This window comes from Sminthopsis crassicaudata, chromosome 5 (genome assembly GCF_048593235.1).
Source record: "Sminthopsis crassicaudata isolate SCR6 chromosome 5, ASM4859323v1, whole genome shotgun sequence".
Classification (NCBI taxonomy): domain Eukaryota; kingdom Metazoa; phylum Chordata; class Mammalia; order Dasyuromorphia; family Dasyuridae; genus Sminthopsis; species Sminthopsis crassicaudata.
In genome coordinates, this window is record NC_133621.1 from 111792650 (window position 1) to 111864738 (window position 72089).

The window sequence follows — 72089 nt, forward strand, 5'->3', positions numbered from 1 at the left end:
GATGTTTCCCAACCTCACCTCCCAAAGGCACAGCACACAAATTTTAAGTTGTATATATTTATATCTATTTTTATATTTTATATTTATATTTTACATAATCTTATTTTATTTAATATTTAATAATAATGATATTTAACATTTATATAATACCTACTATGTGCTAGACATCATGCTTTGCATTTTACAAAGATTATTTCATTTGATTTTTATAACAACTTTAGAATCATTCTATTTTACAGATAAAAAAACTGAGGCAGGCAAGGATCTGGGGTCACTTGGTTTGTCAGCATTTTAGGCCATTTTTGATCTCAGGCCCTCATGACTCCAGGCCCAGTTGTCTGTCCAGTATGTCACCCATTTATGCTATAAGGATATACATATATATATACATATACATACATACATATATACATTCTATGAGAGACTGCTCCATTATCACCACCTCCTCCTCCATTTGAATACTCGTTCCTAGTAAGTAGGAATTGTTTCATTCTTTGTAAGTGCATCCCCAGTGTCTGGCACAGACTCCTGGAACAGACAAGCAACTTAAAAGTGATGATTGATTGGGCTGAGAGGCCACAACAAATAAAAGCGGTGATCCCCAAAAGCTGACATGATGTTGAAACAAGTTGGACTTTTCTACGTATTTCTCTTTCTGTGTTTCTGGCTTTCTCTTCATTTTCTCTTTTACCCCTGCACTGTTGGGCACAAACTATTTGGCTGATAGTGATAAAGTTAAATTAAGGCTGTGAGCATGTCAATTGTCAAGTTGTATGCTACCTTAAAAGAGGAAGTAGAATGGAAATTTGTGGTGTAAAAAGAGCAGCTGTTGCAGTGTGGGTCAGAATTCAGAACTATTGGGTTTGGCTTCTTCCAACTGTAATTCTGACATTGATATGACAGTGGGGAAAATAATTTATTTCTGCCTCATTTTACCCTTCTGTAAATTATGGCTCACCAATTCTTCATTGTTGAAGTATTTGTTGAGCATCTACTATGTGCCATTCACTGGACTAAATGTTTTTGTTTTTTGTTTTTGTTTTTTTTTTCCCCTGAGGCTGGGGTTAAGTGACTTGCCCAGGGTCACACAGCTAGGAAGTGTTAAGTGTCTGAGACCAGATTTGAACTCAGATCCTCCTGAATTCAGGGCTGGTGCTCTATCCACAGCGCCACCTAGCTGCTCCCTACTGGACTAAATGTTAAGTGTGATAGGTAAGTCCCTAAATCATGGCTTGGATTTTTTAGAAATTACAAGGGCGACTGATGGGATGGAAGTGGGAAGAATCAGAAAGAAGACATATTCAGCTAACTGTAATATTGTGAATATCAAAAGAGTTTATGGAATACTAGCTACAATCATGCTTTAATTTTCTACCAGATCACTGAATTACTGCTTATTAAGCACCCACCAAGTGACAGGACACATTGCTGAGTGCTACGGTTACAAAAAGAGCAAAAGATCACACCTGGCCTCAGGGAGCTTACACTTTGAATCAGGCTCTAACCAGGATAAAAAGGAGTAGAGAGGGAGAAAGCACTGGAATGAACATTTCCTGAAAAAGGCAGTGTTTTACACTCCAAGGCAAGGAGGTGCTGAGTCAGAGCCGAGAGGGTAGAGCATTCCAGGATAAGGTTTCCTGGGGCAGAGTTTAGAGTAGCTCAAAGTCCAGTTCACTTTCGAGTTGCTCTTTGTGGCTCCCAAGGACAGAACTAGGGGCTGCGGTGGGAGAAGTGGCAAAGACAGATTTCAGCTCCTCCTAAACAAAGACAAATTTCCTCACTATAAATGAAGGCTGTCTCAGGGGGGAATGGAATAAAGTTGGAATTAGGGAGATTTCCATCACTGGAGGCGTTGAATAATGTCTCACTGACCAATTTGTTGGGTTGTTATAGAAGATTCTCGTTTTAGGAACCCCTGAGATAAGAGGGCTTTGAGATCCCTTCCAAGTGATAGACTCTGATTCTGTTCATTTTGTAAAGTGACCTTGGTCACTAAATACATCTACCATCCCTGACCCCTGTTTTGCAAATGCTTTACCATGAGTATTGGGAGGGGGTACAGATCAGGGAGAATGGCGATCTCTATTCCTGGAGACAAAAACTATTTTTTTTCACAATTTTTATTATGTGGCTTATTAACACATAATTATTAGCACTTATTAGCACTGTCTTCTTAGCAGTGAACAGGCAGCAACATCTTTACAGATGAAGGACAAAACATTTGTTAGTTCCTACCTCTCCCTTTTATTTTTAAGTTCACACAGTTTGGCAATTAATAGCACCCGTATCCCAATCCCACTCTTTCATGATGTCATCCTTATGACTCTTTATTGCACATAACTGTCATTTTTAGTGGGATGGGTTTGAGCGGCTGTGTCCTTGTGCTCAAATGCACACACGTAGGCTTTGTTAAGCCTGGATACAGAGCTGCTGGGTTTGAGTCTGACATTACGTTGGGGGAGCACAGAGTGGGGCTGGTCTGAGAAGTAAATCTGCTGACATGAAGAGGCAGGATTTTTTTTAACCATTAAAGTCACACATGTACAGAGAGAATTGCAGAGAACATCCTCCATCCTTCCTATATGGTACCTGGCAAATGAGGCCAGAATGAGCCACGCAGAGACTTCCTGTTCAAAACAAGCCAGTCAGCTAGTTCCCATGCTCCAGCTTGGAAAACAAGCCCCTGCTGCAGGTCTCGCAGCTTTTGCACAGATGAGAATCCCTGGGCCAACCCCTGAGCGCAGGGGATTTTCGAGGCGCCGGGACCCCGGATGAAGCATCCGAAGACATCACTTATCCTTGTCTGGCAGACTGGTACCTCAACTCTCCAGTCTTCTCTGCCTCGCTCGGGGAGAAAAGTGAAAGCACTGTTCTTATTAATCGATGAAGTTTCCAGGCCCTTGCCAGTTTTCATGCCTAATGGAAGTACAGCTTCCTCCTTGTTCTTCACCCCGCTGGAGCCCTCCCTGCCCACTGGGATCGCTCAGAGCACTGTGACTGGCCCCTCTGCGGCCTGGCCTAACTGGTGTTAGCGTTTATTCCATGCACTATTATCCGTGATAGATACATTCCTACGGACTGCCCCCTCGGTCTCTCCCATCCCAGAGGCCGGGACTCCGCGCCTGGGTCTCGGACCCCGGCCCACAGCCCGGCGACTACTACGTGATAGTTGCTCTGCAAACGCTGGGTGACTGATTTTATTTCTCCCGAGTTGGCTCGCTTCTCTGTCAGCCGTGTGTGATAGATCTTTATTGTATTGAATGGGGAATCATAGGCACGTCCTATATTCTTTCCCAGTTTGAAAGGCATTAGGAAGCTCGCTTTACCACGTTTCTCTCGCTGACTTTTGGGGAACTTTACAGCCTTCCTTTGGGGAGGGCTTGTGGTACACTCAGAAGTTGGAATCATTTTTAAACAAAGCCCTGCTGGTTACTCGGTCTGGGGTAAGATGTGCCCGGCGGTCCCGGGACGCTCACGGGGGTGTTTGGGGGCCGCCCGAAAAGTGTTTCTTGTGCACGGTGTGAAGCGGCGAGCGCTACGGAGAACGCAACGCGCCCCGGTGGCGGTTTGATTACCCCCAGCGCGGAGTCTCCCAAAGGCCGGTCCCCGCGGAGCACGTGCGCGGGGGCAGACCCCCCCCCCCCCGCCCCGGAGCTGGAGCGCCGGGCCCGCCCACCTGCGCCCTCGCGGCGGGCTCTCCTCCCCACCCCTCCGGCGTTGGCGGGCGCAGCCCCTCTCCCCGGGGAGGGCCCCCTCCCCCCGAGCGCTCCCCAGCCCCCTCTCCTCTCTTTCGCCCAGGGCGGAGTTTCCTCCTTCTGCTCATTGTTCCAAACCGGAGTGCCCGCCCAGCCCGCGCCGCCGCCTCGGGCGGCTCCTGGGGGGAGGGGAGGGGAGGGGGCGTGGGAGGGGGCGGGACGGGGCGACGTGAAGAGGCGCTCCGCGGCCGCCGCCCCCAGCCCGGCACTGCCCGCCCCGCCTCGGACGCGGTCGGTTCTCAGGCTCCCTCGGCTGCAGCTCCGCGCCCGTTGCGCTCCGCGCCCGGCCCGGCTCTGCGGCAGGAGGAGGAGCGGCAGGAGGCGCGGAGAGCGGGGCCCGCCGAGCAGCGGCGGAGAGCGGACGCGCCCCGACCAGCCCCGGACCGCGCTCCGCGGCTCCGAGCCCGCCGCACGGCTCCCGCAGCACCTGCTCCCGAGGCCCCGGCGCGAGGACAGGATGCGCTCGGCGCTGCTGCTGCTGCTGTTGCTCGCGCCCCGGGCGCTGGGTGAGTGCGTGCCCCGGCCCGGCCGGTCCTCTTCCGCCCCTCCGGGGGCTTGCGGAGACCCTCCTCGCCGCCTCCCTCGCGCTTCCATCTCTCAGCTTTCCTCCCCCCGCCGGCCCCGGGCTGCTCGGGCGGGCGGACCAGGCGCTCGCGCTCCCGATGGGAGCCCGTGGCGCCCCCCTCCCAGGGGACCGGCGTGGCGAAGGCCACGCGACGGGTCCTGACCTTGGATCCACCTGACTCCCGCCGCTTCCACCCGCCCCGCCCCCGCCAGCAGGTGCAAATCTCCTCGGGGCTGGTGCAGTCCAGGCATCCCCGGCAGGAGGGAGCTGGGGCCTTCCGGAGCCGCGGAGGGGCTCGGGCCGCCTCTCGGGGTTCCTCTGGTCCGCGGTTCCCACCCGCCACCTCCGACTGTGTCTCTGTGAGCCGGAGGCACTGCTCCCCTCCCCCATTAACCTGGGCGGGGAGGGGGGTCTGAGAGCGCCGGCTGCGGGAGGAAGTTTCCGAGGTAACTCACCTGCGGGAGCATGGCCTGTCCGGGGCGCCTCCCCTCAGTCCCGGAGCGTGCGGGGGAGGGGGGCGGGTTAGAGAGAACGTGGTCAGATAATTCTGACTGACCGCTGGCCAGCGCGCGAGAGCTTCCTCAGGGTGGGGAACAAGCTCCGCCAGCAGGTAGCGGCCCCTGCGTCCTGCCCGGGATCCCCGGCTCTCTCCGCGCACAAAGGAACGTGGTTCCGCACTGGGGCCCCCGGCGCGGTACTTGAGCCTCCCCCCAGCGGTACTTCTGTCCCGGGGCATCCCAGGAGAAGGCGGGGACCACGCAGGGAGGGGGAGAGCCCCGTCAGGCCCGGGGAGGACACTCGAAGTCTGCCGTTGGCGTCGCCCCCTCCCCCGGAGGGATGCGACAGCGGGCGGAGAGGAACGAGAGCAGAGAAGGGAAGTGGGGTCGGTAAAAGGGGCTTGTGCTCCTGAAGTGGCTGGCAGGTTCTGGGGGAGGCGCCCCTCCAACCCGTGTCCACTTATGGGAGAGGGTCACTCAGCCCCGGACTTGTGCGCCCCCAGGCAAGGACTCCGCAGGGGAGGGGGAGCTCTTTGTCCTCTCCGTGACCTTCGTGCCTCAGTTTAGTGTATTAGAGTGGGGCGCTTCGCTCGCCCTTCCGGGGGAGGCGCGTGAGACTTGCCCCCGCGCTCCGAGGAGAGGGAGACGTGCTGCAGGCGGGTAAGTCCAGTTTACAGCACTTCCAAGAGATGCCGCCGGACTTTGCAGTGAGCAGACGCAGCTACCTCGGGGTCTTGTGCGGGCCATGGCTGCGATTATTAATTTTTAAACAGCGATCACCCCAGCAGTTTGAGACGGCTATTGTGTGGGGGAGATGATAAAATGCACAGATGTCAGCTGGTGTTACTTACTGTGAGCAGTCACACAGTGAGGGTTTCTCGGCCCGAAATATCCAGCCCGTTAAGGCATGTGCATGAGGTGCCATTTCTGCCCACCTCTCCCCTGGGGAACACGGAGTTAGACGTTGGATGGATGCGGGGTGCGCACGGGGGAAATGGGGGGTAGGAGGGAGAGGGAAAGAACTTCCTGAGAGAAGGGGGCGCCTCTGAATGCAGCATTTCTGGGGCGTGAGCACCTCGCTAAGGAGGTAGGGCAGCAGAACCTTTGGGAAGCCGTCTAAGGTCCGGGCCCCTTTGTCTGCAGTGGGGCCGGTGTGGGAGGGGGAGCCTGGAAGCGGCACCTCCGCCACCCCATCGCCAACAGTTTTGCGGGAGGAGGGCGTGGCTGCAGTAAACTGCCTGTCTCGGGTCAGGCGTCTGCAGGAATCCCTGGTGTGCATCCTGGGAGAAAACCAGAAGATGGAACACAAGTTTAATGTGGCGAAGATTAATACCACTTCTCTGATAAGAACAAAACCCGGCCTTTATTTGCACAGCTAGTGTTTAAAGGAAGAGACCTCATTGATGAACTCATCTTGTAGACATTTCCTAATTCACACAAGTATTTAGGATTTTCCGGGGGAGGATGAAGGGGTAAGGGCGGTTATCTCTCTCTATAGCAGAAAGTTTTATGCTGAAAATCAGCCAGGCAGATTGTTCCACCATTTAAACCCACACTGGGCGGCCAGGTGCCAAAGCGGACAGAGTCCCTGCTTGGAGTCGGGGAGATTCCTTTACTCCAAGTTCAAATCTGGCTCCAGAAACCTGATTGTGACTGTGGCAAGTCACTTAACCACATTTGTGTCCATTTCTTCATCCATAAAATGAACTGGAAAAGGAAGCGGCAAGCCGCTCCACTGCCTTTGCCGAGAAAACTCCGGCTCCGAGACATGATAAGGTGTACGCTTGCCCCGTCTGCCAAATTGGAAAAGAGGCAGAATAGAAGCATGGAACCATTTAGGTAAAGGTCTCTTTCCTCAGTCAGTGATCCCCCTTCTTACTATGGGGGAGGAAAATGGAAACATCCATCCATAGGGGTTAGTGACTTTTCCCCAAGATCCTCTAGGAAGGGAAGTTTCTGACGTGGGATTTGAATCCAGGTCCAAATACAGTGAGTGAGTTTTTTCCCCAATACATGTGAATTATTCCCCAGTGATGTGAAACCCACTCTGTTGGGGCCATTTGGGATGGGCTGCTTCACCGCAACTGCTTTGTCTGGCGAAAAGCTTTCCAAGCTCGGTAATAGCCCAGGCAGCCGTGTCCAGTGAAAAGAACACCTTAGTGAAAGACTCCGTGTATCTCCCCTCACCTAGCTTCTTCTTTTTTTTTTTTTCCCTTCAGTACTGTTCCCTTATTTTCAACATTTCATGGAGTCACACTGGAAGGGATGCTAGTAATCCAACCTTCTTCTTTTACAGATGAGGAAACCGAGTCACACTGTAGTTTAGGCAACTTGGCTGAAGATCACACGGTTAATAAATAAATGAACCCTGGTCTAGCTGACGCCCAAATCCAAGGTTTTGTTCACAATTATACGCTGCCCTTCTATATGTTAGATTCCTTCAGTATTTCAAAAATGGTTATCATTCAGCAGCTTGGCGATTTCCCTAACCCTCACTTAATGAGAGAGTTCATGAGCTTCCATACAGCTGTACAACGCGTGGTAGTGTTGTCTGTTCTGTGTTTGCCTGGTTTTTGAGAATACAGTGGAAGTATTGGAGTAAGACCTAAGCTGGATCACCGTACTTAAAATGACTTGATAGCATGATTGATCTGATAGGCTCAACAAGTATTTCTCTTAAAAATTAATATTACTTTTTACAACATCATATCCATTTCCCAGTATGCCTTCCCTTCCCAGAGAGCCTGTCACTTATGAGGGAATAAAATGGTGGGGGGACAAGTTGAGAAAAAACCAGGTAAAACAAAACTGATAGTATATGTAATGCTCCAAACTCATAGGCTTCTATCTATGTTATGAAGAAGAGACGCCCTTCTATCTCTTCACCAGGGCCAAGCCATTTTTAACATCACAGCATAGAGTTTCATAAGGATTTTGTTTTTGTTTTTTAAAACACCTGCCATTGTTTAGTTGCTGCGCTAGGCTGTCCCTGCTGACCACTGATGAGAAGTGGGTGGGCAAGAATCAGGAACGTCTGCTTTCCTCCCCAACCTCACTTCAGCTGAATATATCTGTCCCTGGCCGAGTCACCTTGGTTGCCAATTAAAATACCACCTTTTGGCTTGTATTTGACATTTAACAAGATTCCTGATACTAAGTAACTGCCTAATAAAAGTTTATTGATCAATTGTGATTAAATAAAATAACCTTAAAGCACCATCTAAATATGAGCTATTACTATTATCTTTTTTCAGTTATTCAAATTGTGCTAAAAGCAATGTGAATGAGAAACTAAGGATGTATTTGGAAATAATCGGGGAAGGTTTCCTAAAAGGCTTATTTTTTTCTGGGTTTGATAGATGGAAAGTTTCTAATAGTGCAGTAGGCAGGACATTGAGCTTTTGAAGAAAGGCACATAAGCAAAATGCTTTACAGATATTACATTTTAAAAACATTTTATCTTGTGAGGTGGCTTTTATGCTCATTTTAAGGTTGAGGAAACTGAGGCAGACTGATTAAGTGAGTAGCCCACCAGACTATACAATTCTGAGGCTTAATTTCAAGGCTCTTCTTCTAGATAACAAGCCTGCCCCTATCCACGGCATCCACTGATGCTTTTGAGTCTGAAAATAAGAATTCCTGCCCAGCCTTTTGGACAAGTCTGTTAGTCCATATGAGTTTCTCCAGAAAAATAGTTACACCTTCTAACCTCCAAGTTACTGTGAGAGTCAAAAGAGAAAATGGATGTCAGTCAATAAATGTTTACTAATCAGCTATTCTTTTTGAGGAATTCTAAGGTTTGGCAAAAGACATCCCTTCCCTCAAGAAGTTTGCAGTTTAATTGAGGAGGGGGAAAGGCTGGAAAGGGAATGACCCCACAAAAGAAAGCTAAAAAGCTTTCTGTTAGGGACATAGTCTGGTGGGGAATCCTGGAAAAGTGGGAAATGAATGCATTTCCATTCAAAGAGTGCTCCTTTTGTAACCTATGTAAATGTAAACCACTATATAATGGTGACTGCATTCCAGAGGAAAGAATGGGGTTTGTAAGGGGATGGAACTGGTAGGGGGCTCGGGGAAAGGATGCAGTCCTAAGAATGCAGTCTAGGAAGATGGGGACCACAAAGCCTAGAAGGGGATGAATGGGAGTGATGGGCTATTGAGGGAGGGAATTCCCTTGGTGGAAGCTCCACTTCAGGAGTAGACTGGGATGTTTTGTTTGTGAGATGAGCACAGACCCTTAGAGTCACTAACTCCGATCCATCAAGTGACAGATGAAGAAGGTTCTCAGATCAAAATGACTTGTCCAACAATTCCCAAACTGAGGACTCAGATGAACTCTTGGAGAGTGTGTGGGGTGTAATTGTAAATAGTGGGTTAGCGGAGGTGGTGGAGATTTTAAATAGTAATCTACTTTATCTTTTGGAACTTTTCCTAACTATTCACTGAGTATTGTTGGACTTGTTTGTTGTTCAGCCATTTACAATCTGTGTCTGACTCTTTGTGACCCCTTTTGAAGTTTTCTTGGCAGAGATACCAGATTGGTTTGCCATTTCCTTTTTCAGCTCATTTTGCAGATGAGGAAACTGAGGCAATGCTAAGTGACTCGCCCAGGGTCTTGCAATTAGTAAGTTTCTGAGGCCAGGTTTGAACTCTGGGAAATGAGAATTTCTGACTCCAAACCTGGTGCTCTATCCAGTGCACCACCTAGACAGCCCAGTATTAGAGCAAGCATGGTGAAGCTTTGTTTATTCTGGAGTGTGAGGACATGGAGAACCCCGGGCTCAGATGTGACGGTTTGGGCAGGAGCAGTACGGGAACCCAGCTGGCTGATAACGGGAAAGAACCGCCCCCCAATGCTGGAGTCCCACTGTAGGTGGTGGGAAAGTTATATATTAACATCACTCTCAGTACCGTGTACTGTTCCTCTTGGCTTTTCAGCTAAGGAAACTAGAGTGAAACTGGTATTTGATCTGAGACTTGAGTTGCCTGCTGGGTGGGGCTCTCCCTCTGATTCATTCCTCTTTGGGAATTGGGAAGCTTGGGGTGAGGGTTGGGTAGAGCAAAAACACTGGAGGAACGTTGAGGCAGAACTAATTAAGGATTAGGAAAGAAAGGTTTCCTGGCTGATTGAGGCCCCTACCAAAGGATTTCTTTCCATACCATATGAGTTGTGCACCCTGGACTTCAAGCTCTGCTCACAAGCCTCAGGCTGTGTCTCCCTAGAGATCAATTCTCCCAGTATCATCTTGGTACTTGGAAAGAGTACTGGCTTTGCCAGCTGGGCCTTGTTATGTTATTGTTGTATATATGTAATATATATTTATATTTAAAGTATGCAATATATGTATAACAGTTAAATTATACTATATATCATATATATATATTCCTGTAATATTCTACTCCTGTGGTCTTAAATAATCCACTTAATTTCTTTGGGACTCAAATTTCCTCATCTGTAAAATGAAAGCAGATTACATGACCTCTAAGATCCCTTCTTCCCTCCCTCCTCTTTTCCTCCCCCTCCCTCTTCCTTCCTTCTTTCCTTCCTTCCTTCCTTCCTTCCTTCTTTCCTTCCTTCCTTCCTTCCTTCCTTCCTTCCTTCCTTCCTTCCTTCCTTCCTTCCTTCCTTCCGCCCGTCCTTCCTTCCTTCCTTCCGCCCGTCCTTCCTTCCTTCCTTCCTTCCTTCCTTCCTTCCTTCCTTCCTTCCTTCCTTCCTTCCTTCCTTCCTTCCTTCCTTCCTTCCTTCCTTCCTTCCTTCCGTCCTTCCGTCCTTCTTTCCGTCCTTCCTTCCGTCCTTCTCTCCCTTCCTGGTAAGTGACTTTCCCAGGATCACACAGCTATATGTGGCCAAACTTGAACTCTGGAATTCCAGGACTGAGGCTCTATCCACTCCACCACCTAAGTGCCCCCTCTAAAGTTTCTCTGTGCTCTAAATCTGCAATCCCACATGCATCTGGGGCTGCTTTGGGGTCTGATTGAATTACTTCTGTTTTTAGCTGAGCATATCTATTTATGGGCCACATGACTCCATTAGTCCAGACTGGGGGGGGGGGAAGCAGAAGTGGTCATCTAATTAGCTGGCACACATGAACCTGTGGGGCTGACCACTTGCTCTGGTACCCTTGAGTAATTGACTTGTCACCAGGATGTCATGCTGGTCTGCTTAGATTAGTTAGTAATTAGAATTGAAGCCAAATATAATTATGTAATTAAATTTATGTTGTACCTCTTACCTCCCTTCTGCCACCTCCCCCCCCCCACTATTTTTTATCATGTTATTCACTGCTGGAAAACCTCTTTTTCCCTCCATTTTGGTGCATTTTAGCTACCCCCACAAGGAGTAAGCTGGAGCCAGCTGAATTGAACTAATTGACAAAGTCGAAAAATCAGGGCTTGATTTGTCATTTTGTTGATTGTCTAGACTTAATAAAGTGATAGAAGAGGATAATGTTTGTAATTTTAATAATGCAGATTAAATGTAAAAGGACATTCTGTGCACATTTTCTTTCCCAGAGAGTTAGTTTACCAGCACACCCCCTCTCTCCCCCTAGAGAAATAGAAGGGTATTATTGTTTGACATATCCAGGATTCCGTCATCTTCATGAGGGATTGTCATTCCATCAACACCCAGAAAGCGGTAAGGAAGTTAGAATCTGGAGGGAGATCTCAGATAGCACTTTAAAAAACCCCAGAGAGATTTGGGATTTGTGCCCAAAGAAGGACTGGCCTTTGAACGCAACTCTCCTGACTCTTTTATTCACTTATTTTTAATTGCACTCAACTCTGTGACCCCACATGGGTTTTCTTGATACAAAAGTGGTTTGTTGCTTCCTTCTTCAGCTCATTTTACAGATGAGTAAACTGAGGCTGACAGAAGTAAGTGACTTGCTCAGAGTCATATAGCTGGTGTCTTGAGGCTTCTTGACTCCAGAGTCACCTAGCTGCTCTCTTAATCCTGCCTTTTCTCATTTGTAAAATGGAAATGATACTGATCATTTCCTCCTTCATTGTATTGTGAAAGTTTTTGTTTGTTTTTAAGTAAAGCTTTTTTTTGGTAATTTCAAGATTACTTTATAAATTATAATATTAGGTGATGTGAACACCTCTCTCCAAGTATTATACAGTTTTTTTCATAATTGTGTTATTTTTTTTTTTGAGAAGTGTGTATTCAATCAACACTGTCTTGGATAAAACTTCTATATTGTTGTAACTTTTTTTTCTTTCTTATATAATTTTTTTATTTCTAAAACACATGCATAGATTGTTTTCAATATTCACTCTTGCAAAACTTTTATGTTCCATATTTTTTTCTCCCTCACTTCCCTCCACCCCCTCTCCTAGACGGCAGTTAATCCCATATATGTTAATCAGGTGCAGTTGTTCTATACTATTTCCACAATATTATGCTATATAAGAAAGATCAAAAAGGAAAAAATAAGAAAGAAAACAAAGTGCGAGGAAACAATAAGAAAAATGCAAATGCTATGCTGTGATCCACATTCAGTCCCTGAAGTTCTGTCTCTGGGTATAGATGGCTCTCCATCACAAGTCTATTGGAACTGACCCTAATCATCTCATTGTTGAAAGGAGCCATGTCCATCAGAATTGATGATCACATAATCTGGTTGCTCCTTGTGGAGGTTAAAGGAGAAGATGTACAGCAAGTGTCTTGTAGCTTTAAAAGCCATAAAATCCTTAGTAAGGGGGGCAGAGGTGATAGAGTACTGGTCTACCAAATCTGGATGATCCAGATTCCAATTCTACCAGTGTGGTTCCTTAGCTCGTCCTGGAAAAGGGATTTAGCTATAATAGGCTATAGATCAGAAGTGCACACTCTTTATGCGGCTTTTTTATTCAAACTGTGGCCACAGGAATTCCCAGCACGCACAGTGGTCCATGTTTCTGTTTTGCAGATCATTACCATCCTACCAGTTAGCTACCACTTGGCTTTTGGTATTATCACAGGGTTCCCAGTATGGCAATAATGAGTCTGAATGTGAGGGTCACCCTAAAGGAGGACAGGAGTCTGGTCCTCCTTCCCCCCTCACCAATTCCACCATTCTTATTGAATTGGAATTCTTGCTTTGTCCCAATGCAGTCCAAACACTAGAAATTTTTAACGTATTTTTTTTCCTAGTTCAAAACCCCAGTCTTGTTTTTCTGTCAGACCAGAATGTCCCACTGTAGTTACAGATTCAAGTTCTGATTCATATCTGAGCATGGAACTTTTTCCTTTTGTGGGGTAGAAAATGGCTCCTAGTTTTTCTTTTTCTTTCTTTTTTCAAATACACATAAAGTAGTTTTCAATATTCATTTTTATAAGATCTTGCATTCCAAATTTTTCTCCCTTGTCCTTTACTTCCCTCCTCCCCAAAATATCAAACAATCTGTTATAGGTTAAATACCTGAAATCCTTTTAAGCACATTTCCATATTTGTCATTTGTGCAAGAAAAATTGGACCAAAATGGGAAAAAAGCATGAGAAAGAAAACAAACAAGAAAGGTGAAAATATGCTTCCATCCACATTCAATCTCCGTAGTTCTCTCTCCATTTCCATAGGGGACTCTCCCTCCCTCCTTCTATCCCTCCTCTTCTTTCCTCTCTCCCTCCCTTTCCCCCCATCTCTCCCAAAAGATCCAAACCTTAGAGCAAAACTAACCCATCATGTCAGCGAAATCTGGCAGTAGATGTAAAGTTCCACATCTGTTTCCCCATATAAAAGAAGCGGTTGGTTGCCTTCTCATGTGAGCTCCTTCCTTACAAGAGAGTACAAAGGATCTCGTATACACAGAAGTGCGGGTTTTCTGTGTTCCAGGCTGAGCTGGAAGCTAACCCAGCATCTTCAGGATTCACTAAGGTTATCTGTAAAACCGCCAGAGCAATCTCTTTCTCTGAGTACTTCCTGGAGATCTCAGCTTTCCTTGGTGACCTGTCCTGCAGGACTGATGTGGCTGTGATGGATAGATTTCTTCTCTTGAAGCAAGTCCAATAGGTGGATATTTAGTCTTTTTGCTGCAGAAAGATCTTATTATAAAAGGTTGCACTATTTACTTTTTTTTTTTTTTTTTTTTGCCTTTCACTCTGCATCAGTTCATGGAAGTTCTTCCAGATTTTTCTGAAACTATTCCTTTTATCATTTCTTATGGCAGAATCATATTCTATTAGATTCATAAACCATATTTTTTCATTATTTTTAATTAATTCTCATTTATCACTCCCTCATTTTAACAATTTTTAAAATAAGTATATAGAGTTAAAGAAAATAAATCTCTAGCCATTAAGAGTAAAATGTGTTTTTTTTAAAAATTTTAAATCATCACTACTCCACTAGGAAGTAGTTAGCATGGTACATTCATTATCAGTTTTGGGGAATCCTGACTGGTCTTCATTGATCAGAATTCTGTGTTTTTTTTTTTCAGAGTTGTTAATTTTTTCATTTTTTCACTTAAAACTTATTTTGGGATAGAAGAATTGGAGAAACCTTTCAATAATACTACATATTCAAGTAAAACAGATTCTAATGTTGATTGTGCCCCCAAAAATAAATCTTCTCAATCTGTACTCTGAATCTATCACTTCTCCATCAAGGGGGTGGGCAGCATGCATTATGCCATCATTGGTTCTTTGTAATAAAGTCAACTTTCTGCATTGGTTGGAGTTCTTATTAAGACTTTCAGGGTTGTCTTTACGATCTTGTTATCATATATAATTTTTCTACAGATTCTGATCAGTTTACTCTGCATCAGTTAATATTGATCTTTTTCTGTAGACTCCCCAACATTTGTATTTGCCGATTGGATGATACCCATAACTTTTCTATGATATATTTTTTCTTTAAGCTATAGATATAATTTTTACCACTTGGGTAAACTGAGGTACTGAAGTGTTGGTCTTGTGCTGCAAACCTACTGTCTCTTCCCAGCCTTTCCTGGCTCCCGAATCATGAGAAGGGTCCTGGGCTTGACCTAGCAGTGTGCCCATTGGCCACACCCAGCCTCCTGCCGGTTTACCCGGTTGCATTCTCATTCTGTTTCACAAGTTGGGCTCTGTGTTTCCTTGGGCTCAGGGTTGCACCCCATCCGCCAATTGTAGTGGCAGGAAGACCATGCCCCTTAGTGAGAGAAGAAGATCTATGAGAATGATGCATTTGGAGATTTGGGAGCTAGGGAATTAGAATGGTGGGGGAGTGTTTGGGGGCCCTGAGGGAACTGGCTTCTGGGAGCTTGTTGGTTAGATATAACGGATGATCAAAATATGGGGATTTAAAGTGGGTTTTTAAAATAATTACTCAAGATTTCCAGCCTATTTTCCTTACAAGAATTCTGAATTTTGTAGTGCAAGTGTTACTATTCCATTTTATAGATGAGAAAATTGAGACTCAGAAAAGTTTAATAAGTGTGCCAGAATTTGAACCCTGATCTTATTAAGTCCAGCATTCTCTCTGTGTAATTCCGGGCAAGTCACAGAATTCTAGGTCTGCCGTTGTTCTTAGGAAAGAAGCAAATTTAGATTTGAGCTACTCAAAAGTGGAATGGGCTGCCTAGAGAGATGACAGCCTTAATGGAGATTTTAAAGCAAAAGCTGGAGATAAGTTCTTATACTGTTTATAGCTCAATGAATAGAGATACGGTCTCATCTAGACTACAGGACTAGAAGGCAGCAGAATTCCTCTTCAGATTCCGTGAAGCACTGTAGCCCTTCCTAGTAACTCCCAAGGAAATTGGGAAATGTGCTGGTTTCCTAAGGACAAGCTGTTATAATATGTGAACATCCCAACCAAGCGCCCTGTAGTGGTCAGCAGCCATTTCCCAGAACATCTCCGTCACAGTGGGAGATGCTTCTTACCAGGTTCTCTCCCCTTCTCTGCCAAGGTCCTACTTTCTGAGTAGATTTGCCCAAGCCCCAAGCATCACAGCAATAGTAGCATTTGTTGCAAGCTGATTATACTGAAGTCCAGTGTTCACAACACTGGTCAAGGCGTACCCAGCCAGCATTTACATCAGTACCATTCTGCAATCCAGAATATTGTGCCTCAAAAGTCTTTTGGAAGATGATTTTGCACAGCAGATCTCCTGTCTTTTGGGATTCACAACCGACTGAGAAGCAAAGAAAAAATATGTGTCTTGTCGAGTGGGAAGTTTTCTAACAGTGTTTCCCATCCATGTGTTAATGATAGAAGCTCCAGTGATACAAGGGACTTGACAGAAATACCTTTGTTCAGGGATTTCACCAAGTATCGAGTTAAAGCATTAGTAAAACAGGAGTATGATATTCTAGTAGTCTAGTAGTGTCCTGACTGATGCAGCAAGAGGCATTCTAGCTGAGTGCCCTTGGACAGTATGACTATCCAGGATTATAAATTAGAGATGGGTTTCTTCTCTTCATTAGGATAAAGGTCTTTTTTTCCAATGAAAACATAGGTCTTGCCCACCATAAAACATTATGGGAGGTTTTTCCACATGCCTTTGAGCTGCAGATGTATATTGTACTAATTGGGTTGCTCCCTCAAATGGTAAAATATATAAGAACTCAAAATTTATAAGTAATCATCAACTTAAAAAAATCATATATTGTAAATTGAAGACATGAAATTCAACAGGCCCAAGGGCTGATTGACAAGGAGAAGACAGACTTGATCTGCATTTGAAAATTTGCATTGCTTTCATTGGTCCCAAATTTTTGCTGTTGCCAAAAATTCTTGCTTTACTATCACAAGACCAAAATTATATGTTGAAATAATTATATATTAAAAGGGAAAAACTACATAAGATTTTCAATTTCATGTACAATTTCTCTCCTATTCCATAATGTATACAGAAGCTAATTTTATTAAACCTATTAGCTTAAGTTTAAAATAAAAAATATATACTATCAGATTGGTTCACTCAATAAGTTATTCAGGCAGCATATGGCAAAGCCAGGCTATGAATTCAGGTTCTTTGTCCCCCAGAGTATCGAGCCATAATTCCCAGTCAGCCTATGGATATGAACCATCACTCTCTCAGAAGGGAAAAAGAATGACAGGTAACCCAGGGGACAGTGAAAAGGTGCATGGTTACATATAGTAGACTGCACCATTATCCCCAACAAAGAATTGGTCTTTGAGAAAGAGCTTAAAAACAGGGGAACAGAGAATGGGACAGATGGATCTTCCATCAAAATGGAGAACAACAGCCTGAGAGCCAATGTTCTCAGATGGTAAAGACGCCAGAAGCTTGGCTCATGGAGGATGTAGAGAAAGAAATGGAATAGTAATTGCTTGGGTATTTTGTGTACCTAATCAGTCCCATTTATTCACCTATTTTTCTTCCTTTTTTTTTTTTAAACTAGCACTAAATGAGTTTTATGATTACAGCTTTACAGTACCTCCCTTTCTATCCCAGTTGTTTTTTTCATCATTTTTTCCCTTGAGACTTTTGTTCATTTGAATAAATTTTGTTTTTATTTCCCTAGCTCTGTAAGGTTATTTTTTGGTAGTTTGATGGACATAGAATATAATTTAGATAGCAGAAGATGAGTCCACATTTACCACTAAGCTGCCTTGATGATATTGATGCAAAACCCAAAGAAGGACATAAAAATTTTATTATGTGTACCCTACAAAGAAGAGCATAAAAATTCTGTTCTCTGCTCCTTGTGGGAAGGACTATCATTTGTTTAGGTATACTTGTGGTATATTAGTAAATGTTTATTGAAGGAATGAATGAAAGACATTCGATAAATTATTTACATATAAGATAAATGAGTTCTTTCTGTGTTAGGTGTTTAATAAATGTTTATTGAAAGAATAAATAAGAGACAATCTATAAATAATTATTTACATACAAGATAAGTGAGTTCTTTCTAGGGTTTTTGTACAAGGAGGCAGAAAATGGCACAAGATAAGGGAACATTTCTGTTCCAGTTTGATTGCAATATAGAATTGTTAAATAGAATAGAGAATATGAAAAAGTCAGAAAAGATCAAATAAAGCCAGATTGTGCAGCTGTTTGGAGAGGGATTGTTATCCTCTGAGTACTTGGAACCCCCTAATTTGCTTTTAATTAATTAATTTTGGTTGTGCATTTACATTGTTTTTTTCTGATGAAAGTTTTATTTCTCTTTTTTTAAATTATAGCTTTTTATTTGCAAGATATATGCATGGGTACTTTTTCAGCATTGATCCTTGCAAAACCTTCTGTTCCAACTTTTCCCCTCCTTCCCCCCCCCCATCCCAGATGGCAGGTAGACCCATACATGTTAAATATGTTAAAGTATTACATTCATTTTTTACATATTTCCTTATAAATCATGTTAGGAGAAAAAATCAGAACAAAAGGGGAAAACCACGAGAAAAAAGATCATAAGGAAAAAAAAAGTGAATATAGCATGTGTTGACTTAAATTCAGTATCCGTAGTTATCTCTCTGAATGTGGATGACATCTTCTATCCCAACTTTATTGGAATTGCCTTGGATCACTGAACCACTGAGAAGAACCAAGTTAACTTGCACAATCTTGCTATTGCTGTGTACAATGTTTTCTGCTTGTTTCACTCAACATTATTCCATGGAAGCCCCTAATTTGTTACCAGGAGAGTGACCCACAGGTCAGATCTGTGCAATTCATTTTCAAGATGGGCTGGCTCAGTGTGGCGAATAGTTTTCCTACTATAACATTGGGTTTCCCCAAACCATGAAGCTCTCTTCTCCCTTCATTCTGTCCATCTATCTCTTAAAAGATGCATGTTTTCTATATTCTTTGCCTGGAGAAATGCTACCGCCTGCCTCTGAGCTCCTGAGCCATTCCCAGGTATTCTCACAACTTCAGTCCTGTCTAAAATTACCTGGAACAGCTTACCTGTTGCTGTCTCATCCCAGACCTTGTCCCTGGCTTCTTCTCTATGTCATCACAATTTTATTAGTCTTGAAGTTAACATTTTAAAAATTTCTCTTTTTGGTATAAGGGTTAATGCCATTCTTTATGAATTTGGGAGGGGGATTTTTTCCCACAGGGGGAAGTCATGGAAGAGCTGGACTTGGTAGAGATGTAGTACTATAGCATCTTGCTACACAGCAGGGGTCTAGCTATAGGACATGTTTCATACCTTAGTTTACTCATGGCAAAAATGAACTTTTAGAGCTCTTCAAAATAATTATGTGTGATTTTCTTCATCCTGAAAAGATTAAATAGAAGTAGGCATTCTATACACAATATATCTTTCAAAATATAGTTAATTGTGTCCTATATTAGGATCTTTTAGTCATATCTCCTGCAACACCATTTCCAGGCCCAGGAGCAATCCTGAAGTTCAGAGAAATGTAATAGAATTAAATGGGGAGGTCCTTTCAAAATTGAAAAAGTTAATAGGTATTTTTTTTTTTTTTTTGGTATTTGGTAAGCATACATCTTTATGGTCATATAACTGATTTAGAGATGTTAAGCAATATAAAATCATAAATTAAGTTTTATTAATACACTTAAAAATCGATTAGCTTCCTTCACTGACTTTCAAAAGCTTTCTCATACAAACCTCTAGCTACTTCCCTCAAAATGAAGTAAAATGAAGAAAAACAAGGGCCGTCCGTGTCTGGTGGCAAATTTCCTAGTTTTGCACCTCTGCCAAAAGGAGGGAGCTCTGTTTCAAGTCAAGACTAGTCACTGCATTAGAATTCTGACATCTTTCAAAAATGTTTTCCTTTACATCCTTGGTCATTAAAACTGTTTTTCTTTTTCTGTTTACACGTCTGTCCGACTTGACCTGAACTCTCCGCATTCATTATTTCTTAAGCTTAGTAACGACATTTCCTTCATAATTCTTGTCAGCCACTTCCCTGTTGAATAAGCAGCCATTTCACCCAAGCCCCTGCCCAGAGCTCTGCCCATTTTGGTGAAGCTCCCAGTGCTACTGTAGGGGTGGCTGGTTTTCCAGTGAACTGTTGATCATTTATTGGAAGAGTTTTACAACACAGTGCTGACCTTTCCTTCTTCTGCTCTGGTGGGCAAAACAGTGATTTCTAGTTTTGTTTCTGCCTTATTTCCTGTCCTATCCCCTGTTGCTCTGAAACTCCAATTCTGCATTTCGGGAAAAATCCCAGGCCTGGGCTCAGAATCCAGTTTTTGTTTGTGTCAGGGCTGTGATGTCACAGTATGACACTACAGACAATGCAAAACACAGAATGCTGGAGCTAGATGGAGGGGTGGGGAAGGAAATTCATGTTAACTATACTGGAAGATTTCCTAAATGCTTCTTCTTCCCTCTTCCCCAGATGCTCCGTGAAATAGCCAGAACATGAATTTTTTAATTTGTCTTATTTCAGAGAGGAAAAATTGAAGTTCTGAGAGGTAGAAAGATAAGAGATTGGGGGCAGATGAGACATTCCATAGTGCTCCCAGCCTTAGCCCATAGACTGATTTGAAAAGGGAAAAATTGACCCCAGTGAATATTTGTTTCTTAAATAAATTTTCCCACCCCTCACCCACCCAGTGAGAAGGCAGTTATATCTGAGAGATCATGCAAAACATTTCAAATTAGCTATGTTGGAAAAAAGCAAGAGAAATAAAATATGTTTCAACAATTCTAGATAACTTTTTTACAAAGTCCTTCAAAATTGTCTTGGGTCATTGTATTGATCAGAATAACTAAGTCATTCACTATTAACCATCTCATAGGTTTGCTGTTACTGTGTTCAGTGTTCTCCTGGGCAGTGAATCCTTTGAAATAAATTAGCCAAATTGTTGATTTGCAGCACCTCTAAAGGATCCCTCTCTTGACTTTGGAGGTTTGCTTTGCCCTTTTACCTTAAGAGAACTACCACAATGGGGACAGTGTTATTTTCCCTTTTAATCTCTATTTGCTCCATCCACAAGTTGTTTTTGTCCTTTATTTTGTCCTTTATTGTTCAAATGTATCTTTGTGACCCTATGGACCATAGCACCCCAGTACAGTTCCATTCAGTTATCTTGGCAAAGATACTGGAGTGTTTTGCCTTTTTCTTCTCCAGGGAATTAAGCCTAAATGAATTGCTGAGGGTCACATAGTAAGTGTCAAATTTGAAATCTGAATCCAGACCCAGAACTCTAACCATTGAGCTTTTATAAAGCTTTTTATTTTGAAAACATATGCATAGTTTTCAACATTCACTCTTGAAAAACCTTGTGTTCCAAATTTTTCTCCCTCCCTTCCCAACCCTCTTTAGACAGCAAGTAATACAATATATTTAAACATGTGCATTTCTATATGTATTTCCACAATTACATGCTGCATAAGAAAAATCAGATCAAAATGGGAAAAAATGAGAAAGAAAACAAAATGCAAGCGAACAGCCACCAAAAAGGTGAAAATGCTATGTTGCAAACCTCACTCAGTCCCCACATTCCTCTTGGTGTGTGGAAGGCTCTTCATCACAAGATTATTGGAACGGATCTGAATCCATCTCATTGTTGAAAAGAGCCATGTCCATCAGAATTAATCGTCATATAATCTTGTTGTTGAAGTATACAATGATCTCCTGGTCCTGCTCATTTCACTCAGCATCAGTTCATGTAAGTCTCTCTAGGCCTTTCTGAAATCATCCTGCTGGTCATTTCTTACAGAACAATAATATTCCATAACATTCATATACCACATATGAATGTTATGGAATATTATTGTTCTATAAGAAATGACCAACAGGAGAAATACAGAGAGGCTTGGAGAGACTTACATCAACTGATGCTGAGTGAACCTAGCAGAACTAGGAGATCACTATACACTTCAACAATGATACTGTACGAGGATGTATGCTGATGGAAGTGGATTTCTTCAACATAGAGAAGAGCTAATCCAATTCCAATTGATTAATGATGGACAGAACCAGCTACATCCAGAAAAGGACTGGGAAATGAATGTAAACTGTTATTTTTACCTTCTGAATCCAATTCTTCCTGTGCAACAAAAAAAATTCGGTTCTACACACATATATTGTATCTAAATTATACTGTAATATATTTAACATATATAAGACTGCTTGCCATCTGGGGGAGGGGGTTGGGGGAGGAAGGGAAAAAATCTGAATAGAAGTAAGTGCAAGGGATAATGTTGTAAAAAATTACCCATGCATATGTACTGTCAAAAAATGTTATAATTATAAAATAAAATAAAAAATTAAAAAAAAAAACATTCATATACCACAATTTATTCAGTCATTCTCCAGCTGATGGGTATCCACTTAGTTTCCAGTTTCTCACCACTACAGAAAGGGCTGCCACAAACATTCTTACACACATAAGGGTCCTTTCCCCTTTTTCCGATCTCTTTGGGATATAAACCCAGTAGTAGCACTGTTATATCAAAAGGTATGTACAGTTTCATTGCCCTTTGGGCATAGTTCCAAATCACTCTCCAGAATGGTTGAATCAGTACATAACTCCACTAACAATGCATCAGTGTCCCAGTTTTCCCACATCTTGGGTTCAGATTCTACCTCTGTTCTTTAATATTCCTGTTTCCTTGGACCGACCAGTAGAACCCTCTGGGCTTCTTAATCTGTAAAATGAGATGGTTCAGTAATTCACCACACATTCATTAAACATCAATGCCTGGAGCCCTGTGCTAGGCACTGGAGATAAGCATTTGATTAGGGAAACAATCCCCTGCTAAATGGTAATTGGAGGAAAAAAAAGATGCTTAAGTATATATAGAATAAATGTAAAGGTAATAAATATAATTAAATACAAGATAGGTTAAATGAGAGGGCATTAGCAGTTGAGACTCCAGCATAGGTTTCAAGGTAAGAATTCTCAAATAGAGGCAGAATTGAGGGAGAAGATGTATTCCAAGGGGGCATGGCCCAAGCTTGTATGGGAAACAAAGACAATTCTTGGGCTCTATTCTTTTCAAATATTCAGTAAGGCTGGAAAGTTAGATGAAGACCAAGTTGTGAAAGACTTTAAAAGCTGAAAGGGAAATGTTTAAATTTTGTTCTAGAGGCAATAGAAAGGAGCTGGAATTTATCAAGTAGGGATTGTCATGTCAGATGTATTTAAGGAAAATCACCTTATCAGTAGTGTGGAGAATTGATTGACATGGTTAGAGAATTGAGGACTGGAAGGACTTACTAATAGGGGGGAAAGGGAAGAGATAATAAGGGTGTGAGACAAGAGGAAAGGATGTGAGGTGGGAGAGAGTTAGGAAGAATAATGCTGGGGTTGTGAACTTAACATATGAGGAAAAAAGGTTTGGACTGGCTGACTGTTAGAACCTTTCCAGCTCTAACTCTATAATCTGTGAATTACAGCCAAATAATATGGACTTCTTGCCCCTGCAAAGTAGAAGTGGGGAGATGTGTTTACATATTTCTTCTTTGGGATCATGCTTATTCTTTATAACTTGGCAACCTTTGTATTCTATTGTTTGGGACGTTTTTCTTTTTATGTCATATTCATTGTATGTGCTGTATTTATTGGTTGTGTTTATTTCATTATGCATCAGTTAATATAAATTTATTTAACCATAGTGAAGAATTGGAAAATTAGTAGATGTCCATTAATTGGGGAATGATTGAAAAATTTGAGGTACATGAAGGTAATGGAATAGTATTGTTTTTAGAAACATGGAAAGATTTATATGAACTGATGCTGAGCAAAACAAGCAGAACCGGGAATACATCGCACACAGCATCAGCAAGAATCAGTTATGAAAGACTTGGTTCTTAGTGGTTCAATGATCTAAGGTAGTTCCTGAATAGAAAACACCATTTGAATTCAGAAAGAGAACTGTGGAGAATGAATGTAAATCAACACATGTTATTTTCATTTTTTTTGTTTTTTTTCTCTCTTATGTTTTTTTCCCTTTTGTTTTGATTTTTCTCTCCTGACATGATTCATAAAGAACTGTGTATTTAAAAAGTTAACATACATGTATAATCAGAAAAAAACAATAAAAATTTATTTAACAATTCCCCCAGTGGGTATTTACTTGATTTCTAGTTCTTGGATACTACCAAAAAAAAAGTGCTACTATAAATATTTTAGTTTATGTGATTTCTAATTTTTTCCCTCAGTGATTTCCTTGTGGTAGAAGTTTACTACTATGATCTTTAAGTCAGTTTAAATTCAAAATTCCACATGTGATCTTTTTTTCCCCTTAGTTCTCAGATTCTTCTCTTGTTTTTCTCTTCCTTTCAGATTTTCTCTTCAGTCCCCTGGCTTTTCAAGATAGTTGTCTTAAGAGTGTGTCCAGTTTTGTAGCTTTTGTGCCGTCACAGATAGTCACTTCAAGATAGTGAGGAATATGGAGAATGCTATTTACCTTGGAATCAGTTGGCCTATCTAAATTTCTATCTTCCCCTATTAATATCTGTTAAATTACTTATTTTATCCCCTTCATTTAAAATTTTCTATTGTTTCTTTAAAAAAAAAACTTTCAATAATATTTTATTTTTCCAAATATATCTAAAAATAGTTTTCAACATTCATTTTTGTAAGATTTGTTTCAAATTTTTCTCATTCTCTCACCTCACCCTTCCCAAGACAGCAAACAATCTGATGTAGATTAAATATTCTTTTAAACGTATTTCCATATTTGTCATGTTGTGTAAGAAAATTCAGACCAAATTGGGAATTTTCCATCCCAAGTCTGTTGGAATTGCCTTCCATCATAGCATTGTTGAGGAGAGCAGAGTTCATCACATCGATCATGATTCACTTAGCATCAGTTCATGTAAGTCTTTCCAGGACTTTCTGAAATCAGCCTGCTCGTCATTTCTTTTTATTATTTCTTTTACCATTCCTTTAAAATGTTGAGTTCCAGATTCTCTCTTCCTCCAACCTACTCATTGTACAGATGAGACCCAAAGAGTTTAGGTTGGTCCAAGATCACTGGAGCAACTGGAATTTGGCTCTGTTAACTATACTATCATGATAGGGATGGGGAGAGTGGGGAGAGGAGGAGGAATGTAGGCTGTCTCTTATCCCTCTGCCATGTACTAGGTATAAATTACTTAATTTCCCTGCCCCTCAAAAATATGTACCTTAGTGTTCAGAGGGGAAGAGGACTTGCTTTTAACATTCTGTGGTCTGCTTCTGTTTTGTGGATGGGACTGTTATTTCCCAGGGAAGAAGCTCTCAGTAGTTCATGGCCACTTCGAGTGTTTCCTTCACTTCAAAGGGTACGGATGCTTTGGTGGTTTCCTTCCCAGTGCCCTGAATAAGTGTGTAGCCAGACAGAATTGGACTGAACATCATTAGGGGTTCAGGACCTTCCAGGTTTAGACAGCCATGCCAGTGAAAAAAAGGAGGAAGGAAAATGGATAAAGAAGAAAAGGGAATGAAGGGAGGAAGGATAAGAAAATGGGGGGCAAGAGGAGTCAGCCTTTCTTATCCCTTTCAAAGCTGAGTCTTGATGGCCTAATTCATTCTGTGGGCTAATTAGCACAGTGGGATGAGGAGGAGGCACTGGAGTGTTTGGGCCATCCCCAGCGACTTACAGGATTTCACAGAAGACTATCTCCTTTTGAACCCCATTTCCTTTGAGCGGAAGGGTTAGGGAAGAGCCTCGTCATCCTGTATGGGGTGTCCATTCCTCTGACTCCCCCATGATGTCATAAGCAGCTGGCTCTTCCCTGGCAGCTTGTGGAGGACCCGCCGGCTGCCTGCTCTCAGGACACCTGGCTCCAGCACAGGATTCTAGCTGGGACCCGAGCCTTAGCCTGCTTCCCTGGGCGGCTCCCAGAGGAAACTCCGGCTTCCTTAGTTAGTTCCAAAGTCTCACGAACAGTACTTGTCTAGGCTTTGTTTAAAAGGAGCCCTGCCTAGCTCGCAGAGGAATTCTCCACCCCCCCCTTCCATGGGGAAATGGGGAGCGATTTTTCAGTTGTTGGATATTTATTTACCTGTAAGATTTCTTTTCAGCTGCCTCGGTTGTCTTCAAAGCACCACATGAAACTGATGATTATTATTATTATCATTACTGCTTGTATCAGGAGAAATAGTAATCCAGGTCCCTTTGGAACTAAAGGAGTAAGCCCCAGCTCAAGGAATACATACTCTTGGTTTCCATTTATGTTCCACCTTGAAAGTGGATCCAACAGAATCAGCTACACCCAGAGAAGGAACACTGGGAAATGAGTGTAAACTGTGAGCATTTTTTGTTTTTCTCCCCAGGTCATTTTTACCTTCTGAATCCAATTCTTCCTTTGCAACAACAACAACAAAATTCAGTTCTGCACATATATATATATATACTATAAGATATTTAATATGTATGGGAATGCCTGCCATCTAGGGGAGGGGGTGGAGGGAAGGAGGGGAAAAAATTGGAACAGAAGGGAGTACAAGGGATAATGTTGTAAAAAATTACCTATGCATATGTACTGTCAAAAAATGTTATAATTATAAAATTAATAAAAGAAAGAAAGAAAGTGGATCCAAGACATGGTTGTTTGGGGCAAAAGCTAGTCAAACCACCACTGACCATTTGTCAGACAATAGTCAATAAATATTAATTTTATCTAATAGGTGCCGGACATTGGGCTAAACAAATGCTGACACCTTTTCACTACTCTTTCCTAAAAGTGATGAGGAAAGAAGGGAAAGGAAGGCAAAGAAGGGGTCGTAAGAGAGCAGAAAGGAGGGCTAGGAGTAAAGAAGAAAAAAGGAGGAAAGAAGGGAAATGACAGAAGAGGAGTAGGGGACAGATAAGAGGAAAGAAGGAAGAGGTGAGGACAGGAAGATGGGAGAGAAAAGAATTCATGGACATAGCCAGCCCTATGATATTTTGAAAACGGGGCTCCTTTTCAGAATGTTTAAAATGCATAGAATCATATATACACACGTGTGTATAAATACATATATCTAATATATACACACACACACACACACACACACACATGCTTACAAAGAAAACCAGTGAAATGTAATTGTCAAAGTATATAGATCCCAGGTTAGTCCTAAAATTATACAAGTCTTAATCTAGGTCAGTCCCCCAATCAGAAATAAGATGCGGATTTTCCATTACCACATAGCAAGACAATAGCCAAGCTAGGATGGGACTGTTTTACTAAACTGTAGTTACCTCTTTCTTCCTTGACACTAGGCCTGGGGAACTAGGTCTTTCTCAAAGATTAATGGAGAAGTAGCTTCTGCAGGGACTAGAAAGCCTTCATTTAAAAGTCAAAGAAATCATGTGAGCCCTCCTTTGGGTGTCTCTTAGAGCCTTGGGGAGGGCCTAACAAAGGATCAGTGAGTAGTGTTCCCAATTACCTACTTCCTGAGAGTGGGACAAAGAGGTCAGGCCCCCTGCAGAGAGCATCCTGAGAAAGCAAAGGATTAGGTCTCAGGTCAGTGGTTTATTGAAACACTATGCTATTAGGTGCATGATACTAGAGGGGCTATTCTTGTGTTGATTGGAGGGGTTAGATCTTTTTGCCCCTTCTCAATCCGGTGGACTTCCTCCAAGGGAGATGATGCTGGAAGATTAAAGGATAGTAAATCATTGGGTCATGAAAAGAATAATTCCTGAAAAGCTTGAATCTTATTGTCACACATACAGGAACAGGTTCTTCAGGAAAAGCTTCAGATACCATTGAGAGCTTGTTAAATTGCAGGAGAATTCAAAGATTATCCTGTGGGAAATCATGGGACATCAGATTCTGTAGCCAGAAGGATACTCTGAAAGGAGCACCAGAAGTCAGTCTCAGGACCTGTCTGGTTCCTTTTGCTGCTTCACACCTCGCTGTGTGACCTCTGGAGACCTCATTTATAGAATGAGAAAGGTCTAGATCGTTTCTGAGGCTCCTTCCAACTCTAAATCTGATTCTGTCATTCATTCTGGACCCTAACAACTCAGATTCTGTAAAGGATTGTCCTTGAACCTGCAGGAAATTCCTGGAAGGGGGAGGATTCCCTCCAAAACAAAACTAAAAAAGATTGGAAACTTGGAAAGCTGTGCTTGACTGGTTTGGTCATTAGTGTCCACTGAACGGAAAAGGGTCAGTCACTGGGGAACTCAGAGGCCATTTTTTAGAAAACTTTCTCACTGTCCCAGCAGTGCTTTTCAAAAGTTATTATCCTTGGACCGCCCGCAGTCTGTTGGGGACTTCCCTTTGGCCTTGGGTGGCTGTTTGATTAAGGCAAGGAATGGGAGCCTGGCCAGTGAGATCTCTAGCACAGCACCAGAGCCACAGCTGCTGGCAGGTTGTTTCAAAGCCTTGGACTCTGTGTGTGGGATGGGGTAGTTTGGGGACCAGGGATGGGTGAGTTCTGATGGAACTGAGCAAGGTTGTTTTCAAACTAGATTCCTCTGGGGGCTGTATGTGGGATACTGAAAGTATGAGTACTTTAGGTATGGGAGGGGTGAATGTACTGGGATATTTTCACACTGAGTAATCCATGATTTCATTGCCATGGGTGACTTCCTCCACAAGTGCCCTTTCAATCCTCTTCCCGCTCCTTCTTAAAACCTGTGACTCCTTGCTTGCCTGTAAATCCTCCTAAAGGGTATGTCCAATACCCTTTCTCCTTGTACTGGTTATATTGGACATCTCTCTCCCCCCACCCCCTCTCCCTCCCTCTTCCCCTCTCCCTCCTCCTTTCTCCCTCTCTCTTGCTCTCACTCCTTCCTACTACCTCAATACCTGAATTCTGACTGTCTGCTCCCCGTTTTTCTGATCACACATAGCCTCAATATGTTTTCCCCCTAAAACTGGCTGGCAAATCGCCTGTGGAACCATCTAGCTCACAAAGTGGACACTAATTTACTCATGACCATCAGTTGTCCCACGCTGAAGATGGCTTTTCCTGGAATTATGGAATATAGCACTCTCAGAATTCTAATCACACACCACCAAAAGGAAAGATGTTTATATGCTTTGGGATTCATCATGAAAAGAGTATGATTTCACATGAAAGGTCTTGCTCTACCTCCAGAAGCAATTCCTTGTACACACAGGTCTGCTTTTTACCACCTCTTCTCCCTTCCTCCTTCCTCTCTACTGTTTCATTCATATCTCATTTTATCCTTGGAGTACGTCTATAAGAAAGATGTTAGTGTTGATCATGAACAGATTGAGAAATTGAGACAGAGTGGTCGTGTCACAAGTTCACACAGCTAGTTATTAGAAGGAAGAGTTGATATCAGAAATCAATTTTCTAGTATCCTGATGCCCTGTTTCCCCTCCAGATATGGCTGTTTATTCAAATGAGATGATAAAATGTAAAGGGTATTTTAAATGTTTAGTTATTATTAAAAACCTATATGGGGAGACGGGAATTAAGGAAGTGGAGAGTTCTGCCCTTCCTTGAGGAATTTACCTCAAGATTAATTCCCTATCTATCTCTCTACAGTACACATACACATAAACATACATACACGGATGTATACACATATACATTTAATATTGGCAAAGTATTTTACAAACATCTCTTTGTCCTCAGGACGCCTCTAGGAAATGTTTTCCTTTGCACATGAGCTCAGTTAGTGCTCACAGAAAGGAGGACCTCCTCCCCACCTCCCACCACATCACCTCCCCAAAGCCCTTCCCTGCATGCTGGCCAGGCTGGCTGCTCTTTGGGCATGCTGCCCAGAAAGACAGAGCAGTTGAATGTCTGGATTCACATGGTCTGGAGCAAGGAAGGGGATTAGGAGGCACCAGGAGGGGTATTGTTTTAAGGAGGTTAATATGCTCTTTCCAACTAAAGACAAGACCCAGCAGGCAGAATGTTGGAGCTTGACTGGCCCTTAAGAAATTAGAATTGACACTTCCCCTGGTAGGAGGGGAATCACTCAGCAAGGAATTGGGCCCCTTGGGAAGGGGAGGCCCTTAGCACTGGCCCCTCTTCTCTCCCCTCCTTCTCAGTCTAGCCCTAGAACGAGAGACTGGAAGCAAATCTGGCTCATTCTGAGTCATAGAGTCATAGTCCATTGTAGCGTATCCTGACCATGTCCCCCTTACCCTTCACTCACCAAATTACAAGAATGAATAATCCAAGGAATTTATTTTGTAGTTTCCTCTTGAAAAGCTCAATGTTTTCCACTTATCTTCTTGCCAACACTCTCTAAGGGTGTTCTGATTGGGGGACTGGTCTGAACAAATTGAGTCATTAAGGCCAGTTTATATATACTGCATTAAAAAAAAAGTACAGATAGTTTTGTATGAAACAACAGAATATTATAACCAATCCCCTCATTTTACATATAAGAGTACAGAGAAATGAATTGTTGGTGGCTGAAGGGAGACCAGGGTTCTTGAGACCCCAGTATCATTATGGACTATCCTTAGCCCCAGTTGGGGCTTTTAAAAATTTTCGTCCACCTGTCCTATTTCAAAACTGTCCTGCTTGTCTGTGCTCCACTCTATTTCCTTCTGTGCATTTTAAAGTGTTTCAATGGCTCTTTTTGGCTCTGTTGCTAAATCCTTTACCCCACTACTCTTTACAATGACAAAATGAATCCACAGTCCCAAAATATTTTCTCTGCACCTTGCATCCATCACCTGTCAAGAGGTGGATAAAAAAAGCATCCTCACTTGGTCCTCTGGAGACATGCATTTATTAAGACTTTTAAGCTTTTCAGAATTGTTTTTCTTTACAGTACTGTGTTGGTATCAATCTTCCTGTTTTTTTCTCACTTTGTTGTCATTTCAAACTAGCTAACCATGATTTTCTTAAATCTTCATTATTTTTTTTTTTTTACAGTGCAACAATTTTTCATTACATTCATGTGTAACAATTTGTTCAGCCATTTCCTAGATGCTGGTTCTTTGCTTCCCCCTTTTAGCCCTTTAATTTCTTTTCCTCCCTTTAGTTTAAAATGAAATAACGTGTGTATAATGCTTCAGAAAACTTATAGGGCTACCTTAATAAGTGGTGTCTGTAATCTGGAATGGAACTACTTGTGCAAAATGATGGAGAAGATGGAAGATGAATATTCTGTAGGGATACAGTTTAATTGGAATAGAAAGTACAAGAAGGTACATAAAATGAAATACAGACAGGATAGGTAATCATTGTGGGAGAGTGTGTGTATGTGTGTGTACACACACTCTCAAACTTGCCTATTTGAGAAGTTCTCCAAGAAGCGTTAGGGAACCATTGAAGAGTTAAGTTATAGATGTGGAATACTAATTTGATTACTAGATTGGAGACTAGGAAGGCATGAAAGAATCTGTGAGACCCTGCTGAGGGGTTGAGTGTTTTATCTTTCTAGTAAAATATAAACTTGAGGGCAAGTTTTGTGTTTGTATTCCCAGGACCAAAGAGAGTGCCTTGCATATGGTAGCCACTTACCTGAATGCTAGTTGATTTGGTAATATTTTTGGAACCCATTATCCCATCTCCGAGGTCCCAACTGATAGAGGACATGTGAGTGAAAATTATAAATTATGAGTAAAATTGAGAGATTTTGAGTTAGAATTCTCATCAGCAGATTGACCATATGGGATGAGGAAAAAAAAAAAGTGATTTCAGGGTTGTGAATCTGGAGGGATGGGGTTACCTACAAGGACAATATGGAACTTTGTAAAAAGAGGAGTATGAGTTTGGAGACATTTAATAAGTTTGATTTGGCACAAGGACTACTTATATAAAGCATCCCATATTGGACAAGGAATTATAAAGATCCTACTCGGGTAGTTGAGAGAAACTTAAAAAGATAAGTCATATTCATAGCATAGGGAAACTTCCAGATGAACTTTGACATTTAAATGCTATAGGGTCCAGAGGAACAAGTAAATGTGTTCTATTATCAATGCTCAGACTCAGTTTTGCTTTGAAGGTCTGGACGCTTAAAGATTGAAGGGAGAGACTTGAAGCTAAGTGGAGAATAATTTACATTGATCTTTCTCATCTAGCTCTGGCTTTTTAAATCCTTTTTGCCCAGCACACTCCCCAGGCAATCTCCTGTCTTGTCAGAATGCACTCAAGGAAATCATAAAGCATATTCTAAAACCAAATATAAAATGCTCTTTGGATTACCTACTCTTAGACTGTCTGCCTAGTCTCTAAATTTGCTTATAGTCTTAAATTGATTATAATACCAGGGAAAGAGTTGAATTCTAGCTAGCTGCTTATTAGCTTGTATGACCTTGGGCAAATAATTTAAATTTATGACTTGTTTTCCTTATTTGTAAAATGGAAAAGTCAAATTAGAAAATCTTTGATTCCTTCTTACTCTAAATCTAGCATATATAAATTTGTTCTCTACTTCCAAGCTAAATTTGTGAAAGGTATGGAGTTGAAGGATATTGAAATGGTGGGGTGGAGAAAGAAAACTAATTAAATAAAGGCAATAATTCATAAGTAAACAAGTGTTACATAAGGAAAATTAAGAAAGAAGAGGACAGTCAGACAATTCATGATTTAGGAAGAAAATTTCTTCTAGATGAGGAACTTGTCCTGAACCTTGAAGAAATTTCAAGGATTCTGAGGGAGAGTTGCATTTCAAGCATGTGCTAAGTCAGGAGGTAAAGTGCTGAGTGAGAGGTGAGAACTTCCTTGATTTCTGGAGCCAGTTTTAATCTAAAATTGGAGCTGGATTGAGGTACTTTCAAGCCTAAATTTATATTTGCTTTTTTAAACAAGTGGAGACCTGAATATTTTTGAACAGGAGAATGGTCACAATATATTTATGTCTGGAGGATGGGTTGGAGAAATATATAATTAATAGCTATTATAATACCTTGCATGTAGTAGGTACTCCATAAATATTTGTCAAATTCACAAAGAAATTTAATAAAGAGGCCATCAAAGTAGTCCAGGTTAAAAAATGATGAGGGTTTGAACTAAGGTAGAAACCTATATTAATAGTTAAGAGATGTGGTAGAAGTAGTTTGATTTGACTGAATTTCTGGGATGAGAGAAGGAAGAATGAAGTTTGACTTAAAAAGTTATGGACCTGGGTTGACTGGAAGCATTTCCTCAAAAGGAGGGGTAAGAGGAAGGGGAGGGGTCAAAGATGGGAAAGAGAAAAATAATTTTTTTTGAATAATTTGAATTGTCCACCCTACCCTCAAATTAAGGATTCCTGTGTTGGTGAGGTTATTTTTGTTTATTTGTTTTCAAATTCATCCCTTCATGGATTCTCAACTTAAATTTTTATAAAGTTGTCTGGGGCATTGAGCTTTAGTGACAAAAAGTATGTTATAGAGCAGACAGAGTACTTAACTTTTTTGGTTTCTAGTTCTCTCTGGTTCTTAGTACCAAATTTAGGAATTCCAGGTTAAAAATCTCATCTAAGTGATACCAAACCAGGTTTTTTGATCACTGCTTTTCAGGAGCTATTAGAATTGTATATGAAAATTTGGAACTCATTTCAACCCAAATGAGAAACATGTGTGGAAGAAAGGGCTTTCATTTTTTAATCGTTGCTGTGATTCTGTTGTCTCTTTGGATAGGCTTATTTTCACTTTGCATTAGTTCATGTAAGTCTTTTCAGGTTTCTCTGGGTTCATCACACTTGTCAAAGATGTCCTCTGTTGTATATCTTGTTAGATTTATGTTTACAGAACTGAGCTAGAGAAGATGTTCTTAGAACACTTTTGATGGGGGTATGGAGCAGCGTTATTGAGAAACTTAAGACAAAAGCAGCTCTAAAAGAGGAAGAGGAGAGAGAGAGAAATATATATTGCTTGGGTGGAATCTTTGCATGGAATCTTGGGTAACATGGTTGAGTGACATTTTAGGGACAGTTCCAAATTGCTTTTGAGAATTGCTGGACCAACACACAGTTCTATTAGCATTGTATTAATGTGCCTGTTTCCTTCTAGAACATCCAACAATTGCTATTTTCCCTTTTTGTCATCTTTGTCAGTCTGATATTTATAATAATAAAGCACTGCTTTAATTTATGGTTCACTAATTAGTGGGGAGGGGGGTTGATTTTTTTCCATTCAGTACCTTTGCAATATTAAATCTAAGATGGCATCAAACAGAACAGGTTTATTTCACACACACACACACACACACACACACAATACAAGGACTTAAACCATTTGATAGTGATTGAGTTTTCTTAGAGTTGTGTATATAATTATTGCAATTGTTATTTGAGTTCTCTTGTCATTGTGGGAAAAGAAAATTGAGTTTGTCAAGAAATCAAGTAAATGGATACCTGGTGAGTACCAGTACTGTAGTTATAGTGACAACTTGTCATGGAGTCCTCCCACAAGTAAGGAGAGATTTCATCTGTGTCCTTCCTCAGCACATTTTTGGGTACAGGTATGTTCCTCCATGATTCTTGCCTTGTAGCTTATTAGTTCAGGGACTTCCTAGTTCTTGTGTCTAGGATTTGGGCTTGGATGAGCTTCCCTCCTTGTCATCCCTTGCTCCCCCCCAGCTAGTTTATCCCCAGTGTTCATAGTGAGTTTAGCCTTGAAGGCCCCAGACCTGGACCTTCACTACTTAAATCTTTTCTTTATGAACAGCAAGGTTACATTTTGGGACTTTATCACCATGATGTTCCCCAATGTCCTAGATATTCTCAAACCCCCAGAACTTCCTTACTGCTCTTCAATAGGATTCAGTTCTTATTAATTCAGTGCCCCTCTTCTACCTCCTCCCTTGATCTACCCACAACTGACTCCATTGGTCTTTAGGTTCTACTGAATGGAATCGAGCAAGTTTTTCAGCTTGAAAAGTCAGTGGGGTCCAGAATGGGTCGTATTTCATTAATCAGTCATTAACTCTAGCTCTCTGAGCAGTTGGGGGGAACAGCATATAGAAATTAGACTTCTCTTCCGTTCCAAAGTCTTAGTGGCTGTGTGAGTAAGTAAGCCTCTTCTCTGTTCATCAGCTGTAAAATAAGCTAAAGAAGGAAATATCTAGTATCTTTGCCAAGAAAGTCTCCCAATAGAGTCAATAACCCCATTTTCAATATATCCTCTTCTACTGAACCCTCCCTTGTAAGAAAAACAGCAAAGAATAAATTGGCACAGGGACCCCTTCCTACACCTTACCCCAGTAGTTCCAGTCTCCACATGAGAGGAAGGATCCCAGATGGTTTATTACATTTCATGGGAGCTGGCTGCCTTTGAGTGTTTGCATTTACATTATTGCATCATTGTGGGATTTGTCTATTTGTTATGCGCCACTTCATGCTTGTTTCTCTGAATTCCTCATTCTTTGTTTCTCTTGGTGCCTTGATATTTGTCAAGCACTTAACACAGAGACTGGCATGTTGTAGGTGCTTAATAAACGCTCACCATCTCCCTGCTTCCTTTACATAATTTGCATTTAAACTCATTCTCTCTCAGAGATTTGTTTCTGGGATTTTCTTTCCCTCTTTATCACCAATAGTACTAGAAAGATTATCTTTGTAATGAGACTTTTCTATCATTGAATTCCCTTCAGGTTTAAGCCAAGAAAGTGGTAGTGATAATAATTATTAAATATACCTAAAGTAAAATAAAACATTAGTGGGAAATATTTAACAAAATAAATATCATAAAATAGCTGTTTTCTAAATCAGTAGCTACAGGCAGGGATCCTTATTTATAATATAATAGTCCCCACTTCAGTTTGAATAGGACACCCCTGTTCCAGGCAGACTGCAGGTCTAATATTGATAGGAACAGGAAATATATCAATAAATCACAGGAACAGTCCCACTTCCTAGTTGGAAAATATGGATCTGATATGGGTTACACGTGTGCAGTCATGTTCAACTGAAGAAACGGAACAAAAGGGAAAGACCACAAAAAAGTTAATCATCCCAGTGTTGCTTTTTGCACAGCATTCTCTTGGTCCTGCTCATTTCACTCCGTATCAGCTCATGTAAGTCTCTCCAGGCTTTTCTGAAATCTTAGTGAAGAATAAGTGATTTGAACTTCTTCTTTGGGGCTTTGATGCCTTTTTCAGAAACTTCACTGGCAGCTGCTACCCTTCCCAAAGGCACAGAAGAGCAGGGGCCACAGGTTGTCATCCCCCTCTTCTCCCAATCAGAAATATTTCCTTGAATAAAGCCCATAAAGTTCCAGCTTTCTCCAGTCATTTGTTAAGATTTCATTCCCTGTTAAACAACTGCAGTAGCTTTTTAGAAGTAGAGTGGATTGAGTGATGTAAGTCATTAATTAGCGCTTGCTTGTGAATTATTGGATTAGAGCCTCCTAACACAGCTCTCAGAAAAGACAGGGTAGCAGGGCCCTCTCTGAGGGGGGAGGCAGGGTAAGGAGGAGCTGAGCTTGAGAGAAACACCTTCATCAGGTGTCCTAGTGGGCTCTGAAGGGGAGGCCCAAGCACGGAAGCAGCCCCTCGCCCCAGCCTTTTCGCCTGCATTTGGAGATGTGGTCCTTGGCTCTGGATGCCGTGGCACACAAGTGAGGGATTTAAGTGAGGGAGACCGGGCAAGACCACCTGTCTGTCTCTCTGTGGGTGCGGTGGTCAGATACAGATCAGAACGACTGGAGAGAGTCCTGGACGCGGTGGGACACTGTGGCCTTTGTAAGCTGAGCCTAGATGCGGGGATGCTTCAGCCCGGACTCCCAGGCGTCTGCGCCCTCCTCCACCCACCTTTAAATAGCTTTCAATAGAAATGAGATTCAGGCGGATCCCCCTTCCCCCTTGAGCCTCTCCCTATTCAAAGAATGGGCCCCGGGGTTGCTGCCAGGGCAAGGCCCTCTCTGAGGGGGAGGCAGGGTAAGGAGGAGCTGAGTTTGTTCTCTCCATGGCCCTTCTTTCCAGGCTTCTCCAAGGGCCCTTTTTGGACCCATTCTCCCTCCCAGTGGGACTCTGACCCTCCCTTCACCAAGGCCCCGGTGACCAGTCTTCTCCAGCCGCTCCCTCCCTCCTCTCTGCCCAGTCCCAATGTGTGCTGGGGTGGGAGGAGAACATCCTGGGACTGTAGCTTCTCTAGACCCAAGCCTTGGGCAGGACTCATGGAGGGGAGGGGAGCAGTGTGGAGGTCTTCTGGGGATGGCCCACTCCCACTTCCAGCCTTTCCCAGGGTATTTGTGTGCCTGTTGTGTCTGGGAGGGCTACAGGTACAAGAGAGAGATAAGATGAAGAATGGGCTGTGGGGGAAAGCTGATAAAGCCCCAGAAGAAAGGGAACAGGCCTCAGGAAGTAGCTGGGGAAGGATGGCGGCCCAACAAATGAGTGCCCAGGGAGAGAGGGACGGCTCTGGGAGTCTGGGCATCCCCTAGGGATTTTTTGGAGATGGAAGGGCCCACAGCTGGGATTGCACCCTCACCTGGCCTGGAGGAGCTTTTCAAACCTGGGTATCCCTCTCCCTGAGGCAGGGACACAGTCAGATTAAGTCCCTGCCCTGATGGGGGCTTGGCCCGCCAGCTGAGCCAAGAGATAAGCAGGAACAATTCTCCATTTGAAGAATGCCAGGAATTAATCTCCCCTGAGGGGAAGAAGCCGGGGCTCCTCTGGGAACAGGCTGAGGTCTCAGCATTGAAAAGCTGCCTCAGTCTTAATGGTGACTGCATGGGAGGGCATGATGTGGAGCTGTTCATTGATGAGCAGTCACAGACAACACTTTATACAGAGAAACTAGCAGGGGAGACAGAGATCCTAGACAAAGGCTGGCCGGCTGGGCAGGACATTATTATTTCATACTGCTTTTCTCTGATCTTATAATGCTCCATAAACACTCTCCCCCAAACACCCCACACTTTGATGCAAATTCTCAGGAGATTTTGAATTCAAATCCCCATCCCGTAGGTCTAATTCCCTAGAAGTAAAAATCCAAATACAAACCAATTTTTACTTAAAGCCTGGCTCGGGATTTTTCCAGAAAAACTTCCTACACTGACCTTACACTTTTATCCTTGGATAAAATAAAAAAAAGAAGAAAATGTGTTCTTGGAGCCTCCGTGACTTGGGAAAAATTATAAAACATCTCCAAAGGGATTAGTGAATCTCTGTAGTGATCATCTAGATAGAAGGACTTCATCAAGATCAGGCCAAGTGGACTGGATTGTTTTATCTGGGGACTGCTACATTTGTCAATGAAGGGTAATGGTCCCCCACCAAGACTTAATATTTTACCCTGAAGAATCAATCTCTAATTTGTAGAAGAGCTCATCATGGGTCAGCCTTAGAAATTTAGGATTCTTCCTTCCATTATATATCCCTCTGCTTATCCTGATCTGCTTATCCTGATATTAGCTAACAATTAATATTTTGATAGCACCTTAAGATTTGCAAAGCAATTTACACATAATATCTTATTTGATCTTTACAACAACCCTGTGAGGTAGGAGTAGGTGCTATGATTCACTTCATTTTCTAGATTATTAATGGACAAGGAAATGGCCTCAAAACCAGGAAGGTATACATGGAGAACAATCACCGAGCACAGAGTATGGAGTTTGCCAGTTCTGCGCCTGTCCCCAGTGCAACAGTGTGACTGGACACTTACTTAACTATATATACAGTCAACAAGGATCCTTTGGCCTTTTTTGGTCTAGTCAACTACACACAATAGTGGCTGACACATACTAAGGTCTTTATAAGGGCCTGACAGACCACAAAAGGTGGAAAGAACAATGATGTCTAATGGGGTTGGAAAGACAGGTTGGGATCAAGAAATGAAAGGCAGAAAAAACGATCTTGCCTTTCAAAGTGTTTCATAAAAATAATACTAACAACAACATCATTTACATGGCCCCTACTATGTGCATCTAGTCAGCCCGCTATCAGGCACTGTGCTTAGCACCTTTTAAGTATCTCATTTGAACCTTGTGAACAATCCTGGGAGGTAGGTGCTATTATTATTCCTATTTTACCAGTAAGGAAACTGAGTCAAATTGGAGTTAAGTGATCTGCCCAGTGTCACACAAGTAGCAAATTTCTGAAGCTATATTTTTTTTTCTCTGCTCCTCGGCCCAGAGCTCATCCAGCCTGACCCCCAAATATCTGAATCAATCCTCTTCATTTAAGATGCTCTGTGGTTTAAGAATAATGGTCCAAGTGGCAGGTAGAGAGAAGATGATTAAGTTCCCCCTGGGGCAGGGAGAGGGCCTCTTGTCTGCTTTTTATAGGCTTGCATCAAGGAGCCAGTATGTGCATTGCTGGATCTTTGGTATTTTAGAAGATGAATTTCCCTGCCCCTGCAGAGAACTTAGTGGTCTCGCTAGGAAAATTCTACACGTGCTTTAGGAATAGCAGAAGCTTATCCTGCAAGATCAGATTCAGCTCTAACTCTGCTAAAACTAGTCCAGAAGGCTTTCCTAGGAGGTAATGAGTACTAACAAGTTTTGAAATAAGAGAAAAATACTAGAGACCAAGGGGATAGGGATCGGATGTCTTCTAGAATCAGACAGATTAGCTTTGTAGAAAGGGAAATATGAATCATGGTTAACAAGAATGTGAGGCTAAATAATTTGGGGTCCATATATGACCGACTCTAGGGAAGGCTGTTAGAGTTAGAGAAAGTCCTCTTATCTCTTCAGGGGGGTGATGAGGATCAGAAATCCCCACCATCCCTTTCCTATTTTTGTGTTGCTGCTGAAGAGAATGATAGCTTTGGTTTGGAAGAGCAGCCGTTTCCTCCATCGTAGAGACAGCCATTCTGATAGTGGTAAGAATTGGATTAATGTAACAGTAATAAGAACTGGCCATATGTGTATATATACATGTACACAGACATATATGTATACATACATACATGCATACACATACAGAAAGCTTTAATTATCATTCCAACACACTTACATATGTTTATGCATTTGATTCTTGCAACAACCCTTTGAAGTAAGTGCTACTATTCCCATTTTACAGATAAATGACCTGGGCTGAAATGGGATTCAAACTGGTCTTCAACGCAACCAACTGCCTCTAAATGAGCTCTCATTTAGACTTCCTAGCAACCTTGTGAAATTGCCCTCATCGTTCAGATTGGGAAACTGAGACTGATAGAGATTCAAGTGGTTCACTAAGGCTCACAAGCCAGTGCCTGGCAATTTGAATTTGGGTTAATATTCAAACTGCTCTAGGATCAAAGGATTGTACTAGGGCAGAGCTGGAAAAGGACCTAGGACTGATCCATCCCCAGCCCCTCTTTTCATGGAAGAGGAGAAACAGATCCAGAAGGATAAAGGGATCTGCTAGAAATTAAAGAGCCAATTAATGGCAGAACCAGGATTAGAAAATTCAGATTGCCTGCCCAAATTCTAGTCAGTGAGGGGGGATTTCGTTTCCTATTTTACTAAATTTCTTGATTTCTATAAGTTTATCTTTAGACCAGAGAGGTGGAGATGCTGGCTCAGAACTAGCAACAACGTCCACCCCCCATCCTCCACCTCCCACTTCCCCCCAAAACAGTCACTCCCACCACCAGGCCCCCACATCCTGGGGCATTTTACATATTTCCTTTTCCAGCTATTAATAGTCCCAGAGTTACTCCTGGTATAGGAGGAAAGCATCCAGATCTGAAGTGGGAGGAAGCTGGTGCTCCCTTAAGGGTGGAGGGCTGAGAGGGACCCAACAAAGAGAGCTGATTGGGCCGATTTTTTCTCCCCAGCTCTATCCCTGCCCTCTTGACAGGTGGAGCTCCCAAAGGAGATGGGAAGGTTTTCCATTTTGGCCATATCCAAAAATGATTCACTCACCTTGTTAAGACAAATGAGTGGAAATATGGAAATATGTCTAAAATGATTATACATGTTTGACCTATATCAGATTGCTTGCTCACTAGTGCGGCCGGTGGGGAGAAGAGGGAAAGGATAAAGGGAGAAAAACTTTAAAACTCAAAATCTTTTCTTAAGCTTTTCTAATTGAATTTATTTTTAAAAAAAAGCTTTTTAGTTTTAAAATACATGGAAAGATAGTTTTCAATATTTGCCCTTACAAAACCTCATATTCCAAATTTTTCTCCCTCCTGCCCCCCCCCAAGACAGCAAGTAATTGAATATAGCTTAAATAAGTGCGATTTTCCTAAACATTTCCACATTTATCGTGCCGCACAAGAAAAATTAGATGAAAAAGGAGGAGAAAAAGCAAGAAAACAACAATAAAAAAGTTGAAAATTCTATGTTGGGCTCCACATTCAGTTCCCATAGTCTTCACTCTGGATGCAGATGGTTCTTTCCATCCCAAATCTATTGGAATTGGCCTGAATTGGAACTCAAAATCTTATAAAAACGAATGCCAAAAACTAGGGAGAAAAAAAGTGAGTGGAAAAATTTTTATTAAACACTTACTGTGGATCAAACCCTGTGCTAATTAAGCATTAGGGACACAAAAGACAATCTTTATTCCTTATTCTAATTGATTATAATGGGGGTCCAGGCTTAGAGTCAGGAAACCTCAGGTTCAAATATAGCTTCAGAAATTTGCTACTTGTGTGACACTGGGCAGATCACTTAACTCCAATTTGACTCAGTTTCCTTACTGGTAAAATAGGAATAATAATAGCACCTACCTCCCAGGATTGTTCACAAGGTTCAAATGAGATACTTAAAAGGTGCTAAGCACAGTGCCTGATAGCGGGCTGACTAGATGCACATAGTAGGGGCCATGTAAATGATGTTGTTGTTAGTATTATTTTTATGAAACACTTTGAAAGGCAAGATCGTTTTTTCTGCCTTTCATTTCTTGATCCCAACCTGTCTTTCCAACCCCATTAGACATCATTGTTCTTTCCACCTTTTGTGGTCTGTCAGGCCCTTATAAAGACCTTAGTATGTGTCAGCCACTATTGTGTGTAGTTGACTAGACCAAAAAAGGCCAAAGGATCCTTGTTGACTGTATATATAGTTAAGTAAGTGTCCAGTCACACTGTTGCACTGGGGACAGGCGCAGAACTGGCAAACTCCATACTCTGTGCTCGGTGATTGTTCTCCATGTATACCTTCCTGGTTTTGAGGCCATTTCCTTGTCCATTAATAATCTAGAAAATGAAGTGAATCATAGCACCTACTCCTACCTCACAGGGTTGTTGTAAAGATCAAATAAGATATTATGTGTAAATTGCTTTGCAAATCTTAAGGTGCTATCAAAATATTAATTGTTAGCTAATATCAGGATAAGCAGAGGGATATATAATGGAAGGAAGAATCCTAAATTTCTAAAGCTGACCCATGATGAGCTCTTCTACAAATTAGAGATTGATTCTTCAGGGTAAAATATTAAGTCTTGGTGGGGGACCATTACCCTTCATTGACATCTTAAATGAAGAGGATTGATTCAGATATTTGGGGGTCAGGCTGGATGAGCTCTGGGCCGAAGAGCAGAGAAAAAAAAAAAAACCCAAGTACTGTTCAGTGTTATCTAGAGCCATATTCCTTTCCCTCCTTCAGATGCATAAGTTAAGAATCAGGTATGAGTTGTGTAAGGTTCTTTCTGGCCTTTGTACATTTGTGTATGAGTGAGAGAGAGAGAGAGAAGGGTGGAAAATCACAGAAACATGGAGGATAAATTTATCAGCATCTTAAAAAATGTATTGATTTCTCTGTCTCTCTCTGTCTCTGTCTCTCTCCCTCTCCCGTCTTTCTCACCTCTTTATCACAATTTCCCCCTAGTATCCTTCCTCTTATCATAGAACCATACCCTAAAATAAATAATATTTGGAAGAATAAAAACAGCATGGCAGATCGGTGCTTTGAAAAGTCACATCATAAACATAAACAGAACAAGAATGACAATACCAGGTGATCTAGCTTGTCGCTCACTTGTCTTTTTTTGTTGGAATTATCAACAGGAAACGATGAGTCAACCTCCAGGATGGTGACAGTTGCCACCACCATCTCTGCTGGAAGCCACCAGACCACCGGCAAATCTCAAACCGCCGATTCCCCACAGCCAACGGGCCCTTCAGAAACCAAGAAGCCGACCACTGCTGCCATAAGACCCACCACTCTCCAGCCTACGAATCCAGCCCTTCCCATCACCCAGACCACTCCCAAATCCAGCCAGGAAGGGGGGGACCTAACCACACTGAGGGGAGAGCCAACCACTAAGGCGCCTTCCAGTGTGAGTGCTTCAAGTACTCCCTTAGAGACTATTAAGGAGACCACTGTGGCACCCACTGCAGTCTCTGGGCCTCTGGGAACCCAGGGACCCGCTTTGACCTCACAGGCGACAGAGCCCTTGCTTTCACCATCAGGTAGGCAATTGTTACTTTTTGTATGGGCTGGAGGGTGGGAGTTCCAATAAAAACCTAGCAGTAAGAAAATGTGAGAACCTTCATTCTACTCCCATCCTTCTGAGGTGAGAACCTCATTCTACTCTCACCTTAGTAGGGTGGAGAATTGAAATAAAACAATTCTTCGAGGTAGCCTGTGTTCCTTCTCTCTCTCTCTCTCTCTCTCTCTCTCTCTCTCTCTCTCTCTCTCTCTCTCTCTCTCTCTCTCTCTGTCTCTGTCTCTGTCTCTCTGTTTGTGTGTGTGTCTCTCTGTCTGTCTGTCTCTCTCTCTGTCTCTGTCTCTGTCTCTGTCTCTCTCTCTCTCTCTCTCTCTCTCTCTCTCTCTCTCTCTCTCTCTGTCTCTGTCTCTGTCTCTGTCTCTCTCTGTCTCTCTGTCTCCCTCCCTCTCTGTCTCTGTCTCTGTTTCTCTCATATATCACAGGGATTGGTTCCAGGGCTCCTACCATGCACGGTAACCTGTAATGCTATACCCCTTGTCCCAAATAAAAAAAAAATTAACTTGGTTTCAAATAAAAAAGTTAACTAGTTCATGTCCTAGATATTTTGTGGGAGATTGTCCATGTCCTCTGAAAATCATAGCTTTTTTCTCCCCTTCTTCTGGGGTCCAACAGGATTAAATGATGGCCCCAACCATCATTCTTAAAAAGTCCCTATTAACATGAGAATGCCTTTAATAATTATCTGTAAGGCACGATCTAGTTCATAGCAAGGATATTTAATTAAAATTTTTTTGTAAATCCAAGAACTGAAGAATATTTCCCTCCTAAGCCTGAAATTTACTCTCCCACATTGCCAATAATTAGTATTCAATGAGAATTTATTACCTAAGCCTCTACTTGACTAAAAGCTATAGCTGCTCTAATATTTCTGATTCTAAGACTTGTGTGAGATAGACTAGAGATTTTAATTTGGTCTCATCCTTTGGGGCTTATGAGTTGTAATCTTCAACACTGTAGCCCCTAGGTCTTGAAGCTCATGTTTCCTGTCTTGAGTCAGGAAGACCTACCTGAGTTTGAAAGGAAGACCTGAAGTTGATCTTTGTCCCTTACTAATTGTACAACCCTACCCAGGCAAGTCTGTCTGCCCCAGTTCCCTTATCTGGCATATGAGGATTCTATCAGCAGTTATGAAGATGAAATGAGATTCTGAAGCACTTAGCACAGGACCTGGCACATATGCTACCAGCAAGAGGAGAGATGGGCTAGGATTTGTTCCTTTAGGCTGTGGAAATAAGAGAAGCGGGTGGTCTTCCTCATTCCAGGATCCTCAACACATCTGTTTCTTTCCTCTGCAGCTACAACAAAGCTCCAGGAGGATACCACTTTGTCAGATGCTTCCATCCCACAGACCACAAGTCTCGTTGCATCCACCCACAAATCTGAGAGTCCACCTTCTCTGACCAGTCAAACCACTCCAGTGCCTGGAGCCTTTCCTTCTCCTGTCTCGACGGAGACCAGCTTAACTTCCAGAACTCAGCCACCTGGAGATACCTCAGAGACTCCAGTGTCTAAGAGCACAGTTTCAGTTTCCTCTGAGCATCCCCCAGCTTCAGTTTCCTCCGAGGGTCCCCCAGGTTCATTTACTTCTGAGGGCCCCTCAGCTTCAGTTACCCCTGAGATGATCCCCAGGGATACAACGTTAGTTGTTTCTGAGAATTCTACCTCCTTTTCCACTAGCCCCTATTCTTCCCACAGTGAGCCCCCTGCCATGACATCTGAAGCTGAAATTTTTTCACCCATACCCAACAAGGTAATTACCACAGGTGACTTAAGGAATGTGAACATTTGGGTGGAAAGAAGAGACTTATATTGAATTTAGGTGAAAAAGACTATATTTCTCTTTATCTTCCTCCTTGTAAAAATGAGCCATCTTCACTCCAAATAAAAACAAATCATGTGGAGCCCCTTCTAACTTTGTTGAACCTTTTTTGACCCTAATCCCACACAGGAACCAGCTCCTGGGGGCCACAGCATTGAGTTGAGGCCATTTTTAGCATAGCCTTTTTTTCTTCTTCCTATGACCATGGGCGCCTCCAAGACTCCAAAATCATTTGGTGATCAAAACTAGAAGGTCAGAGTGACTGCTTACTCTCTACTGCCCTTACCCCCTTAGCGACAATAAGGGTTGTCTGAATTTCAGACTCTTCATGCAGTGACTTGACAAGACTGACTGGGCTTTCTCCCTCCAGGGATCAAGGGTTATAGCTGGGAACTGGGAGCAGCGATGAGTGGAGGTAAAATTGCCAGGTTTGGTGCTAAATTCATGACTGCTTGCTTTCAGATAACCTGTCAGCCTGATAGCTACACAACAGAGAATCTGCTTATTCTGAAGATCACCAACTTCAGTGTCTGTGTGAGTATTGCTTACCCACCTGGCCCGGCCAACGTTAGTGCTGGGAGTCAGGGGTCCTTTCCTTTACTCCTTTCCCCTCAACGTGGTCCTTTTAATAGGGAAGGAGAATCCAAATGCAGCTGGGAAGAGCTGGTCGCTTGAAAGCAACTTAGAAAGATGTTGGGTCAGTTTCCCCTTCAATCTTCAGGGAGGGGGGTCTAAGATTTTGTTTTATTCCTTTGGTCTGGACCTGCTATTTTATTAGGGAAAGGAACTAGTGAGAGCAAAATTTACCAGTGTAGCTTAGCACCTGTTCTATAACTTGAAAAATTATCTGGCCACCAAGATATTTAATAACTTGTCAGGATTATACAGCCAGATTTGAAGCAGATTTTCTGGAGGAAGTGGACATCACTTGTGTTTATCATCACAAGCCTTGCCCTCATCACGCTGTAATTTGCGTCCTGCTATACTATATCTACCTGTGTATATCACAGCCTCCCCTCGTGCACTCCTTCGCTTTCTTTGAGGGGAGCAGAGTGGAGTCATTTTTCATCTTTGTAACCTCAGTCCCTTCCAGCATCATCGTCTAAGTGGCTCAATGCTCCCCTCTGCTGGCAGCCTTTCGTTTTTTTGTAGCTGCCTACTCCAGATAAGTCTGGAAAGCCTTTAGGCATCCAGCTCCACATATGTTCAACAATCATTTATTATAAACCTGCAATATGGAAAGGTCTAAGACAAAAGGCACCTAAGACTGTTGTCTTAAATTATTGATAACCGGCCCTTAGGGAGTAGAGTCAGTTACAAATTACAGAGCAATACAGCTCTACAAAAGAGAAATTACAGCTCTACAGAAAAATTTGGAATTTAAAGGTCCCAACTGTGATCCCAAGGGGATGCTTTATAGGTCCAATAGAAAGTTTAGTTTTCTGTTTAAGCTATGCCAGATTGCTTGCTGCCTTGGGGAGGGAGAAAATAAAGGAGGAAGGGAAAACATTTGGAACACAAAATCTTATGAATGTTGGAAACTAAGTATATTTGGAAAAATAAAATACTATTGAGGAGAAGAAAGAGAAAGTTTAGCTTTAGGGCCACACTAAGGTCCATTTTCCTTCTCATGAACTCCCTTGGCATCTTAGGGAACAAGAGACACTCTTTTCTTCCCAAATATAATTCAGATCCTTCCTGTCATCTGGGGATTAGGAAAGACTAGGCCAGAGGGGCCAAGGAAGCAATTCCCATGTGTTTTGTGTCTACTTATCCCTTTTCCTTTACCTCATCCTTTGTTTTATAGATTTTTAGAAAAGAAATAAGACCCTCCCTATTCTTCCATCTATAGAGTTGACTTAACTATTCCAAATTGATTCTTTCCTGAGATTACATTTCAGGATGTGTTGGGGGAAGGCGATTAGTGGAAGAGTTTTCTCTGCCCTTCCTGTGTTCCTAAAGAATAAAGTTCTTGGGGCAGCTAGGTGGTGCAGTGGATAGAGCACCAACCTTTAAGTCTTTAAGTCAGGAGGATCTGAGTTCAAATCCGGCCTTAAACATTTAACACTTTCTAGCTGTGTGACCCTGGGCAAGTCACTTAAACCCAACTGCCTCAGCAAAAAAAAAAAAAAAAAAAAAAAAAAAGTTCCTTCTGATGCTCTTTCTCCCAACTACTCTGATAGCAGAAAGGGTAACAATCCTTAGCATTTGTGGCAATCCTTTTATTTTATTTTATTTTATTTTGGTATTATGCCCTCCATCTCTTGATCTTTACCGTTATATGTAGTCGTTTGGGTAAGTAGCATTAACCACATTTTCTAGATAAAACAACAAACGGGTCACTTAGCTGAGATTAAGTATAGAAGTATCTCAGATGTGGGTCATCAGGTCTGACTCCCTATCCCCAGTTTTATATGTGGAAACGGAAATCTAGATAATATTTTTTCATAAGGAAATAAGCGGCAGAGCTGGGATTTGAACTCAGGCCTCCTGACCTACAATGTTGGTATGTTAGGTTCCACTCTGAACCTCTGAAGCCTCCAAATGCTGGTCGTGTAGCTTCTGAGGCAATCCAGGCTTCTCCTTTGGGATGGGGGAGAAGCCAGAAGGTTTGTCATCAGCCACCCTTCAAGAGAAGGAAGAGGTCGTCGTAACTTTGATGCTGAAAATAGAAAGAACCATCACAAGGCAGTAATAAATCCCTAAGAACAAGCATGGGCTCCTCATGCCTTTGCAGAGGTGGGATGGGTGTCCACACAGTGAATTCATTGCATCCCTTGTCAGACTGTTGAAATAATGCTTTTTCCTCTTTGCTTATATGGGATGGCCCTCTTGGAGGGGCAGATGGAGCGAATGTTTAGGAAAGTTTAAGTGATATATTTTTTTTGATTGCTCATTTTCTCATATTTACTAAAGTGAAATTTAAAAAATCTATTGTTCAGTGGATCTACAATCTTCGTTTAAGTGATATTTTAAAAATTATGGCTAAAAGGAGGGAACTGGAGCAAAGGCAGCTTTTAATTGCTAATTGCACTGGGGGGAGCTGGGTGGAAGGGAAGATAATTCAGACCTGTTTGCTCCAGGATCAGGAGCTAATCTTAGGAGAGTTCCTTTTGTTTTCCGGTCCAGGATGGCGTTAAGGATTCTCGAAACCATCCCCTCTACACAGCCCTGTGCCGAGCAGGAAAGCCCAGCTTCAACAAGGACAGAGATCTGTGTCATGTGCAGCTGATCTCCCAGCCAGAGAAGCAGGAGGTAGCAGTCCTCAACGTCTCTGTGCAAAGTGAGTGTGTGTGTGCACGTGCTTGAAAAGAGCAGACGGGGCCGGCCCTTCATTTCCCCCTTGACTGAGCCACATAGATACCCCATCTGGTATCTATGGAGCCCCAGGCAATGAATGCCCCGCTCCTGCTCCCCAGCCCCCCCAAGCCTGGTGTTCTCATGTTCAACGTCCCCTTCTCTCCACAGCGCACCTGCACCCCAAGGAGCTATATGAAGTGTTGAAGAAGAGATGGGATGATTTGAAAGCGGTAAGCAACCCATTGAAAACATTACAGCTCCTCAGGACGGGGCAGGGCTTCTTTAGGAGCGCCCTCCCCTTGTTCTCTTCCCCTGTTCCCAGAGTCTTGGAGAAGGGGCAGCCCTCACGATTGCCTCTTTAAGGGGTTCAGGACGTATCTAGAGCAACAAGGAGGAAAGGCCTCAGCTGCTTCCTCTTGACCAGCTTCAAGATGGTGTGGAAGAGATAAAGGGAAAAAGAAGAGAATCAAGGAACAATTTTTTTCAAACAAGAATTTATTAAGTATTTGCTATATGCCAGGCAGTGGGGATACAGGGACAGATACAAAGAATAAAATAAAAAGGCAAGAAGCTTAAAAGGTAGCAAACAACTTGATGACTCTTGACATTACTGGTGTCCTTTGCAATCGCTTGTGCATTTACAAATGCAGAAATACATTCTGAGAAACCGCACTTGACTGCCCAAGGGGTCAGTGACAAAAAGATTCTCTGCCTACTCAGTTTCCCCAAGTACAAATAAGAACATGCAAAGTTGTTGAAATCCAAGGTGGTTTTGAAAGAAAGGAAGGAAGGTACTATTTGAGGAGATCCAAAAGGGGTTCATGCAGGGAATAGTGCCTGAGTCCAGTTTGGAGGATAAGAGCTGCGAGGTAAAGGTCAGGATGGATGTTGTTCCGTGCATGGGCTGACAGATGGTCGAGCCCCATGAGGAAGGCCAGTTTGACTGGATCAAGGAGCGCTGGAAGCGGACAGAGGTCCATTGAGGCTGGGATGAGGGACTTTTCTGCATAATCCCAGAAGCACTAGGGAGCCACAGCTGTTTTTGGACAGTCTCATGGCTTAAATGCTTGGGGCAGGCGTGGTGGGGGTCCCAGAACCTGACTAATGAATTCCTTCCTGGGCAGCTGGGAGTTAGCAACATGACATACGGGAAGGAGAGTCTGGACAAGGATGTGGAGGACCGATTCAGCATGCCTCTTATCATTACCATCGTCTGCATGGCCGCCTTCCTGCTCTTCGTGGCCGCCTTGTACGGCTGCTTCCACCAGCGGTTCACTCAGCGCAAGGACCAGGTGAGAGCCCCCTGCTCATTTCACCCCGGGCCTCCCTCCTGGAAATGGGACACTGACCTGAGACGGAGTGAGCACTGGCATTTCTGCTCTCCTCTAGTCCCTGCCCCTTCCCACCTTCAAAAGGCCTCCGGCCTCTCTCTTCTCTCAAATGGTCTAAGGATGCTTGTGTTTTCAAGTTAAATAAAATATATGTATATAAAAATATAAATATAAAAGGTAAGGGCAGCATCTCTAAAGGCTTCCATTAAAACGCTGAAAGAAGGACTTAAAGGCTGGTCCTGATTCATTTCCTCCCCTTTCCAGGAAAACAAAACCAAACAACTTGCCTAGCTCTCTATCGAGGTCCTCGCCTAGCGTTGCCTCTAGAGGGAGCCGGCTGCTTAATGTTGTAGCCAGAGACTTGGCCACTGGCACGGGAGAGGGGGCTGCAGTAGCCGGGTTCGTGAGACACTCCAGCCCCCTCCCTGGCTTTCCCTTAGTCATCTTCCCATCCCTTTCCCAGCAACGCCTGACCGAGGAGCTGCAGACTGTGGAGAACGGTTACCATGACAACCCCACTTTGGAAGTGATGGAGACTTCTTCAGAAATGCAGGAGAAAAAAGTGGCCAATCTCAATGGTGAGCTGGGGGACAGCTGGATAGTCCCACTAGACAACCTGACCAAGGACGACCTGGACCAGGAGGAGGAGGACACGCACCTGTAAAGCCGCAGGCCCGCCAGCTCGGACCACCGCCCCGGGACTCTTGAGACTTAATCACCCAAAGTGCCACTTGAGCAGGGGGAGGAAAATCCACTCTCCTTCCCACCTTGAGAGAGACATGAACAGGGAAAGAGACCAGGAGGGAGCAGAGGCTGCCGTGTTTTGGCTGCCTCCCTCTCCGTCCCTCCTCATTTCAGGGGGGCTTTCACTTTTTCATTTTCTAGCCAATGAAACGATTCAATTTAATATGCTAAGGGGAGAGGGGGTGGAGATGGGGATGGGGATGGGGAATGGCCATTGCTCTTTGGAACTGCCCTAGATTTTGTGGTCAGGACAAGCCAGAAAAATGTAATGGAAAGCAAAGACGGTGGCAGTTTATATCCATGTGAAGGTATGGGCAGAAGAAACCCGTTTTCTAGTCTTTTCTCCCCTTCTCAGGAGCAAAGCTATTTGTCATCCCTCCTTAGCCTCGCGGGGGGCCCTCGCCCCTGGACTCGTAAGCCAAGTTCTGATGGCCTTGTCACTTGTTTGGAAGTGGAGAGTTTTCCCATCAGACAGACCCAAGTGTGAGTTGTTCCTGTGCAAGGAAATCCCTCCACAGGTGAGAGGCAGGATTGACACTGGCTGGCAGGAGCCCGGGCACCCAGCACCCATCTCTCCCTTACTACCCTGTGGGTCCGGGATGAGACCTGCCTGCCTTACACCCAGCTGACATCTCTCAACTCTGCTGAGGCCGTTGCAGACATCACGCTAATGTGCATATCGTACCTGTCGGGGAGAATGGATCCCCGAAGCCACATGGCCCCTCCCTCCAACCACTGAAACAGAAGCTGCTTTTTGGGACAAAGCTCCCCACTCCTGAGGATCATCTGTTGGCACAGTGTCTTCAAAGAGACAATCAATGCAGCGGGAAAGGGTAGGAGCCATCCAACCCTACATGTGAAACTCAGGGACTAAACCAAGTTGCTGGGAATTATTTACGAAGGAGGGGAGAGCAAGTAGCAGACCCTTACCTCTTCCCCCCAAACCACCCCAAGATCAAGCCGTGCAAAGGTTTTCTATGTCTCATCAGTATGGGTCTTCTGTCACCATTGGTATGGGTATCACAAGCCGTCCTTCTGACCATTCTTGTCCGTATTCTTCTCTAGAGTTTTCCTACAAAAATCTACTTAGTGGGTTAGCAGCTTTCCCTCCCCCTTCCTTTTTGTTTTTTTTCTTTTAAATCCCCTCTGGTAGATATCGGGACACTACTTGTTACATAGCTCACGCTCCTCCTGGGTCACTTTCGAGCCCATTTATGCTTGCCATGCAGCAAGTAAGTAGTGAGTCACACTAAAAGATTTATTTTCAGTCCCCATACAGCACATGCCCAGTTAGGGATGGGAGTAGTCAAATCTAGGGAGGACGTCTACTCAGAAATCTCTAAGTGCAGACCGCAGCATAGACCGAAAAAGATTAAGAAATGTAGTCATTAAAAGTTACCAGAAATGGCAGCTTTTATTCATATCCTATTCTTAAAGTACAGTGGACAGGAATGTATCTATTGCCAGCCTCTGAGAACTCTGGTGCAAGTCAGTGGGGATTTGGAACCTTTCCAGTTGGGGCACATCATCTCAAAACTGACTCCAGGTTTCTGTTACTGATTTATAGCTTCATTTTATGGACTTTCAGGAAGAAAGGAGACATTTGAAAGATCAGCTGCACCTGAGCATCCCAGTCATGGCCTTAAGTTGATCAAAGTCAAAAAAAAAAAAAAAAAAAAAAGTTGGCCATGTTTTCTGAGAGCTAATTATTATTAATGTTATTACTTTTAAGTTGCTAAGTCAGGCTGCCCTCCAGGTTCCAGAAACATGGTGGATGCCAGTTCTTACAGTTTAGCACCACTGAGTCCTGGGAAGCAGTCATTGATATTCAGTATTTCTATTTTAAACCTCTTCTCAGCCCTGTTTTGATGATCTGCTCTAGTTTTCCTGTGGCATCCCTGAGGGTTTCAGAACTGATCCTTCGCCTTCCCTGACCCAGGGCTGCACATTTCCTAAAGCTGCCTTTCTGCACTGGTAGCAGGGAGAAGAGGCTTCTTGGGGAACTAGGGTGGAGCACGCTTTTTTGCATTTTCTTGAAGGGGAGTTTCAGAGGAGTTTTGCATGGAGTTTGCACCTGTGCCCCAGGCCTCCAAATGCTGGAGGTTGTGGAGAAGTAGCTGTTTGAGTGCCTTTCATGGCGTTAATTCTAGGGGATACAAACTGGTGGTCTTTTAAGTGCCTCTTTGTCCAAGAGGCAGCAGGCCCTTTATACAGTTCTGACTTGAGTCTATTTGAACACGAGTTACCCAGAGAAGAATGTGTCAGTATCTTCTGGTAGAGGATATCGGAATTCTGGTTGAATTCACTTTTTTTGGGATGAGATTTTTTTTTTTTTAACACCAGACTTGTGATTGCTGTGGAGAATTCCTGGTCAAGATTTTGGACAGATAAGCAGTTGCTTTGCAATTTAGAGGTTCGGTGATTTGGGACAGAGCACGCACCCAACAGTCGATGTTCAACTGTGGGGTTTTGAACAGAGAACCTTCCCTATTCTGAGTCAGGCTGTTTATTAGCCACTGCCAAAGTTGCCTCTCTCGGGCTACATTTAAAGGCTCCGAAGCACAAAGCCCTCCTCAGCCCCACAATGGCCTCCTACCTCTGACCAGGGCGGGACAACCCCAGGCAAAAAGGATCTTTTCAACCCACATCTGGCTTTCAAACTTGAGGTTCTAATGGGCCCTTTGAGCAAACCCGGATCTAGAGGGATATTAAGCTAGCCAGCACCCATTTACATACAACCACATGCCTCTTCTTTCACTGCTTGCTTTGGGCTAGCTAGGAGAACAAAGAAAGGAAATGTATTAAGTTGGTACAAAATGAAGAGGTCTGTTCCCTTGTGCTCAGTATTAAGCCTTGCTCTTTTTCAAGTGGCCTTGCCTTATTAATAGGTGAAAGAAGGCTTACTGCTGGCTCTGGCCAAGGCTCGGCTTTCTTAGGAAGAAAGACCAAACCAGAGGAACTCTTGTTGGGTCACAGGAAGCTTTTTTAGGCCTTCAGGATGAAGCAGCTGAAAAGAGCAACTTGAGCACTGACTGGGAAAAGCATGTATAGCTCTGATATGAAGAAGTTTTGGGAGGCTAGAAGACCTTCTCAATCATGGGTATCCTGAAATTCCCCAGATCGCGGCAGAATCTGGAAGTTTTTTTGTTGTTTTTTTTTTAAATCTGGGTAGTACTATATAGGCCTAGGGTACAAAATCTAATTCACTCTGCACCTTCCCCCCAAAGAAAAGCCAGTTGGGAGGTCAAGATTTCAGTTATTGGTTTGAGGACACAGTTCAATTAAGCATAGGTACCCCAAAAGGCCATGTAAAACAATCTTGAACTTCGTTTTTTTAAAAATAAAAATTGTCTTTATCTTTTGTTTTTACATTGCCTCAGTTTTCCTCTGGATCTTCCCCCTCCCTTCCTCTTCCCATAATCTGTCTCCTAACAAAGCATTCTTTTTTCTTTTTAAGAAAAAAGAAACTTGGCAGATGACAGGTTTCCGGAGGCTGCCTGATAATTGAGCTAGATGTCATGAACAAGCCACCAGCTGCCATCCAGCCTCAGCAAGTAAACTGGGGAAGAGTATTGACAGATCACTAAATAGAAACACAGAACTTTCCTTTCCATTTAAAGGAAGCTAAGTCATTATATGTAAGTCAATAATATACAGATCTGATCTCCAGAAAGGTTTTTTGGTTTCTTCCCCACTATCAGTGAAGCTCTGAGAAGTGTTACTTAAATGCCCAAATTCTTGACCTTCCTAACTTGAGCTGCAGACAGAATTTTTTGCAGGGAGGGGGAGAAGAGGTGAAGTCCACTGTGTACACATATATTTTTGGGGATAGAGATATACTACATGCACACACGACTATCATTCTGCCAAAATTAAAAGGAAAATTAAACAATGCATTGGGCCAGACCTAGAATTCCCTCTGGGAGACCCGCAGAACAGGGCTTCTTCTCTATCCTCCAGGTTTTTGGTTTTTTTTATCAGTAGCATGTCCAGAGGGACTATCAATGATGGAGGAAAGCCAATGTACTGCCTGGTGAGAATGAATCACGGAGGTGGTTATTTGTCATGGAGGGTTCACAGAACTAGAATTTGTGACTAGATCATACTACTTCCAGCTTTGTTGCCCAGAAGGAAAGAAAGGTTCCTCCCATTCTCTAGGAGCTCCAGAAACTTTCAGGTCACTGCAAAGACATGTATCTTTATGAAATAACAAAAGTAAGAAGCTTCAGACTCGCTTTAGTGACCCAGCAAGTGGGATAGCAGGGTTTCTGGAATATTGGCAAGGCAGGTATCTCCTGCCTCCCTGGCTTGAGACTGGTTTAGTTTCTCCTGGCAAAGCTCCAGCCCAATTGGGAGGTTCCTCCTGATACTTAGGTATATGCTTCAGACTTGCTGTGGTTTAATCATTCACCCACAGAGAGCTTGTCCTTGTGGCTCACCAATCTTTCTAATTAGGTATAAATACAGATCCATCTGAAATCAGTTTAAAAAAATTTCCCCCTGAAGTCAATTGTTAATGGTGTCTCTAGATCTAAGAAACCTTCTGAGATTTGCATGAGGGCAGAATAGTGATTGATATATCTGAGCAATGGAGGAGCCCAGAAGGCCGAGCAAAGATTCAAGAGGGCACAAGAAAAGATAAAACACATCAGTTGCTGCCTTCTTGCTCCCTCTTGAATCAAACAGCCCCTGGATCCCAGGTCTGAGATTAAAGGAACACTGCTCTTGGTTAGAAGGGTCAAGGCAGATGGAATTTCAAAAAAAAAAAAAAAAAAAAAAAAAGCAAAGTTTTTCAGATGACATATCTTGGGTGGTTGAATTCTTTAAAATCTTTCTCATAATTTTTGCACATGGAAGAAGAGTCCCCGTTCAAGTCCAGCATTTTGGTTAGCTAGGTTAGAAATGGGTGGGGCATGAGGAGGGCACTTGAATCATTCCTTAGCTTTCTTACTATAGACCACATAAGGCCCAGACACAAAACTAAAACAAATAAAAACTGTTCAGAGGGGCCTTAAATTTTTGTAATGTCATCTATACTCTCCTGGCTGCTGAGAGTGAGCAGGAACAGACGTCTGAAGTACACTGGAATTTACTGAGAAACTGGATTGTAGAGATTATGGTGAATTCTTTCATTTTCCTATAAAACTATATTTTGGAAAACTATGCTGTCAATTAAAGTTCTTTTGTGTAAAGTCAGTTTCAAGCCCTGATGTTTCATTCTAATTGGTTAAAACTGCTAAGATTGTGTTAGGGGTCCGGTAATTTCCTTTCTTCTACATAATTTTAAGGGAGATCTGGGAAGACACCCATATAAAGGACTGCAGAAAAGAGTCCCCAACTATATTCCACCATCTAACCTCGATTGATTACAGGATCTTAACATCCCAGCTGAATATTAACTTTGCTGATTCACAAAGGAGAAAGATGTTTGTTAACAAACAGCTCAGCTGAAGGAATTGTTTACTTTTAATAATGGGACACCTTAATGTGGAATGGTTGGAGCAGGGCATTGCTTGGGATTCAGCATGTACTTTATCACAGTAGGGTACAAGATAAATTTTCAAAGTGTGCCAGCATCAGGAAAGGAGATTTATGTAGACATGAAGGAACATAGACCATCTAGATAGCAGATACTATTCTAAGAAAATAACTCAGTTTATTGTTGGTTACAAATTGGACCAGAGGCTCTACGGTGTTCCTGAACATGCCCATCACCTTTACTTCCTGCTAGCCAAGAAGCAAAGTTCTAAGTATTGTTGTTCTGACCCCTGCAGCTTGCTTTTCCTGTACCGAAAATAATGTAGGAAAAGCAGCTAGTGCTGTTCATGTTATGTGGCCTGGGTTCTGACAGTAGCGAAGGTGTCCTGGATGAGTCACTTAAGGGTTTGGTGAAGGAAGTGCTTGTTTTAATCCAGTATTCCAATCAATTTAAAAAAAAATTTAGTCTGCTTTTAAAATTTGAAAAGCAATTGCAACCCTTGGTATAACCCTATCTTGTATTCCTTAAGGATACTTAAGCAGCTGGGTGCTATAGTGGGCAGAATGCTAGGCAGATCAACTAAGCTCTGCCTCCCTGACAGATACGTGACAGGTTCTTAATGGAAGACCATCATTGATAGTAGAGTTGGGGATGATACTTGTTGGACAGATCTGACCCAATAAATAAGTGCTGTCAAGTCTATCCTAAAGGCAGTTTTTAAATGAACTGCACACATCTTGGTGTGCAACACTGGGTATGTGCTATCACCTCCTGCCCTTCTGTGGGGTCACCAGTTGCCTCCACATAATACAGATCTTGGATTGGCCATTTCTGCTTCTAATTCTTCTTTTGCAGCAGGGAAAGATGGAGTGAGTGCTTCTCTTGATGTTGGCTACCCTACTTAGGGAGGCAGAGGTGGTACTGATCGTTGAATTTGGCCACTAGAAACAATCCCAGGACTACATTGTAAAATGGTACAAATGTGCATAGGCTCATTTAGATTTAAAAGATTTAAAGGAACCTAACTTTGCAGATATTCAGCCATTCCAAAGGACTATTGATAAGGAATGTGGGCTTTACACAGCAAAGCATATAAAGAAGCTCTGAGCTTGGGAGTTGGGAAGGCCCAGCCTTATAAGAAACAAGAACCACATCTTAAGACGCTTGCTGTGGCACCTTGGACAAGTTTTTTTTTAATTTTAAGTCTCAGGTGGTTCATCAAAAACCAAGAACAAAAGCATCTATTCCCCAGATTGCTGTGAGGATTAAGTGAGAATTTGTATGAAAAAGATGTTGCCATACTCCAGCACTATATGTGTGAAATAGGGAGTAGGCTGGTAGATTTTCCTGACTTCTCTAGTAGGACCACAGCACTTCTGAGGGGAGAGGGCAGATTGTTTCTTGGGAAGGATCTGCATTTATGCCTATGGAAGTTTCCCTACTGTGATGAGGGATTCCATCCTAGCAGCATTAATTAGGGAAGAATTTATGGCCAATCCTATTGAGAATGCTAAAAGTCATCCCAACTAGAGCCAGTAAAAATCAAGTAAGGTAGAAAAGACCATTTATTTCCCATGTTCCTGGCCTTATCCTATCTACATCATTCTTTCCTTGTATGTCATACTCAAAGCAGCTCCCAATGAAGTAGGGAAATTGATTTACAAATTGGAGAAATTTTCTGCCCCAAACAAGCAAACATCTCATCCTAGAAGAGCTAGATATGACAAACCCAGGAGAACACAAGGCAGATAAGAAGGGATAGAAAAGAGAATCTTTAACCTAGCATCATGGAAGTAGTTTACTGGATTACATGACTCATGCAGCCAAACCTGGACCATGTACAAGAACCTAGAGAATTAGTGCATCAATTAAAAACAATTCTTTAAAAGCTCAGGACCTTTATGACCATCCCACCCTATTTTTAGAATATTTTTTTTTTCTTTCCCCGAGGAGCCACAGGCAGAACTTCAAGGATTACTACACCCTTGACTTAAATTCCTTTTATAGGATGTACTACAAAAGATATAAGCTCTACCTAAAGAAAACTCAGTATATAAGAATTTGATTGTGAAATCGGATTATTTAATTTATTTGTGTTAACTTCACAAAAGAACTTACTACAGAAGATCCTTTAATAACAGAGCCCCCTAAGTCTGTTTGTGAAAGTTCAGTGAGTTTTTAAAACCTACTTCTTTCTTCCTGTGTCTTGTAGTTTAGACAATTTTAAATAACTTGCTTAAGGACAAATTCTCTTCCTCCCCTACTTTCTTGATTTCCCTGTTAGGAGAGCCTGAGTAATATTTAATGGTCAATTTTAAAGGGAACTCTTAAAAAACAGGAGGAAAAAAAAAAAAGACATTCAGCATTTCCCATATACAATGTTTTATTAAGAAAAAAAATGAACAAAATACATTCTTTCTCCATATGTACATTACATACAACATAATCTACAATTAAGTGTTCAGCAGATCGCTCATTCGTTTATATTCACAGAGTAGTGCTCACATAATTCACCAAACCAGGGATCAGAAAATTATTTGTGCTCAAAGGAAAAAAAAAATGCACAAAGAATTAACTATTTTACTGATCAAAAGAGAAACAGGAAATGTTGGAGAGGTGGGGAGGGAGCAATGGTGGTGTAAGAAGGAGGAGAAAAGAGTGTTCCGGGAAAAGAGCCCAGCACAGATGTCCCAAACCTTCAGTGAGGCAAGATAATGATGTCTAGTGAGATCTGATGTACCAGAGTCTGACCGGTTTTCCAGGTGCAAGCCCACCTCCTATTTGTTTTTGGCTTTCTACAGTTCCTCCTGCCTCTCATTGATGGCAAGGGCACCCTTGGATACAGCCCTGAGTGCATAGGTGCAGGGAAGCAGTATTCGAGCACTAGACAGACCACAGTGGTTTTTCTCTTATGTACAGTGATGAATCCCATACTAATAAAGATGTGGGGTTCTATCCAGGTCATCAATGCAAACTTCTTAAAGGGAGAAAGTTACCGGCTTTCACTAACATCTTTCTCATCCACATAATTTAACCTCTTTCTCTAAGAGAAAAACTTTGACAGCCTATGAAAAGTACTTTTTTTTTTTTTTTTTTTTTAAAGAGACATTTGTAGTTTTTCAGCCATAAGGGGTAGTTTCTATCTGAAAGTTTCACCTTGTAAATGAAGATGACTCAGATGTTTATGCCAATACATAATCCTGAAGTCCAACCACTTGGCAGAATAACCTGTTAAACTGCAACATCTACCATGAGCAGGACATCACACAACTAACAAAAGTGATTTTGTACTGGCAAAAAATTTCCCAAGATCTTTATTGAGAAATGGGAATAACTTCAAAGTATGTAAGCTTTATCCTTGACAGGCACCAATGAATGAATCTCCAAGTATTAACAATGAGACTACAAATAAAAGTTCTCTTGCAAAATCGGTTTACCACAAACTTCCTATCATTTCTAGGATGCTTAAGAAGCTAAAGGAAATGTAAAACTAAGAAGTGTCATAAAAAGAAATTTCAGCACTAAGAAGTCATATGATCTAGAAGTATGTCTGTCAAATCTAAGATCCGTTAAAATGTGTGGAGGTGTAAAGACAGATTTTGGAAAAAGTTAGGCTTCTGGCTATAGATTCCATGCGATCTCCCTATTGGGACCTCTATTTTTGTGGCCTATGGACTCTAACTCCACCTGAAAGTATTAAAAGATTTTTCCTGCTGGCTGTGGAAAAAGTCAGTTGATTCTTTTACCCTAACATATCTCTAACTTGCCAGCAAACATCTTATTTTACACCAGGATGCCAATGTCAAGAAAAAAGACAAATATGATTCCATGTATTGAAGTCAGCTTTCTTTGTCAATTTCCCTAAAATCAGTTTTTTGAAAAACAAGGCCCTGCCTTATCACACATGGTCTTTTGAGTGCACCTAATAGGAATTTTATTAAGGACTAAATGCAGGAACGTCAAGCCCATATAGAAAGCTGATCAAACACACATGTAGCTTTCTAAATTAAGACATCAAAATAATGACATTATTGTGAAACTTCTACTGGGCTGTATAATCCATGAGGCAATAACTAATACTGAAATAATTCCTTTCAAAAGGCACCTCACACATTCTAAAAGTTTTAAGTTGGTTTGAGGACTACCAAAAACACCATATCTCTGGCAGAATCTATTTCATGAGAGGAAAAAAGCAAATAATGTTTTCCTCTGGCATACTTTCAATTGACAAAGCACTCATTTTGCAAACCAAAGACTGAACAGCCACCTTGCTTTTGCCATCAGGACAGAGGAAAACTGCAGAAGGATGCAACCAGGTGAATTCTATTTTTTTGCTTTCCTCCACCCCAATTTAATTGTAAAAGCAAAATAAAGCTTTAAAAAAGCAGATGAGCTTCTTACGCATATGAATTGGGAAAGCTGTGGGCAGATATTCATTTCACTAAATCCTAACATCACCAAGTGGCAACAGGATCCTGTCTTTGTCATCACACAACTTGTAAACTTAACTTCTAAAACTATTGAAGGGCTTTCATAGTGCCATCACATGCGTGCCAATGAACAACCAAACTTAAAAAAAAAAAAAGCAATTTCAAGGCTTCTGGGGATAAAAGTCTGGGTGGCCTACCCTAAATGCAAGAGCAAATCCTTTGCATTTTGTACACTGAAAAACATTTTCTGAGAAGGGGTCTGTGACCAAAAAAAAAAAAAAACCACCAATAACTTTTGTTCTCTGACTTTCAATTAAAGCCTCAGACAGAGGCGTAATCATCTTAAAAGGAAAAAGATAAACAAAACCAAAATCACTAAGGATCTTGATGCCAAAGTCAGAATTCATATATTTCATGGAAAAAATAAACAAAGACCCTGAATTTATATATGATTAGTTTATTTTAAAACATGGGCACCAGCTTGATTGTAAGCAAATTTAGTCTATGATTTATGTAGTCATGAAATGACAATTCTCCTTTTCCTCCCTCCCCCTCTCCATCCAGCTAGAAAATGAAGGCTAACCAGATGCCAATAATTAAATGCAATAATTACTTTTTTTTTTTTTTTTTTTTGAGAGCTGTTTGAAAATTGCGGCAGAGGGGGAAGAGAATTTGGATTGGCTATTTGAGCAGCCACCTTAATCATAAACACAGGCCTGCTTAGTATATCAGAACACTTTTTCTTTGTTGCCAATTAATTTGGCATTCATTAAGCATCAAATGGAACTGAAGACTGGTGACATTCGCATTCATTAAGCATCAAATGGAACTGAAGACTGGTGATATTGTCAGGCTAGTATTTATGTGGCAGACAGCACAGAGATCCAGACCAACTGCCATGAATGCCAGCCACCCAGATGGTACACAGCTCACTACAGCATAGGGTTCTATAGACAACTAAGTTCTCTGGGACACCAAAATTTACCCAAGAAAAGTTTTATTTCCGCTTTCTATCAGCAAAGGTCTGCATTATTCAGAAAATGCTCTCTCATCTAGGTCAGACCAAGACTCCTTATCACCTGTGTCCCTTTCCCTTCATCAAGACCTCTAATAGCTATTTCAAGTATAAGGCAAACAATTTCCACATCAGACCAGTAATGAAATGCCATTCTCCAAAGTTACAGTATTTAAATTGACATTTTGGAGGCAAAAAAGGGGAAAAAAAAAAAAACACCTCCCTTTAGTCACCTCTTTCCATAACACTGCAGCACAAACCAGAAGTTCCAATTCCTTAATCCTATTGTCATTTGTATCAATGTTTTCTAGTCCAAATTAAAATGGCTAATTATCTTTCTGGTGACTACTCAGAAAATTAACACATTTTTCACAAGGAAAAGTTTTTTCCCAGAAGAAGAAATGAAGTTAGTGTTAATTTCAATTACTTCTTGATATCTATACTTTTAGACCCCACCTTGCTCAGGGAAGAGTACTAACATTCCCAAAAATGTAATCATGTGGAGATGCAGTACTCCTAGTGCCCAAAGAGTTCAACATTAAACCCAAAACATGGTTTTTTTCAATCCTTTGTTCTGCATTTATGCTCTATTTCATATTTCTTGGTAAGCCCTGACTCCTAGATTCTTTCCTTGTCCAAACCTAGACTGGAGGATGAACAAATGCAAACTCATTACTGGAAGTGACTCTGAAATGGTCAGCAAGATTAATAGCTTCAGTATATGGTACCTCTGTTACCATTTTAAACATTCAGCATAGAGGAGGGCAATATTGACCAGGTCACTGGCATACATATAATTTTTTGTCCTCTATTTCTTCAAGTTCTTGTCAAAACAATCAGCTGTTTGGCAAATTAAAAAAAAACCATTAACATTTTTCCCCCCTTGATCAAGCCAGGCAGTTTTTGGGGAAATGCTGAGATCTTATTTACAAATAACAACATACTCCAATATGGAGAATGTATTAACACCATCCTTAATTCTGGGTTCTAGTTCAAGTTGTAGAAGGCTTTAATTAGGACAGTAAACATAGGTTATTATTCCCCCCTTGGAAGAAGTACCTCTTATTAGATCCCTTTGATTTACTGCCTTTATGCTATAGTTTATGAGTTTAGGGACACTGACACTTATCTGAAAATTAGAATCTTTGTTGAGAATAAGTTATGGCCACCCAAAATTTCATCTACTATCAAAACTCCCTTCTATTCTTCTGGTGAAAGGGTACATATTTTTTAAAAAAAGAAAAAAAAATGAACCACTGAATATGATGACTGACTAATCCACAGTGATTTGTGCTGTTGCTTACATTTAACACTTACCAGAAATAAAAAGAAATGTTTCTCAAGTCACAGATCTCAAATCTACTTACTTTTGTGGCTAATTTTCAAGACAGTCAAAATATCACTGACACTTAGAACTCAGAGGTAGTTTGATTAGAAGAAACATTATTAAAAACATAGGAACAAGAACATATAAGAAACTATACACTCCCCCATTATGACTTGAGTTTCATTAACTTCTGATCTGAAACATACAATTACTAAGATATAGAGCAAATGAAGAGTCTTAAAAGCTAATGTTTTTTGTTGTTGCTTTTTTTTTTTTTTTTTACCTGCCCTGGGGAACTCTTATCATTACTAAGCGACCCCACTTCTATAGCTTTTAAATGATTCCTAAATGTTAAGAAATATTTTCCCCTTTTATCTGCATATTAGGGAATAAAAGAAGCAGGTTTGTTTCATCAGAACAATTGTTTCTATTTTTTTCTTCTTCTTTTTTTCTTTAGATAGTTTCACTCTCCTGGACAATGTTGACAAGCTAGTCTTGAGGAAACCAAGAAAAAAAAAATCTAAGAGAAATAGACTTCTCTTTAAAAATGATATTTTTTGTCACTATTAAAACTTTTTTTGTGAAATTTCCCAAGATGTTACCTCTTCAAAGAAACATAGGAAATCAAAATAATTAAAGGAAAAGACAAACAAATAAGGGTTGTCTAATATTAAAGAAAGCCATTCCCAAAGTACAAGGAAACAAAGCTGACAAACTAGCTTGGACATGGAAGTTTGCTCTCTAACATTTAAATTTTCATCTCTAAGCTATAAAGACCCTCTCTATTTACAACATTGTAACACTAACTAAGCCTTTGGCTGAAGGAAATGTGAAAATTCCCAGGAATTTTAAACCTAGTGGAATGCAAATGGACTGAATTCAAGAAAAGATATAACTGAACCAACTAGGTGAATTCTTGAGGCGAATCTCAGGAAATAAGCAGAATAGGATACGGTTAACTGAAAAAGTTTTAATGAACAACTAGTGCCAAGAATGATGTACTGCTGTAGTAAGAGCCATTGCTATCATCTCTTCAAGTTGTAGGTGTATAGTTTTGTGCTCTTCTCTGAATCACTAGAAACCAATCATTCCTCAATTGGTATTAAAAATGTTCAAAATGGCTAAGGAGGTAAGTTCACTTTTACAATATTCAGCTTTTATGTAAATATTCTTCACATTACTTACACTTAAATGACCTACAATTACCATTTAGATCCCAAGTGCTGACAAATAAGATTACAGGATAAACCCACTATGTAACTACTATCACAAGGTAGAATAATACAGCAATCTTAAACCTGAAACACATTCCCTATGAACTACTTATGAGCCCTACTAAGAGTAAGGGTGGACATAATTTCTCTAAAAACTTCTAGCTCAATTTCTGAAATTTTATTTGTTTGTTTTCAAATTTCTATTCTCTGAAAAGGTATTTTCTCTGCTAAGTTATCCTGAGGTGGCCCTTATAAAGCAGACAGAGAAATTTTCTGGAATGATTATGATGTCTACAAAATAATTCTTTTCTCCCCACTACATTTAGTACTCATGAAAACCATTCAAGAATGCAGTCTTAATGGCTTAAATAAATCACCATGCTGTGCTATAAAATCAACATTATATTAATGCTTCCTATCCACTTTTATTAATGAAACAGTTTCCTTATGCTTAGACACAAAGCTAGCCTAAGAAAATGATTTGTTTGATACTTACATTAATACTGATGGTCACATTTAACAAGAAGAGGTAGGTACATCAGCCTGAATTCCTTTTACTCAACCAAAGAAAAGGCCAACTTTTAATTAGCCATGCTGGCCACATGAGGTCTCTGTCACTCTATTCTATAAAGCTGCAAATGCAACTAGGATGTGTATCTGCAAATAAAACCATTTCTCATAAAGCCTAAAATCTGTAAATAGTTTCAGATATCCGATGCATTCCTGGAACAAAGTACCTATTTCATTGCAAAAAGAAATGGGACTGAGCTCAAAGATATACATTAATTTTTTGGAATAAAGTGATCATCAAGTCTGTTTGGGAGTATAACAAAAGGGTCACTAATGCTTCTCCCATCAATATTGGAAGCACTAAACTAAGGAATTAGATCAAGTTGTAATTTACATAAATTAGGCACCCTGAACAATATGCTTATTATAACAAACTGGCTTCCCTATTTGAATTATAATATGACAATCATTCTTTTGGGAAAATAGACACATAATCCCTTCCACAGATACATCTGCAGGTTTCATATCAGGCTTCATGTACAAAATGAAGACTACACATCTTCCTGAGATTACTAGGCATTATTAAACCCCCAAGCAGAGATATCAAAAATATCATGTTTTGATAACATCTAAGCAATGTCCCTTTCCTTGACTGCCTAATATTTTAAAATTTACTTGGAACCCATTACCTCACTGAAAGAAAATCATGTAAAAATTACATCAGAAAAGGAAATAATAAAATCCAAGTATAGTTCAGAAAAAGATGAAGCTGAGAAAAGCACATCTGCCCCTCCCCCCCCCATAAAAGTGCTAAGGAAAAAACTGCAAAACAATAAAAGACCACTAAGGATAGGAACTCAGTGTCCTCAACAACAGGATCCACAATGAGTTAATGACATATAATAAAGGTCCACAGCATTGTGATTATAAGCAATGGAGTGCAGCAGAATTTCATTTGGTTATACATCTAAAGTACCTTATGATTCATCAATATCAATTGAAATAAGCCAATTCCTATTGGGGACTAATTAAGCATCCAGTAGAATATAAAGTAACCATCAAATTTAGGTATTTTTCTTCATCTGAAACAAAACTCAATGGGATATAATGAAATTAATTGGTTGGTAGCAAAGCCCAAGTATTACATTTCTAAATGCCATAGAGTACAAATAATTTTATCAAATTTCTCAAATGTGTAAGTAAACTACACTTACTCAATTGGAAAGCCAGTTGGTTTTGCAGACATAATTGATGATGAACCACATGATCATTTGACAGATAATTTATGTTACCATTAAGTTATTAAAATCTAAAGTAATTTTTTCCCCACAAAATAAGATGTATATCTAACTGCTTAATAAATCTCTGATTGCTGTGGGGTGTTCAGAAAATTAAAAAAAAACTTAAAAATTAGAATCCATTGTAGTGAGAGGAAATGTACTGCTATTAATTTTCAAGAGAGGTAAAATCATGTGTTAAGGAAAGATTAAAAGAGGGACGTTGGAGTTTTATTCCTACATGATACCTTTTGAAAGCATAGGTCAGTTTCTTCTTTCCTCTCCAATATTGCTACCCAGGCACATAATTTCTTTAAGTGACTCTTGTACTGAAGATCAGTATTTCTTTTTTTTATGTTGAGCCTGTTTTAATTATGCAGTAAGTCATATGCTGTATACATACTATCCAAGGATGAGCATAAAGCCAAATCCAGGCTTCTGACATTATTCTCCATTGACTCACAGCACCACTTGTGAAAAACTTCATGAAAAAAAAAAAAAAAAAAAAAAAAGTTAAAGTAGAAAAACCTACTTGTCCCACCTGTAATTGAATTTATTAAATGAAGTGATTTCTGCACCATTTCTTTTCTCCTATTTAAAAGAAGGGTCTAGGTACTTAAGGAAATGACTGTAAACTGCACTCACTGGACAATGACAAAATGAGCCTTTTTACCTTTTTAAACTAGTTTCACAAACTAAGCACATAGAAACAAATACAAGGAGTTAAAGGATGTGTGGCTCTGCCAGTCCAAATGAAAAGCTGTGGCACACAGAAGGGCAGATTGCACATGCTGCCCTGCACACTCCACAGGAGAACAAGTGAGACTTGGACTCGATGAGTAGGCTATTTCTCAACTGGTTACTTTGTACTTTCTCAGTTTAAGGTTTATAGGAGCAAAAGCCAGATGTTATCAACATCAATAACTACAAAATATACTGTATCTTAAGATAGTATGTCAAATTCAGCCAGGTGCCCAGGTCAAAGTTTCACATTCTAGTTGAGAAGAGCAGGAATCTGAGCCTTCTGTTTTTGTTTTTTTTTTCTCATATTTCACAATGTAAGACTCAAGTCAACATGGATGTATACATTACCTTAACAAATACCAAGTGTCCTGCAGAATTACATAATTGCCACAAACAATGTCAGAAGTTAAAGCAAATGACACAGCTAAGAGTAAAGGGGAAAGGACATGAGGACTAAAAACAGCCAATTAAGACATACAAAACAGCCTGTTGCAGAAAAAAAGTATTTTAAGTGATGCCTATCCCATATGCCCTAACCATTCCCTCCTCAAGATAAAAAGGGACAGCTACCTGATTTTTTTTTTTTTAACATTCAATAACTCTTAAAAGTCAAAGGAAAAAAAAATTAAATGGAAAGAATACCAATTCTGCTTTATTAGCCTAATTTAGGTAGAGGGTGAGGAAAGTGTGGTGAACTGAGGGTATGAAGGAAGAGGGTCAAAACTTAAAACAGTGAGATCCCTTCAAAGATCTGCATCCTCTATCACTGCAACCTGTCAGTCAACACAGTCAAAAATCCCAAATACTGAACGTAGACTTCTTTTCTTCAAGGTGTGCGTCAAATGACTCTTCAGTTACAGTGTGATGAGGTCTACTAGGTTTCCTTTGGGAGGGGTCATGCTGTCTGGAAAGAAATTTACTAAAATATCAAAGAGCTGAGTTCTTTGAGCGTAGGTGTGATCCACGTCGGAAAAACCTAATGGGGAGAAACACAAAGAAAACACATCCAATCTATTTGAGAACTCAACCCATGAGAGACAGTAAAGACAGTTCCAAACTCTCTTTGGGCTACTGAAGTCATCAGACATTCCTATTTCTTAATTTTCATACAAATATTTCATTCAAAAAAATGTACATTCATGGTTGTTTCAGACATATTAAAAATTTCCCCAGGATGTTAATAAGAAGGCCTATAGTGAAGTTAAAATGAAATGAACTTCTGGGAATGGAGGAGAAGCTAAAACATCAGCAAACTGTCAGCCAGAAATGGTTTTAGGCAGTTCTGAGAATGAAAATACACTTGGTTCAGATATACTAAAAAATGATTGAGGTTTCCCCAAAGTGAGCAACAACTTATCAAAAATGTATTTCCTTTTATCTTTCTCTACTATTTAATTCTTGGATTTCATCTCACTCTTAAGTATTCCAAATGATACTCAATTCTTTTGGAAAATGGGTTATCTCAATAAAGGCATAAATATATCTAGCATTACTTAGAAATGGTACCACAAAAGAGCCATATAAATCATACGTTTTCATGTAGGCTGTTTCAAATGGATCAATTTTTATTCAAGTTTGGGAAGATCAGACTCAGGAGTACAATTATGAGCCTACTATATTTTACCTTACAAAATACAGGAGCAGAACATAAGTTTGCAAGGATAATGGTTTCCTGCTTCAAAATAATCATTACAGCAAGATAAGTTCATTCAATTTTAAGAAAGAAAATATGGATCCAGTTTCTGTGTTCTACTGTTATAGTATTTCCATGACAGCAATGATTTGTGAGGAACAAATTACTCAATGACTAAAATTGACTTATAAGACTTGTGATTTTGATCTTGACGGTTTGCCTTTAGTTCTGTTTGTAACATAAAGAACTAATGCCGGGAAATCTCATTTTCCTCCCAAAAATGGCACACCAATGGTTTCATCTATGCTTCCTACATTCAATACTAAATCTATGGACAAGAAACTTATCAATAAAAACACAAGGCTTAAGTTTTAGTTTGGTATTAATAGTAAAAAAGTAAAACGTCAAGCACAGTAGTATTGTCATCTATGAAATTTATAAAGCTTTCATCTAAGACTGTTAGTATGCTTTTGCCAAAAGACAATGTGCCCCTTCCAGAAGTAACAGAGAGAGAGAACACAGAGAGAATATACATTTTATTAAGTTATGCACTTATGTAGCATGAGATACTAACTATTCACCCCTTATTAAATGTCATAGGATTTCAGGACTGTAAATTTTTCAAGGATAGTATGAAAACTGGGTAATAACAAAATGCCCTTCAGACTCTGGATTTTTCCTATTTGTCACATGCCTTGCAAAAAATAAAACAATTGACTAAATCTCACCAGTGTTCTGCAAACTTTACCAGAACTCTGCAGGACATAGTTCCCAACAATGGGCTGTCTAATCTTAACATTCTTGCAAAGTCATTATTTTACCAAAAATAGCCAAAGAAAGAGGCTGATGTTATTTAACTGTTCCCCAAAGAAGCTCACTTTGAAAATATATGACAATGATTAACATCCATAAACTACTTTCTACTCTTTCACTTTTATAAATACTGTATAGACAGTGGAAAATATTTAAATATTATTTAAATCAACCAAAGAGAAGTGTAGAATTTGGGTTTATACTTGACCAAGAAGAATCAGGTACATCTTTATAAAAAAACCCACAAACGGGGAATGTGGTTGAGGTCAGAAGTTTGAGAGTGAAGTAAAAGCACTATTCATCAAAACCATATAGTATGAAGTAATGATGAATAACATCTGATTTTAATTTTGAGTTTCCTGATTGTAAAAAATAAGTAATTCAATATAAAATGAGATATCTAATAGTTCTAGAACCTTATGAGGAGAAAGAAGTGTTTCATCTTCAGAATGCAAGTATTGGTGAGGAGAGGAGAAACAAAAGGGGTGGAAAGAAAATTATTGTATCAAATGTTTACTTATAGTAAAACTGGCATGAAAACTCAATTCCTGAGCACACATAGTGGATTTTTTCATGCTTCAAATTCTCCAGTGTTAAAAATGAGACGTTATAAGTAAAAAGGACAAGACAGTGGAAAACATGGTAGGGATTCTCCCTTGTACTGTTTTCTGCTAAGCATCTGTTTCATGAGCTGCTGTGGCCAATCTTCACATTTAGCTAGTTTGGTCTAGAATTCAAGTACAGCATATAGAGCATTCAAAAAACTAGGATTAGCTTGGTGCCATAGTGAAACATCAGAATGAATAACACATTGTGTGTTAATCTCACTATGTGAGAACACATAGACAACTAGAGTGCTATCATAATAACTAATAATTACTATTATTATAATTACTACTAGCATTTATATAGCACTCTGAAGTTTGTAAAAACAGTTTTAAAATATTACCTAATTTAATCCTCACAAAAATCCTGGAAAACATGTTACTTTCATCTACAGTTTACAGATGAGGATACTTGCCCAGGGTCCCAAAGCTAGAAATTATATGAGGTTGGATTCAAATTCTGATTTTCCAGACCTGAGGCCCTTCCCCCATCCACTGAACCACCAGCTGATAGCCCTGAGATAGTAAAAGAACAAGATAATCTTCAGAATACTATATAGATCCTTTCTTTAGTATTATAGGAAAATTTCTCATACTATGAGAAAGCACTTAGCTCTGCATCAAGATAGAGACTACTCAGCAATAAAGTGTCCCCAAAGTACTAGCAATGAATCTGGCTATATTAGGTCATACCAAGGGGAATAGGAGATATTACGGGGTACAAAATATATTATCTAAAGGGGTAAAAACTAACTCTTTTGAGGCAAAATTCCTGGCATTTAAAACTTTGCCACAACCACTTTATATCCAGTTACTATCTAGAAATTATTATTATCCTGGAGGCTCTAATAAACCAAGTGAAGATATTTTAGCACATAGACCATCTCCTAATGTCATAAAAATTATGGTAGCTGGTTGAGATACTTTGGGCTCTTTTGCTATACCACAACTAGGCACCAAGACACTCCATTTCTATTAATAAACATGCAGAGGATTTCTTAAAGAATGGGACCCAATGGTCTCTCATACAGCACTGAGCTAGAAAATTCTTGTGACTTCCCAAAGTGATGGGGAATCACTACTACTTTATTATCATATTTCTTAAGAACTCACCAGGACCATACTTTGCAGAGGCAGGTGTCAGACACTCCTGCAGCATATTACTTGAAATGAAGCTAAGGGCACATGGCTAAGGGTTTCTAGGTACTAGGGGAGGTTCCAAGCGTTGATTCTACAGCAGCCATTCACTACCTTTTTTCTCTCTCTATCCCACTAAAAACAGTGGAATGAAGAAAACAATAAAATGTAATCAAATTGTTTCAATAGAATAATGTGAGAAAAAAATGACATTTAACAGATGTCCCAAATTGTCATTTGCAAAAGGTATTCCAAAAGAAAGGTAGTTATAAAATTCAGTTAACCATAAGTTCACTTCTACTATAAAATTAATTCTATAGATCAAATATTGGCCAAATGCTAACACTAAATAATTCCTTAACAACAGTGGGTCAAGTTAAATTATTTCATGAATATAGTTTACATTAGTACATGAAAGTTGTAGAATTCCAACATGTAGTGTCTAGAGATTAATGATTAAAACTCAGAACAATGAGATAGCAATTAATGCATTTTCCTAACAATAAGAACTGAAAAACCTCAAACTACATAAGATATGAGTGCTAGATAATTATCATTATTAATAATAATAACATGTTAACATTTATCAAATACTACCTGCCAGGTGCTGTGCTAAGCACTTAAACAATTATTATCACATAAAAGATAGTGCTATTATCTTACAGTTGAGGAAACTGAGGCAAATAAATGAAGCAATGTGTCCAGGGGGACAAAGCAGTCTGAAGTTCTATCTGAAATCAAGCCTTTCTGTCTCTAGGACCAGCAGTCTATCCTGCGTCCCAGTTAGTTGGCCGCAGATTTATAGCTTACAACATTACAAATAATTCATGTTTTGGTGTTGGAAACCCACTAGCTAAAATCAGCTTAACAATGGAGGCCTCAAAATGTACAAAAAAGAGCTCTGAAAAAAAGATATTCCTGAGTACTCTCAAACATTAGCTGGTGTGATCCGGAAGAATCAGTCTCTATGTCTGTCCTACATACCCTCTTTGCTACCTTCAATTTCATTGCCCACAGAACGAGCTTCAACCATCTGCACACTTATCACAGTAAATGCATTAGCAATACTGCCGCTGGATTCCAAAGCAACGTGATACAAATTACTTTGTTTTGACCAAGCTTCTGTTGCCTTCTGTTTGCATAATAGCACAGCATCTGGTGTAACAGGAGCTGCAAACTGATCCATGGAGACCCAGATCTTAAGAACACTGGTGACTGACACTTGGAAAATAAACTTAAAGCAAGACTGCTTACAGGGACCAGACATATTGTCTTAAAATTGTGTGTACTCCACACCCTAAGATAGTAAAGGAGAAATGCCATTTGTTTGATGGATTAACACCTAACCTCAAAGACAATGTATTTGAAAGATAACCAAATGCAGTCTTCCCCAAAGTGTATGACATACTGAATAAATGAGTTGCACTTGAAGATATACATACCCAGTGCTGTGAAATCTGAGCCAGACTTGAACAGAGCTGAAGCTAGGAGCTGAAACTGCAAAGAAGAAAAAATTAGAACCAAGTGTAAAAGCTCACATTAGAGCGATAACCCTGATAACTCTAACCCTTGAATAACAATTGAATGGGTCTATCTGTATAATTTTGATCAATTTTATCACTAAAAAGTGGAAGAAAAAGTAGCATATATGCTTATTTTGCTGCTGGACCACTTCTCATCTATACACACAAAGCAGAATTTGTTTCCTCTTAAAAATCAATAGTACATTAATGTGTTCAAATGTAACACGTCTTTGGATTTCAATAATTATTAACTTTTTATATGAATGCATATTCTTACTTTCCCTGTCATTACTTTAAAAATAACTCCATTAATAGTGCACAAAAGACA

General features: G+C 41.1%; 2 protein-coding genes across 5 annotated transcripts in view; one reads left to right on the plus strand and one right to left on the minus strand.

Moving 5' to 3' along the window:
- Positions 1–3448: 3448 nt before the first annotated feature.
- Positions 3449–51649, plus strand: PODXL (podocalyxin like). Its single transcript, XM_074269562.1, has 9 exons — positions 3449–3565; positions 3799–4261; positions 42418–42822; positions 44156–44610; positions 45142–45213; positions 47809–47962; positions 48148–48209; positions 49104–49271; positions 49774–51649. Exons 1-9 carry the CDS (start codon positions 3449–3451, stop codon positions 49972–49974), a joined length of 2097 nt encoding a protein of 698 aa, XP_074125663.1. The 3' UTR covers positions 49975–51649.
- Positions 51650–66675: 15026 nt separating this feature from the next.
- The window catches only part of MKLN1 (muskelin 1), a 215949-nt gene continuing 210535 nt past the window's right edge, over positions 66676–72089 (minus strand). For 2 of the 4 annotated variants that reach the window (XM_074267933.1, XM_074267932.1), the window contains 2 exons: positions 71681–71735; positions 66676–67026 (listed from right to left, as the gene is read on the minus strand). In XM_074267933.1, coding sequence (XP_074124034.1) covers positions 66905–67026; positions 71681–71735 — 177 coding nt within the window. In that variant the 3' untranslated portion in view covers positions 66676–66904. Of the gene's footprint in view, positions 67073–70214; positions 70374–71680; positions 71736–72089 lie in introns of those variants that run through there. The other 2 variants (XR_012482324.1, XM_074267934.1) reach the window with 2 other exon arrangements.

Coding starts and splice junctions, on each gene's coding strand:
- PODXL (XM_074269562.1), top strand. CDS start 3,449: ATGTGCCCGGCGGTCCCGGGACGCTCACGGGGGTGTTTGGGGGCCGCC. Junction 47,963..48,147: donor CCTCAACGTCTCTGTGCAAA/GTGAGTGTGTGT, acceptor TTCTCTCCACAG/CGCACCTGCACCCCAAGGAG. Junction 49,272..49,773: donor TCACTCAGCGCAAGGACCAG/GTGAGAGCCCCC, acceptor TCCCTTTCCCAG/CAACGCCTGACCGAGGAGCT.